Raw genomic sequence first — 53,924 nt, forward strand, 5'->3', positions numbered from 1 at the left:
CGAGCGGCGCGCGCGGGCCTGGGGGGCCTGCCTTGGGCTCCCGCGGGCCGCGGTGGGAGGCGGCGGCGATGCGGTCCAGCGGGGCGCGGACCAACAGCGGAGTGCCACGTGGCAGCGGGGAGGCGGACCGGACAATGTCCGTCGGTGGCAATATGTCCGGCGGGCGCGGTGAGGGTGGATCTAGGGTTTCGGGGAGGGGGGTCTGAGATTTTTGAGGAGGACCTATTTATAGGCATAGAGGGAGCTAGGAGAGTCCAAATGAGGTGCGGTTTTTGGCCACGCGATCGTGATCGAACACTCTAGATGGTGGAGCAGAGTTAGGTGGGTTTTGGGCCAAATTGGAGGGGTGTTGGGCTGCAACACACACGAGGCCTTTTCGGTCCCTCGGTTAACCGTTGGAGTATCAAACGAAGTCCAAATGATACGAAACTTGACAGGCGGTCTACCGGTAGTAAACCAAGGCCGCTTGGCAAGTCTCGGTCCAATCCGGAAATGTTTAATCCCCACACATGAAAGAAAGCTAGAAATGACCATCGGAGGAGAATGAAGCGCCGGAATGCAAAACGGACAACGGGGAAAATGCTCGAATGCATGAGATGAACACGTATGCAATGCACATGATGACATGATATGAGATGCATGACAACGACAACAACCCGAACCCGAGAAAATAAAATAACTTAACGCCGGAAACGGCAAGAGTTGGAGTACAAATTGGGAAAGTTACATCTGGGGTGTTACAACACTCCACCACTACGAAAGGATCTCGTCCCAAGATCTAGGACTGAAAGAACGCCGGGTACTCAGAACGGAGGTGATCCTCGCGTTCCCAGGTAGCTTCACGGTCGGAATGGTGTGACCACTTGACTTTGAGGAATTTGATTGACTTATTGCGAGTCTTGCGTTCAGTCTCTTCAAGAATAGCAACTGGGTGCTCACGATAAGAGAGATCTTCTTGGAGCTCAATGTCCTCGAAGTTGATGGTGCGGTCAAGAGTCTTGAAGCACTTTCGAAGCTGAGAGACATGGAACACGTCATGAACATTTACAAAGTTTGAAGGAAGCTCGAGTTGATAGGCGAGATCGCCTCTCTTGCTGACAATCTTGAAAGGTCCCACGTATCTGGGGGCAAGCTTCCCTTTGATACCGAAGCGACGAGTACCTTTCATACGAGAGACGCGGAGGTAAACATGATCTCCGATCTCGAAAGCCAAATCACAGTGCTTACTATCATAGTAGCTCTTCTGGCGGGATTGGGCTGCTTTGAGGTTATCACGAATGACTTTGCACATTTCTTCTGCCTCTGTGATTAAGTCATTACCCAAAAGCTGACGTTCACCGGTTTCAGACCAGTTGAGAGGTGTACGGCACTTCCTGCCATACAGAATTTCAAATGGGGCCTTGCCCGAACTTGCTTGAAAACTGTTGTTGTAGGAGAATTCAGCATAAGGAAGACAATCCTCCCACTTCATGCCGAATGAGATCACACAAGCCCTGAGCATATCTTCAAGAATCTGGTTGACACGCTCGACTTGACCGCTAGTTTGAGGATGGAAAGCTGTGCTGAAGCGGATGTTGGTGCCCATGGCCTTCTGAAAAGAATCCCAAAACTTGGAGGTAAAGATGCTGCCATGGTCTGAAGAGATCACCTGAGGAATACCGTGCAGAGAGACAATTCGAGAGGTATAGAGCTCCTCCAATTGAGCTGCAGTGATTGACTCTTTGATAGGTAGAAAGTGAACCACTTTGGTGAGTTTGTCGATGACAACGAATATAGCATCATTGCCACGCTTGGACTTTGGAAACCCAGTCACGAAGTCCATCTCAATGTGGTCAAACTTCCATTCTGGAATGGCAAGAGGTTGGAGGAGACCAGCTGGCCTTTGGTGTTCTGCCTTCACTCTTCTGCAGACATCACATTCATTCACGAATTGAGCAATCTCGCGCTTCATTCGAGTCCACCAATAAGCCTGCTTAAGGTCCTGATACATCTTCGTGCTCCCAGGGTGAATGGAGAGGAGAGAATTGTGAGCCTCGTTCATGATCACTTTACGAAGTTCACCTTTGGGCACAACAATACGATCCTCGAAGAAGAGAGTGTCCTTGTCATCAAGGCGGTAGCACTTGTACTTGGGTTGACTCTTGGCAATCCCAATCTTCACCTTTTTCACCATAGCATCAAGAAGCTGGGCTTGGCGAAACTGATCTTCCAAGGTAGGAGATACTTGAAGGTTGGCGAGGAAACCTTGAGGAACAACTTGCAGATTAAGTTTGCGGAAAGCTTCACAAAGCTCGGGTTGATAAGGCTTGAGAATCAGACTGTTACAATAAGCCTTTCTGCTCAATGCGTCAGCAATCACATTGGCCTTGCCTGGAGTATACTCGATACTCGGATTATACTCTTGAATCATTTCGACCCATCGAGTTTGCCTGAGGTTGAGATTAGGCTGAGTGAAGATGTACTTGAGACTCTTGTGATCAGTGAAAATGTCCACTTTTCTTCCCAATAGAAGATGTCTCCAAGTCAAAAGAGCATGCAAAACTGCCGCCAACTCGAGATCATGAGTGGGGTAGTTCTTCTCATTGGGCTTCAACTAGCGAGATGTATAAGCAACAACTTTCTTCTCTTGCATCAAAACTGCGCCAAGACCTTGGAGAGAGGCATCACAAAAGACCTCGTACGGTTTGGATTCATCAGGCGGAGTCAGAACTAGAGCAGTGATCAATTTCTCTTTCAAAGTGTTGAAAGCAATGTCACACTCCGGAGACCAAACGTACTTGACATGCTTCTGGAGAAGATTAGAGAGAGGCTTCGCGATCTTAGAAAAGTTTTCAATGAATCTTCGACAATAGCTTGCGAGACCGAGGAAGCTACGGGGTTGCTTCACGTTCTGAGGAGGTTCCCAATTCACAATTGCAGACACCTTCTCAGGATTCACGGCAATGCCCTTGGCAGAGATGATATGACCAAGATAAAGAACCTCATCTAGCCAAAATTCACACTTGGAGAACTTGGCATAGAACTGATGCTCTCTGAGCTTATCGAGCACCAAACGCAAGTGCTTGGCATGATCTTCCTTGTTCTTCGAGAAAACCAGAATGTCGTCGAGATAGACCAAAACGAAGTCATTGGTGTAGGCGTTGAAGATGAAGTTCATCATGCGAGAGAACGTCGGAGGAGCGTTGACGAGGCCAAAGGACATGATAGTGTACTCATATGAACCATAGCTTGTCCTGAAAGCCGTCTTGGGAATATCTTGCTCATGGATTCGAATCTGATGATAACCCATACGGAGATCAAGCTTGGAGAATACTTGGGGACCTTTGAGTTGTTCGAACAGCTCATTAATGTTGGGAAGTGGGTATTTGTTCTTGATGGTCTTCTTGTTCAATGGACGGTAATCAACACAAAGTCGGTCCATTCCATCCTTCTTCTTCACAAAAAGAACACCACAACCCCACGGAGAAGAACTAGGCCAGATGAGACCCATTTTCTCTTGAATATCGAGTTGCTTCTTCAGCTACTTCAACTCTTCAGGTCCGAGCTTGTAAGGACGCTTGCACACAGGTTCATACCGGGCTCAAGATCAATAACGAATTCAACTGGCCGGTGCGGAGGCATTCCTGGAAGCTCTTCTAGAAAGACGTCTTGATATTCACAAACGACTAGAATTTGCAAGATAGCATCCAGTTCACCCTTCTCATTGAGAGAAAACAGACGGATGGTATTATCCCGAGCGGCAAAGACAATTACATCCTCAGACGAATGAGTCAATTGAATCTGCCTGGCTGCACAATCAAGATGTGCCTTGTGCTTAGAAAGCCAATCCATTCCAAGAATAAGATCAATATCCGAGTTACCAAGAACCATTGGGGAAGAAAGGAACTTGTAGTCACCCAATGTGATAGTGACATGTGGCACCTCCAGACTTGCACTCAAACGTTTGCCAGGAGAAACGATATCCATTTGTTTACCCAAATGAGAAGAAACGAACTCATGCTTGGTAAAAAATGGCTTTGACATGAAACAATGTGATGCACCAGTGTCAAAAAGAACTTTTGCGGGAATATCGTTAACAGGAAGGTTACCCATGATGACATCTGACGAGTCCTCTGCCTGAGATGCATTCAGCAAGTTGACCTTGGCGTGCTTGGGGTTATGCTTGACCACAGCTGTACTTGCCGATCTGATAGGAGGAGGAGGAGGAAGACGCCTCTCGATGAAACACTTGTTGGCATAGTGACCCTTCTGTTGACACTTGTTGCACGTGACCTCTGAAAGCGGACGGTGGTATGGAGCACTCGATCTTGGAGCTTGAGACGAAGTCTTGTTCTGAAAGCCAGGGTTGGGTGGGTGGGAAGAACCACTGCCACCTTTGCCCTTCTGCTGATACGGCTGACGGAACGGAGGAGGAGGAAGCCAATACTTCTGCTGCTTGGCCACTTGAGTAGAGGAAGAAGGAGTAACATCTCTGACTCGCTTCTTGGAAGCATCACACCTCAACTGAGCGGCCTCTTGCTTCAGTGCCATGTTGTAGAACTCATCATACCTCAAGGGCTCAAAGAGAACAAGAGCTAGCTGGATTTCTTCTCTGAGACCACCCTTGAACTGGTATATCATGCTCTTCTCATCAGGGACGTCATGCTTGGCAAAGCGGGCGAGCTTCTGGAACAACTTGTTGTAGTCATAGACAGACAAAGAGCCTTGCTTCAGGTTGCGGAATTCCTCACGCTTACTTTCAACCACGCTCTAAGGGATATGGTGAGCTCGGAAATCTTGACGGAATTCATCCCAAGTGATAACACGTCCACCTCTGGAGTCCTTGTACTGCTAGAGCCATTCTGCAGCTTGATCTTTCAGTTGGAAGGAAGCGAACTTGACGAAATCTTCAGGCCTGACGTTACTGCACTCGAAATGCTTGCACAGATCCACGAGCCAATCGTCAACATCGGTTGCCTCAACACAATTGCTGAAAGTCTTTGGCCCATTAGCAAGGAACTGGTTGAGTATAGCAAAGTGATTCTGATTGTTACCTTGATTGCGCTCTTGGAGAATTTGCATGATCAACTGTGTGTTTGCATTGGTTGCGGCCATCACAGCTTGCCATGCCTCCGGAGGAGGTGGAGGTGGTGGCGGATCTTGATTCTGATTCTGACTGGTGCTCTTAGTGGGAGCCATCCTAAAGAGGTTGACCACCGTTAGCACATAGACAGATAAATGAAGCTGAATCCAACGGAATGAAAATTGCAACATATAGTCTTCACATCCGAACAAAATGAACGAATGCATTCCTCTTGAAATGGTCACATATCCATAAATTGAGAAGCCACGTAGAATTAAGGTAGAGAAATAAATCAACAAGGTACGGATCAAGAACGAATAATCGGTAAGAAATCCCAATCTCAAACCAATATCCGTGGAAGAAGTGTTGGAAATATGCCCTAGAGGCAATAATAAAAGTATTATTATATTTCATTGTTCATGATAATTGTCTTTTATTCATGCTATAACTGTATTATCCGGAAATCATAATACACGTGTGAATACTTAGACCACAATATGTCCCTGGTGAGCCTCTAGTTGACCAGATCGTTGTGATCAACAGATAGTCATGGTTTCCTGACTATGGACATTGGATGTCGTTGATAACGGGATCACATCATTAGGAGAATGATGTGATGGACAAGACCCAATCCTAAGCATAGCATAAAAGACCGTGTAGTTTGTTTTGCTAGAGCTTTGCCAATGTCAAGTATCTCTTCCTTAGACCATGAGATCGTGTAACTCCCGGATACCCTAGGAGTGCCTTGGGTGTATCAAACATCACAACGTAACTGGGTGACTATAAAGGTGCATTACAGGTATCTCCGAAAGTAGCTGTTGGGTTGACACGGATCGAGACTGGGATTTGTCACTCCGTATGACGGAGAGGTATCTCTGGGCCCACTCGGTAATGCATCATCATATTGAGCTCAACGTGACCAAGGTGTTGGACACGGGATCATGCATTACGGTACGAGTAAAGTGACTTGCCGGTAAGGAGACTGAACAAGGTATTGGGATACCGACGATCGAGTCTCGGGCAAGTAACGTACCGATTGACAAAGGGAATTGCATACAGGGTTTGATCGAATCCTTGACATCGTGGTTCATCCGATGACAACATCGAGGAGCATGTGGGAGCCATCATGGGTATCCAGATCCCGCTGATGGTTATTGACTAAGAGCGTCTCGGTCATGTCTGCATGTCTCCCGAACCCGTAGGGTCTACACACTTAAGGTTCGGTGACGCTAGGGTTATTAGGAAGACTAGTATGTGACTACCGAATGTTGTTCGGAGTCCCGGATGGGATCCTGGACGTCACGAGGTGATCCGGATGGGTCCGGAGGTAAAGATTCATATATGGGAAGATGTCAAACGGACACCGGGAAGTTTCGGGGTCATACCGGTATTGTACCGGGGCCACCGGAAGGGTTCCGGGGGTCCACCGGGAGGGGCCACCCCTCCCGGGGGGCCACATGGGCTGCGTGGGGCAGGGAGCCAGCCCCTGGTGGGCTGGCCGCACCCCCCTCCCTTGGGCCCATGCGCCTAGGGTTGAGGGGGAACCCTAGAGGGGGCGCCCCCCTTGGCTTGGGGGGCAAGCCACCCTCTCCCCTCTCCCCTAGGCCGCCGCACCCCCCCTAGATGGGTTCTAGGGGGCCGGCCCCCTTCTCCCTTCCCCCTATAAATAGAGTGGTGAGGGGAGGGCAGCCGCACCAACCTCCAAGGCGCAGCCCTCCCTTCCCCAACACCTCTCCTCCTCCGTTGTGTGCTTGGCGAAGCCCTGTCGGAGTACTGCGTCTCCACCATCACCACGCCGTCGTGCTGCCGGTGGAGCTGTCTTCCTCAACCTCTCCTCCCCCCTTGCTGGATCAAGAAGGAGGAGACGTCTCCCGTCCCGTACGTGTGTTGAACGCGGAGGTGCTGTCCGTTCAGCACTTGGTCATCGGTGATTCGAATCACGTCGAGTACGACTACATCATCACCTTGCAAGCTTCCGCACGCGATCTACAAGTGGTATGTAGATGCAAACTCTCTCCCTTGACTCGTTGCTTAGATGAACTCATAGATGGATCTTGGTTTTAATTTTCTGCAACGTTCCCCAATAGTGGCATCATGAGCTAGGTCTATGCGTAGTTCTCTTTGCACGAGTAGAACACAATTTTGTTGTGGGCGTGGATTTTGTCATCTTACTTGCCTCTACTAGTCTTTTCTTGCTCAACGGTATTGTGGGATGAAGCGGCCCGGACCAACCTTACACGTACGCTTACGTGAGACCGGTTCCACCGACTGACATGCACTAGTTGCATAAGGTGGCTGGCGGGTGTCTGTCTCTCCCACCTTAGTTGGAGCGGAATCGATGAACAGGGCCCTTATGAAGGGTAAATAGAAGTTGACAAAATCACGTTGTGGTGATTCGTAGGTAAGAAAACGTTCTTGCTAGAACCCAATTGCAGCCACGTAAAAGATGCAACAACAATTAGAGGACGTCTAACTTGTTTTTGCAGCGATTGATCATGTGATGTGATATGGCCAGAAGTTGTGATGAATGATGAACTGTGATGTATGAGATCATGTTCTTTGTAATAGGATTCACGACTTGCATGTCGATGAGTATGACAACCGGCAGGAGCCATAGGAGTTGTCTTTATTTTTTGTATGACCTGCGTGTCATTGAATAACGCCATGTAAACTACTTTACTTTATTGCTAAATGTTAGTCATAGAAGTAGAAGTAGTCGTTGGCGTGACAACTTCATGAAGACACGATGATGGAGATCATGGTGTCAAGCCGGTGACAAGATGATCATGGAGCCCCGAAGATGAAGATCAATGGAGCTATATGATATTGGCCATATCATGTCACAACTATATAATTGCATGTGATGTTTATTATGTATTATGCATCTTGTTTACTTAGGACGACGGTAGTAAATAAGATGATCCCTTATAAAATTTCAAGAAGTGTTCTCCCCTAACTGTGCACCGTTGCTACAGTTCGTCGCTTCTAAGCACCACGTGATGATCGGGTGTGATGGATTCTTACGTTCACATACAACGGGTGTAAGACAGTTTTACACAGCGAAAACACTTAGGGTTAACTTGACGAGCCTAGCATGTGCAGACATGGCCTCGGAACACGGAGACCGAAAGGTCGAACACGAATCGTATGGAAGATACGATCAACATGAGAATGTTCACCGACGATGACTAGTCCGTCTCACGTGATGAACGGACACGGGCTAGTCGACTCGGATCATGTAACACTTAGATGACTAGAGGGATGTCTAATCTAAGTGGGAGTTCATAATTTGATTAGAACTTTATTATCATGAACTTAGTCTAAAAACCTTTGCAAATATGTCTTGTAGATCAATGGCCAACGCTAATGTCAACATGAACTTCAACGCGTTCCTAGAGAAAACCAAGCTGAAAGATGATGGCAGCAACTATACGGACTGGGTCCGGAACCTGAGGATCATCCTCATAGCTGCCAGGAAACAATATGTCCTAGAAGGACCGCTAGGTGACACTCCCGTCCCAGAGAACCAAGACATTATGAATGCTTGGCAGTCTCGTGCTGATGATTACTCCCTCGTTCAGTGCGGCATGCTTTACAGCTTAGAACCGGGGCTCCAAAAGCGTTTTGAGCATCACGGAGCATATGAGATGTTCGAAGAGCTGAAACTAGTTTTCCAAGCTCATGCCCGGGTCGAGAGATATGATGTCTCCGACAAGTTCTACAGTTGTTAAGATGGAGGAAAATAGTTCTGTCAGTGAGCACATCCTGAAGATGTCTGGGTTGCACAACCGTATGACCCAGCTGAACATTAACCTCCCAGATGAGGCGGTCATTGACAGAATCCTCCAGTCGCTCCCACCAAGCTACAAGAGCTTTGTGATGAACTACAACATGCAGGGAATGGAAAAGATCATTCCTGAAGTGTTCTCGATGCTGAAGTCAGCAGAGGCTGAAATCAAGAAAGAACATCAAGTGTTGATGGTCAATAAGACCACTAAGTTCAAGAAGGGCAAGGGTAAGAAGAACTTCAAGAAGGACGGCAAAGATGTTGCCGCGCCTGGTAAGCCAGTCACCGGGAAGAAGTCAAAGAATGGACCCAAGCCTGAGACTGAGTGCTTTTATTGCAAGGGGAAGGGTCACTGGAAGCGGAACTACCCCAAATACTTAGCGGATAAGAAGGCCGGCAACACCAAAGGTATATTTGATATACATGTGATTGATGTGTACCTTACCAGTACTCGTAGTAACTCCTGGGTATTTGATACCGGTGCCGTTGCTCATATTTGTAACTCACAGCAGGAGCTGCGGAATAAACGGAGACTGGCAAAGGACGAGGTGACGATGCGCGTCGGGAATGGTTCCAGAGTCGATGTGATCGCCGTCGGCACGCTGCCTCTACATTTACCTACGGGATTAGTTTTGAACCTTAATAATTGTTATTTAGTGCCAAGTTTGAGCATGAACATTGTATCAGGATCTCGTTTAATACGAGATGGCTACTCATTTAAGTCTGAGAATAATGGTTGTTCGATTTATATGAGAGATATGTTTTATGGTCATGCTCCGGTGGTCAATGGTTTATTCTTAATGAATCTCGAGCATAATATTACACATGTTCATAGTGTAGATGCCAAAAGATTTAAAGTTGATAACGATAGTCCCACATACTTGTGGCACTGCCGCCTTGGTCACATTGGTGCCAAGCGCATGAAGAAGCTCCATGCCGATGGACTTTTAGAGTCTCTTGATTATGAATCGTTTGACACGTGCGAACCATGCCTTTTGGGCAAAATGACCAAGACTCCGTTCTCCGGAACAATGGAGCGAGCAACCAACTTGTTGGAAATCATACATACCGATGTGTGCGGTCCAATGAGCATTGAGGCTCGCGGAGGATATCGTTATGTTCTCACTCTCACAGATGACTTGAGTAGATATGGGTATGTCTACTTAATGAAACACAAGTCTGAGACCTTTGAAAAGTTCAAGGAATTTCAGAATGAGGTAGAGAATCAACGTGACCGAAAGATAAAATTCTTACGATCAGATCGTGGAGGAGAATACTTAAGTCACGAATTTGGTACACACTTAAGGAAATGTGGAATCGTTTCACAGCTCACGCTGCCTGGAACACCTCAGCGAAACGGTGTGTCCGAACGTCGTAATCGCACCCTATTGGATATGGTGCGGTCTATGATGTCTCTTACCGATTTACCGCTATCATTTTGGGGATACGCTCTAGAGACAGCTACATTCACTTTAAATAGGGCACCGTCTAAATCTGTTGAGACGACACCGTATGAATTATGGTTTGGAAAGAAACCTAAGCTGTCGTTTCTAAAAGTTTGGGGATGCGATGCTTATGTCAAGAAACTTCAACCTGAAAAGCTCGAACCCAAGTCGGAAAAATGCGTATTCATAGGATACCCTAAGGAAACTGTAGGGTATACCTTCTACTTAAGATCCGGAGGCAAGATCTTTGTTGCCAAGAACGGATGCTTTCTGGAAAAAGAGTTTCTCTCGAAAGAAGTAAGTGGGAGGAAAGTAGAACTCGATGAAGTACTACCTCTTGAGCGGGAAAGTGGCGCAGCGCAGGAAACCGTTCCTGTGATGCCCACACCAACTGAAGAGGAAAACAATGATAATGATCAAGGTACTTCGGATCAAGTTACTGCTGAACTTCATAGGTCCACAAGGACACGTTCCGCACCAGAGTGGTACGGCAACCCTGTCCTGGAAATCATGTTGTTAGACAACAATGAACCTTCGAACTATGAAGAAGCAATGGCGGGCCCGGATTCCAACAAATGGCTTGAAGCCATGAAATCCGCGATAGAATCCATGTATGAAAACAAAGTATGGACTTTGACAGACTTGCCCGATGATCGGCGAGCGATAGAAAACAAATGGATCTTTAAGAAGAAGACGGACGCGGATGGTAATATTACCATCTATAAAGCTCGACTTGTCGCTAAGGGTTATCGACAAGTTCAAGGGATTGACTACGACGAGACATTCTCTCCCGTAACGAAGCTAAAGTCCATTCGAATCATGTTAGCAATTGCCGCATACTATGATTATGAGATATGGCAGATGGACGTCAAAACAGCATTCCTTAACGGGCATCTTAAGGAAGAATTGTATATGATGCAGCCGGAAGGTTTTGTCGATCCTCGGAACGCTAACAAAGTATGCAAGCTCCAGCGATCCATTTATGGACTGGTGCAAGCATCTCGGAGTTGGAACATTCGCTTTGATGAGATGATCAAAGCGTTTGGGTTTATGCAGACTTATGGAGAAGCCTGCGTTTACAAGAAAGTGAGTGGGAGCTCTGTAGCATTTCTCATATTATATGTAGATGACATACTCTTGATGGGAAATAATATAGAATTTCTGGACAGCATTAAGGCCTACTTGAATAAGTGTTTTTCAATGAAGGACCTTGGAGAAGCTGCTTATATATTAGGCATCAAGATCTATAGAGATAGATCGAGACGCCTCATAGGTCTTTCACAAAGCACAAACCTTGATAAGATTTTGAAGAGATTCAGAATGGATCAGTCCAAGAAGGGGTTCTTGCCTATGTTACAAGGTGTGAGACTGAGCTCAGCTCAGTCACCGACCACGGCAAAAGATAAAGAAGAGATGAGTGTCATCCCCTATGCTTCAGCCATAGGATCTATTATGTATGCCATGCTGTGTACCAGACCCGATGTAAACCTTGCCGTAAGTTTGGTAGCAAGATACCAAAGTAATTCCGGCAAGGAACACTGGACAGCGGTCAAGAATATCCTGAAGTACCTGAAAAGGACGAAGGACATGTTTCTCGTTTATGAAGGAGACGAAGAGCTCGTCGTAAAGGGTTACGTCGACGCTAGCTTCGACTCAGATCTGGATGACTCTAAGTCACAAACCGGATACGTGTATATGTTGAATGGTGGAGCAGTAAGCTGGTGCAGCTGCAAGCAGAGCGTCGTGGCGGGATCTACGTGTGAAGCGGAGTACATGGCAGCCTCGGAGGCAGCGCATGAAGCGATTTGGGTGAAGGAGTTCATCACCGACCTAGGAGTCATACCCAATGCGTCGGGGCCGATCAAACTCTTCTGTGACAACACTGGAGCTATTGCCCTCGCCAAGGAGCCCAGGTTTCACAAGAAGACCAGGCACATCAAGCGTCGTTTCAACTCCATCCATGAAAATGTTCAAGATGGAGACATAGAGATTTGCAAAGTGCACACGGATCTGAATGTCACAGATCCGCTGACTAAACCTCTCTCGCGTGCAAAACATGATCAACACCAGAACTCTATGGGTGTTCGATTCATCACAATGTAACTAGATTGGTGACTCTAGTGCAAGTGGGAGACTGTTGGAAATATGCCCTAGAGGCAATAATAAAAGTATTATTATATTTCATTGTTCATGATAATTGTCTTTTATTCATGCTATAACTGTATTATCCGGAAATCATAATACACGTGTGAATACTTAGACCACAATATGTCCCTGGTGAGCCTCTAGTTGACCAGCTCGTTGTGATCAACAGATAGTCATGGTTTCCTGACTATGGACATTGGATGTCGTTGATAACGGGATCACATCATTAGGAGAATGATGTGATGGACAAGACCCAATCCTAAGCATAGCATAAAAGATCGTGTAGTTCGTTTTGCTAGAGCTTTGCCAATGTCAAGTATCTCTTCCTTAGACCATGAGATCGTGTAACTCCCGGATACCCTAGGAGTGCCTTGGGTGTATCAAACGTCACAACGTAACTGGGTGACTATAAAGGTGCATTACAGGTATCTCCGAAAGTAGCTGTTGGGTTGACACGGATCGAGACTGGGATTTGTCACTCCGTATGACGGAGAGGTATCTCTGGGCCCACTCGGTAATGCATCATCATATTGAGCTCAATGTGACCAAGGTGTTGGACACGGGATCATGCATTACGGTACGAGTGAAGTGACTTGCCGGTAACGAGACTGAACAAGGTATTGGGATACCGACGATCGAGTCTCGGGCAAGTAACGTACCGATTGACAAAGGGAATTGCATACAGGGTTTGATCGAATCCTCGACATCGTGGTTCATCCGATGACAACATCGAGGAGCATGTGGGAGCCATCATGGGTATCCAGATCCCGCTGATGGTTATTGACTAAGAGCGTCTCGGTCATGTCTGCATGTCTCCCGAACCCGTAGGGTCTACACACTTAAGGTTCGGTGACGCTAGGGTTATTAGGAAGACTAGTATGTGACTACCGAATGTTGTTCGGAGTCCCGGATGGGATCCTGGACGTCACGAGGTGATCCAGAAGGGTCCGGAGGTAAAGATTTATATATGGGAAGATGTCAAACGGACACCGGGAAGTTTCGGGGTCATACCGGTATTGTACCGGGGCCACCGGAAGGGTTCCGGGGGTCCACCGGGAGGGGCCACCCCTCCCGGGGGGCCACATGGGCTGCGTGGGGCAGGGAGCCAGCCCCTGGTGGGCTGGCCGCACCCCCCTCCCTTGGGCCCATGCGCCTAGGGTTGAGGGGGAACCCTAGAGGGGGCGCCCCCCTTGGCTTGGGGGGCAAGCCACCCTCTCCCCTCTCCCCTAGGCCGCCGCACCCCCCCCTAGATGGGTTCTAGGGGGCCGGCCCCCTTCTCCCTTCCCCCTATAAATAGAGGGGTGAGGGGAGGGCAGCCGCACCAACCTCCAAGGCGCAGCCCTCCCCTCCCCAACACCTCTCCTCCTCCGTTGTGTGCTTGGCGAAGCCCTGTCGGAGTACTGCCTCTCCACCATCACCACGCCGTCGTGCTGCCGGTGGAGCTGTCTTCCTCAACCTCTCCTCCCCCCTTGCTAGATCAAGAAGGAGGAGACGTCTCCCGTCCCGTACGTGTGTTGAACGCGGAGGTGCTATCCGTTCAGCACTTGGTCATCGGTGATTCGAATCACGTCGAGTACGACTACATCATCACCTTGCAAGCTTCCGCACGCGATCTACAAGTGGTATGTAGATGCAAACTCTCTCCCTTGACTCGTTGCTTAGATGAACTCATAGATGGATCTTGGTGAAACCGTAGGAAATTTTTTAATTTTCTGCAACGTTCCCCAACAAGAAGAACTAGAGCTACGAGAATTCCCACCTATGAAACTCCCGAACCTTTCCGGTTATGCAATCAGGTGTTGGGGATACAGGGGAAGCATAATATCTCACCCAAATCTAGCAAATCCTACATCCAGCTGTATCCATCCTTCAACACATAACCGAGAAAAACTTCGGAAACCATCTACCTCAACCTTCGAAAAGCATCTGTTATACAAGTTATGGCGATACTCCCGAACTCCCACCCCAGTACTGGGTGGCGTCGAGGTTATCTCACCAACGAACTGCATAAAAGAGATTTTCGATGTCGGCGTACTAAACTCAGGTATTCCAGAACTGCAACAATAAAATTATGATGACAACACCTCAGAGCTCAACTCCCCGGGACACTTCCACAAAACCCCTGACAGGAGGCACCAAGACAATGTTCTCATCATAAAACCATCGGAACAATTCCAAGATACCCGCGTGATCCTAAAAAAAATTAGTGAAATTTGAGAAGAGGAGAGTCAAAACTCTACGTCAGGATGCCTTACCAGAGCGATGAGGAGACTGGGAAGTAAAAAAGAATTCCTAAACTCTCCGATATATAATTCCTAGATGACTCAAAACATTTTTTTTCTAGACACAACTCGGCTGCTAAAAACGATCAAGCAATGGGGCTCCTAAGGTCGGGGAAGGCTCTGATTACCACCTTGTAACACCCTCGATTCGACTATAGCTCCCACGTGTCGAGGCACGACTTAGAGGCATAATCGCATTGAAGGCATATGTCGCAAATCAGGCAATCATCACAAACATCCCATGTAATATAGATAATGAAAAGGGATAACATAGTTGGCTTACACTCGCCATGTCAATCAAGTACATAAATAACATACATCGTCCAAACACTCATGGCCCAACTACGGCGCCAAAATAAAAGATAACCCAACATGCGACATGGTCCCGATCACCCCCAACAGGGCACCATTACTGATCATGAGGAAAAGAAACATAGTAATGTTGAGAGTCCTCATCGAACTCCCACTTGAGCTCGAGCGCGTCACCTGGAGCGGAATCATCTGGACCTACATCTGGTGTAATACTAATCTGTGAGCCACAAGGACTCAGCAATCTCGCGCCCTCGCGATCAAGACTATTTAAGCTTATAGGTAGGGTAAGGTAAATATATGTGGAGCTGCAGCAAGCGACTAGCATATATGGTGGCTAACTTATTCGCAAAAGAGAGCGAGAAGAGGAGGCGAAGCGCAAGCGAGAAACTAGAGAGCAACCTGCGCAAACATTACTCCAACACCGTGTCCACTTCCTGGACTCCGCCGAGAAGAGGCCATCACGGTAACACACTCGGTTGATTCATTTTAATTTAAGTTAAGGTTCAAGTTATCTACAACCGGACATTAACAAATTCCCATCTGCCCATAACCGCGGGCACGGCTTTCGAAAGTTCAAATCCCTGCAGGGGAGTCCCAACTTAGCCCATGAAAAGCTCTCACGGTCAACGAAGGAATAGACCTCCTCCCGAGACGTTCCGATCAGACTCGGTACCTCGGTTCTTCAAGACACTTCGACAGGTTAAAACAAGACCAGCAACACCGCCCGAATGTGCCGATAAATCCCGATAGGAGCTGCACATATCTCGTTCTCAGGGCACACTCAGATAGGTCAAGCTACGAGTAAAACCAACCCTCGAGTTTCCCCGAGGTGGCCCCGCAGGCTGCCTGGTTCGTACCAACACTCAGAGGAGCACTGGCCCGGGGAGGGGGGGGGTTTAAAACAAGATGACCCTCGGGCTCCGAAAACCCAAGGGAAAAAGAGGCTAGGTGGCAAATGGTAAAACCAAGGTTCAGCATTGCTGGAAAAGCTTTAATCAAGGCGAACTATCAAGGGGTTCCCATTATAACCCAACCGCGTAAGGAACGCAAAATCCGGGAACATAACACCGATATGACGGAAACTAGGGCGGCAAGAGTGGAACAAAACACTAGGCGAGAGGCCGAGCCTTCCACCCTTTACCAAGTATATATAGATGCATTAAGATAACATGGCAATATAATGATATCCCAACAAGTAAATAAATGTTCCAACAAGGAACGATCTCCAATCTTCACCTGCAACTAGCAACACTATAAGAGGGGCTGAGCAAAGTGGTAACATAGCCAATCAACGGTTTGCTAGAACATGGTGGGTTAGAGGTTTGACATGGCAATTTGGGAGGCTTTAAAGCAAATGGTAGGCATCGTAGCATTGGCATAGCAAAAGAGCGAGCAAGCTAGCATAGCAAAGATAGTAGTGATTTCGAGGGTATGATCATCTTGCCTGCAAAGTTGTCAGAGTTGACTGGATCCTCGAAAGCAAACTCAACGGGCTCCTCGTTAGCGAACTCGTCTCCCGGCTCTACCCAAACAAGACAAACAAGCAACAATGATACAATCAACCACGTGCAAGACTCAAACAATATGATGCAAAGATGATATGCTATGCGGGATGCGATGCGGGATGCATATGCAAGATGTGACAAGGAATGCATGAACCTGGCCTCAACTTGAGAATCCAAGTGTGCCACTGGAAAGATGAGATGAAATCGCTTGAAAACGATATAAAGATCACCGGAATCGGAGTTACGGTTTGGAAATGGCAAGCGAAACAAATATGACACCGGTCTGCGATTTACAGCAAGTAGCCATCTAAATGCAATGAGATGAACATGCTACAGCACTTAAACATGGCAACAAAATACATGGCAGGGATGCATTCAAGATGCTTAACAAAAGTCTAGCACTGAGCTACGGCCAATTCATCCATTAACAGGTTCAAACAAGCATGGCAAAAATGCATATGGTAAACATATCTCAGACTTAGTGAAATTAACACTTGTCTGGAATTTCAGATCAGGTAGCAATCTTCGGAGCAAGAAAACTACATACTACAGGACCTGAACATGACAAAGTAAAGCATGGCATGGAGCTACTCAAAGATCTTAACAAAAGTCCCTTAGTGACCTTGAGCCAAAAGGGATCAGAAAATATAATTGCAAGCATGTGAACATAGCAAATGCATAATCAGTTTTCAGACTTGGTGAAAACTAGAACATGCTGAAACATAACTCAAGTAGGCATATTTATGAGCTCGATGCACTCACTACGGTGCAAGTCATGACAAGATAAGCATACATCTATCAAGAACACACAAAATGAAAGCTAGACATGGCAAGAACAATAGCATAGCATGCACGGGTCAACTACAACATCATCGGCAAAATTGCAAACAAGTTGACAATCTGCCCAGATTCACAAAGTAGCAAAAGTAGAGCTCGATTGACTCAAGCTAGGGTGATCCATAATTGCAAACAAAGACATGGAAGGATAGAGCACTACAAGATTAACAAAACATCCATACTAATCATCCTCAAAAAAGGCACGGATCACTAGAAAACAACATGAACATATGGCATCATGAGATAAACAGATCAAGGACTTAGTGGAAATGCTAAGTACCTGAAAACAGAATTAGCAAGTGCACCACTTTGCAAGCTTGCACTAGGCACCACACACATCACAAAAATACATGGGTTACACCTCTGTATAGATGGCAAAACCCTTAACAAAACATATGTAGAGCATCAGGGCATATCATGCACACAATAATCATGGCAAAAATGACAAAAGCCTAAATGGAGCAGCAGATCTGACAATTAACTCAAGTAGCCCTCTTCTAACAGCATTTAGGGCATCAAGATGAACTCAAATGAAAATGATGCAATGGGATTAGATGATGTACTCTCTGAGGTGAACATTTTGATATGCTATATGCATGAATCGGAGCTACGGATGCAAAGTTACGAGACTACGAACAGGAGCACTTGGATCTGGAATTTTGGGACTTAGAAGAAAAACAACCTCTAGGGTTTACTGTTCACGGATCTGGATCTGCACGCAAAACGAGGTTGGCCAGCCGGAGTTTTGTCGGAGAAGGGCGCGGGGCTCGCCGGAGTTAGCAGAGGTGGCCGGACCAGGCGGGATCTGCCGGATCCGGACCCGGGCGACACGGCGGTGAGGTCTTGGGCTCCGGGCGCGACGGCGGAGCAGCGAATCGAGGCGGTGGCGACCTGAGCTTGGCGCAGCGTCCGGTGGTGGCGTGCGGCGGCACCGGCGAAGTCGGCGACGGCAGCGGAGGCGGTGCGATGGCGGCGACGCGGTGGATCGGGCGGCGGGGCACCCGGACGAGGCGGGCGGCGCGCGCGGGCCTGGGGGGCCTGCCCTGGGCTCCCGCGGGCCGCGGTGGGAGGCGGCGGCGATGCGGTCCCGCAGGGCGCGGACCGACGGCGGAGTGCCATATGGCAGCGGGGAGGCGGACCGGACAATGTCCGTCGGTGGCAATATGTCCGGCGGGCGCGGTGAGGGTGGATCTAGGGTTTCGGGGAGGGGGATCCGAGATTTTTGAGGAGGACCTATTTATAGGCATAGAGGGAGCTAGGAGAGTCCAAATGAGGTGCGGTTTTTAGCCACGCGATCGTGATCGAACGCTCTAGATGGTGGAGCAGAGTTAGGTGGGTTTTGGGCAAAATTGGAGGGGTGTTGGGCTGCAACACACACGAGGCCTTTTCGGTCCCTCTGTTAACCGTTGGAGTATCAAACAATGTCCAAATGATATGAAACTTGACAGGCGGTCTACCGGTAGTAAACCAAGGCCGCTTGACAAGTCTCGGTCCAATCCGGAAATGTTTAATCCCCACACACGAAAGAAAGCTAGAAATGACCACCGGAGGAGAACGAAGCGCCGGATGCAAAACGGACAACGGGGAAAATGCTCAAATGCATGAGATGAACACGTATGCAATGCACATGATTACATGATATGAGATGCATGACAACGATAACAACACACGGCGACAAAGACCCGAACCCGAGAAAATAAAATAACTTAACGCCGGAAACGACAAGAGTTGGAGTACAAATTGGGAAAGTTACATCCGGGGTGTTACACCTGAGACAACGCCGTATACCCGAAGAAGCTCACGGACCATGTCGAGGTCGTGCTCGTCCGGGTGGCAAAAGATGACGACATCGTCAGCATAAAGGGAGATGCTAGATGCCATGTGGCACGGGGTAAGGCGGCGGAGGACGCCATTGGCGACGGCCCGCTGGAGCAGCCGATCTAGGACATTGATGACCGGCACAAACAACATGGGGAAAACAGGGTCGCCCTGACGGAGCCCCTTGTGGTGCGCGATAGGGGGCCCGGCGCAGCCGTTGAGGAGGACCCGTGTGCTTGCCGTGCCGAGGAGGATGGATATCCACTCCCTCCAACGTGGGCCAAAACCCAGATGTCGCAGGATGTCGAGGAGGAAGGGCCAAGAGACTGAATCAAACGCGCGGGCAATGTCCAACTTGAGCATGACGCGGGACAGCTTGAGATTATGGAGGCGGCGCGCCGTTTGTTGCACGAGGAGGAAGTTATCATGGATGCATCTTCCAGAGATGAAGGCGCTCTGGTTCGTCGAGATCATCTCTCCGAGGCGCGGGGCGAGGCGTAGGAAGAGAACCTTGGCCACAAGCTTGGCGATGATGTGGATAAGGCTGATGTGGCGGTAGTCCGCAATACAAGCCGCATTCGGGCGCTTGGGGAGCAGCGTGACGAATACCTCGTTGAGTTTCTGGAAGCCCCGGCCATTGAGGGAGTAGAGCTTGGCGAACAGGGCACAAATGTCGGGCTTGATGATATCCCAGCAAGCGCAAAGAAACTCCGGAGAGAAGCCATCGGGACCGGGTGACTTGCCGGACGGCAGTGACTTGATCGTCGTCCAAATCTCGTCCTCCGAGAACGGGACATCCAGCCCAACCAGGTCGAAGGTGCGAGGATCCAATCCATCAAGGTCCAGGGTGAACGCGCGGGAGTCAGGAGTGCCCAGCGCAGCCGAGAAGTGGTCATAGATCGCCTCGGACATGCTTCCTTGTCCGAAATCTCCTGGCCGTTCACATGCAACGACAGAATCCTGGAGTGTTGCTTCCGATGCGCCGCTCGCACCCGGAGGAAGGCGATGTTGGTCTCGCTGGCCTGAAGCCAAGAGCAGCGGATGCGCTGACACGCAATGGACCGATCAAGGGACGCCAGCCCTAGGTAGGCCGACTTAAGACATCGCCGGAACCAGACCTCGGCGGGGAGCAGCGGCCGGATGTCCTGCGCCATGTCAAGCCGCGCAATGAGCTCGCGGGCCACAGACAGCTGAAGCGCCATGTGACCAATGTGGCGCGCACTCCAGCTTTGCAGTGCCTTGGCGGTGGACTTGAGACGGGCAAAAACGCGCCGGAAAGGGTCCTCGTCAGCCGGGCCAGACTCCCAAGGGCTGGCCACAATCTGGTGGAAGCCTTCCATCTTCGGCCAAAACCTCTCAAAGTGAAACCTGCGAGGCCCCGGGGCGCGCGGGGTGCAGTCAAGCAAAAGCGGCGCATGATCGGAAGTGGCGGAAGAAAGGCAGCGCAGGAAGCAGGAAGGGTGCTCCACAGCCCAGCCAGAGGTGCACATAACCCTGTCAATGCGCTCAAGGGTCGACGAGTCGCGCTCGCTCGACCAAGTGAACCGCCGTCCATGTAAGTAGATGTCCCGAAGCTCCTCGTCAGCAATAAAATGACGGAATCTATTAATGGCCCCACGGTGCAACCGGTCGTTGCTTTTGTCCGAAGACGTGGCAATGAGGTTGAAGTCGCCGCCAATGAGCTAAGGGCCAGTGCAATAAGGAAAATATCAACATTCACAATATCAAATCAATATCATTAGATTCATCATTGAATTTTTTTTTATATTGTATTTATTTGGTATTGTAGATGTAAATATTTTTAATGTAAATTTGATCAAAATTTATATTAAAGTGACTTAAGAAGAAACTAATATGCAAAGTAAAAGAAATGTACTGGGTATCATATTATGATATCATATCATAGCATGTCGAATGAGACAATCTAAGGAGAAATAGATCCTAGCCACAACTTTGTATTGGAGTTCTACAAACAAGTAAATAAAATGATGATATGATACTACTCTGTGATACTATGCATTAGAGAAGTAACTAGTAAGATGTCCGTGCTACGCCACGGAACCACAAAAATGATAATAAAAGTATGTAGGGGAAAGAGTCATAGCTGCAATTTTTAGCATTCCATATGCTCATCAATCAGCCAATTCATTTCCCTTGTACGAAATCCAAGACATTCAAGCACGAGTAGGTAATTACGAAGTTATTCATGCCCTTTAGCTAGCGATGGACAAAAGTAGTACTAAGACCAATGATCAAATAATTCACATCGATAGCATGTCAAAAGAAAATTGATGAATATTACATCTGAAAGTACAAAAGAAACCATCCTAGCTCATAGTAATTCAGATACATATTTACATAGGGTATCTCCCCTAATGTTGTAGTTCGCCTTATGCCGATCTAGCAATGCTTGCCTCTGCTCAGGTGGTCAACTCAGCCGCCACACTCTCCAGTGTGCGCTCTTCCCTTGCATTTCTTCAAGGGTTAAACTTGGCATGGGAATTCTTTAGTGATCCTTTATCTCTTCCGTAATTTGGGTGTTAAACTTTGCTATCATGTTCCATCACGGTCATGTCTGGCTTTCCTTTGCATCGCGAGCAGAATCATAGTGACATTTTTTTCCTACTCCAAGGGATAATAAATAATCCCTCGGTTCTCCAATAAATGGTATGCGTGCTTTTTGAGATTTAACTTTGACGGTCAATTACACAAAATAATATATAAGTCCTATGATTTGAAAATTATGTCATTCCAAATTCTTTCGAATATGTAATCAATGATATATTATTTGTTATGCATGGCCCATCTTTCATTGGTGAAATTCATGGTCAAACATAATCTCGAAAAGCATGCACACCTTAGGCTGGTCATAGTGGAGAGTAACTTAGACTAGTAACATACATATGTTACTAGTCTATTTTACTACCTTCATAGTGGGTAGTGTCATAGGTGTGGTAACATAGTTGCCTTCATTTATTACTTTATAGACTCATTATGCATTGAAAACCGCTATGTGATGGTAACATATTATGTTACTCTATTTGCCTCTCTCCTCATTAACTACTTGCCACATCATCATTTTTGCTTATGTGGCATCTATGTTACTACCTATGTTACTCCCACTATGACCAGCCTTATAGATTGGAACAGAGGGAGTAATATACAGACAAACTATTCAACAATTGTTCTAATTAAAAAACAACTCAAGATGGCGATATCAATCTCCCTCTTTCCTTCTCATGTGCTCCTGCCAAGCACTCGAGCATAGCAGACCATAGTAAAACGAATAAAAAATGCTTTCAACAATGAATATCTTCATGCATTATAACTGTGTAAAATCTAGTTTAGGGACGAATAAAAAATGGTTTTCAACAGCGAACATCTTCATGTATTCCTTTTCATGTGAGAAGGCAAGTTTTTGACCAGATTTCAGGAGACAACCCAAAATTATCACCAGCCTCTCAAGAGAAGCATCTGATGTGGCCACAAAATGGCCACAATGTAGCAGATTCCAAACAATACTTTGCCACACAGAGGGGCTAAGATGCAGTTCATGAAAAAAGAGCTCCACAAGGCATGTCTCATGTGTCAAAAGAAGAGGAAGAACTCAGATTTCCATGGCCCCACGGCAAAGAAATTGGGACATCCCATTCCAATCCCAGTTCTCTTTCCTAGCATAGGACTGTGCGCGCGCTTGATGATAATATCTTCTCCAACTATTGACAAAACTGACAGCATTTACTCAAACACTGCTGAAGGTACAACCTTTGATCACCAAGAGTATAAAAGAAGTGAGATAGCATCACACAAAACTTGAAGTAGATGTGCTTACTGGTGTTACCTTGTCCAATTGTTTTTGGATATAGAACATCTTCTGGCTTCCCATTGAACGGACAAAAAAGGAAAATTGTTAAGAATAAATACTTGCAATGATGCAGGTCAAATAAGAATCAAATAACTACAGGGGAACTACTAAGCAAAATTTGACAGAAGTGTTAAACTACAATATTTCATTTCGCAGGTGGCAACAAGGCAAAAGTACACGTATTCGTTAAACTAAGAGATAACTACTCACAACCATAATGCCCTAAACATTACTAAATTACAGAATTTGTTCTAACGGGTGTGCCTCGAAACAATGAAACAGTATTCAACATAAACACCATATATCATTTACTGAGGGGAAACTAAGACTGCCAAGAGACAATATAATGCACTAAAGTACGATTTGGCCACATCGTCTCCGGCTCCACTTCGACCGGTCGGTCTCATCTCTGACCATGTTGGGCCAGTGCACGACATGGTGTGTCCAGTCGACTATGAGTGTCATGTAGGATTTGCCTCGCCGCAAAACTAAACTAAGTAAGATAAAAATGAGATATAACTTGTTCAAAATATTTCCAGCAATTATGCAGGTTAGGTATATGAGTCTAAACTCATGCATATTGTCTTACAAGAGATTACACAGTTTCCCATGGGATTCTAATCATACAGACCTTACACAATATCAAAATTTACTTGCAGAGATTAAAAACTCGTATATGAACTCATAGGATTTTGGGGTAACACATAGTAATGAGATGGAAGGCGCATGTTGAAGTCATGAAAAACCTATCTACAAGGACCACTACACTCATTACTGGGCGTCTCCCTCGGAGTCTCGGACCACATATGAGAAGGATATTACTAATGCTGCATATCTTTTTTCAATTAGTATTTCCAAGCGACAGAAGACAATACTGCATGCCCTTCTTGCTCCATTGATCTCATAGAACTACAGAAGTGTATATATGCTTTTTTGTAAAATAGATAATTCAGGTTGCCAATACACAATAATTTAGAGTGAACTGGGAAGTTAAATTACTTGATACAACAAAGTGGAAAAGCTTATCTTCATTCCTTGATCTTAGGGATTGGGAACTTCTCCACTTAGGAAGGAATTTGGCAATGGTTGGTCATGCTGCTCTAATTACCTGGCACAAAATAATGCAAGTACAAAAATCTGACACGGATCAGAATGAAAATAAACAATCTAATAGAAAATTTGGTAACAACCTGGGGGATAGAGCTCAGTAATTTCAGCAAGGCTAAATCCACATCGGCAGTGGCACAGGCACGCCCAGGAACGAGTGGCTTGCCCAGAAATCCTCCACGCCTGTAATTCCCAGGCCTACCCATGGCGGTCCTGTCGCTAGTAGCCTCCATTTGCAGCACGGAAGAAAGAGACTCTCGTTGGAAGTTTAGGACCTGAGTCAGGCACAAACGGGAATCAACCCCAGCAGCGACAGAGGGAAAAAATGAAGGAACTTACTGTAGAAAACAAACTTGGCCATGGCAGCAATCCCTGCTATCGTCTCTCTGATGGCCTACACGCCAGATCTAGAGGGAGAAATACCCTATCCAAGGGGAGGCAAGAGGGATCCTCGCCAAAATCGACTTCAGTGGTCGCCGGGGAAAGATAGAGGAGAGAGGCTCACCGCAAGGAATTCGGGAGGGGATTCTCGAAGGCTCGTTATCTTCCCCGAGAGAAGGAGAATCTCCACGTGTTCTGTTTCAGGGACAATCGGGCACAATGAGTCATCTCAGCCTCACATTTCAGATCCGACGGTGTAGATGAGATGAAGGCAGGCACGCCATCACCACCAACTCGTTTTTTTATAGGAGTAGAGATATGATAGACTAGTATCATATGTATGGAACTATTTTATGATACTATCCATTGTGAGAGGTATAAGAGTATTCTCTAGTTCCACCTATGAAAAACAATAGCGTGACATTATGGGTATACCAACAATGAGAGACATTTTTTCACTTTTTCTAGAGACCCCAAAACCATCTTTCCTACTAGGCGTGGAGCATTCACAGTGACCTGGCTTTACACGCTCAATCGACTAATTAACTTCGGTCACATGTTTATAAACGATCTGCATCAGCTTTCAATACCTTGAAACTAGCACATACGAATTACAACTATGCGAGAAGTATCACGAGTACACATTCATGGCGGGTAGTTTCGTAATTTTCCAGGAAGTCCCTAGAACTATAGAACGTACAAATCGTGCACTGTATGCTTTGTCTTTTTCTCTTTACGGTACCATGCATCCGAGCTTTTTACCTTCCTTCCTTTCGAGACCCCTTCCTTTCCCTTCCTTCATCTTTTTATCGTTCACTTCTATCTACAAATGAAGACGCACATGGACAATATTATATATACCAGCCTGCCTTCTGTTCGGAGTGATCACATGTAGCTAGCTAGCTAGCTAGGTCACTCTGAAGGGAAAGAGAAAATGACTGGAGTGGGAAGAAATAGGCTGCTGTTGATCTGTTATCTCCTCCTCCTTGCTATGCTTATCACCGGTGCGTTCTACGTACTCTTAGCATGCATGCACACGTTCTACTGCTGCCTGCCTTCTCTTGTTAATTAACTCATTCAAAGGCTCGTAGTAGCTTACTGATTTGTATCTTGTTCTTCTATCATGTACTCTACATGGACGGAATGAAGGTGGTGGTGGTGTTCTAGCTGCTCGTCCGTTCTCGCCTTGGACTCTCGAGACAGAACATGAGGTAATGCATATGCATGGCCGGTGCATTTCGTGCATGCATGCCCACGTACACTCTTTGATTAAGTGATTATGTATTATCAAATCCAATGATGCCTAGCTCCATGCAAATCACACCCAGTACCACAGTATGCAAGCAAGTCAGCTGTTAGATCTATTTGTGCATATAGGATAGGAAATAGGAGTACACGTATATCTTCCTCTCATCCCGTCTCCGTGAGTATGTATAGTAGTACGACGAAATTAAGGATGCTCTGGGAAAGTTCAGACCAGCTATTAATTGATTTTCGACGCCATTCTTGTATGAACATATATATGATGCAGGGCTTAGCAAGACCAGAAGGAGGACCACCTGCCGCGGGGAGCTGGCCAACGGCGGTGATGGACCGGCGCGGGAGGAGGCGGCGGCTGGTGGGGTCGAGGGCTCCGACGTGCACCTACAACGAGTGCCGGGGTTGCCGGTACAGGTGCAGCGCTCGTGGAGTCCCCGTCGACGCCACCGATCCGATGAACAGCGCCTACCACTACAGATGTTTCTGCCATGTCTAGGTGACGGCTCGGCTATTGTGTTGTTTGCTCGTTTTGACGACGGAAATGGAGTGTTTCTGTGCTAGATTCGCATGGGTATATGGTTGTCTAGTTGTCTTTGTCGAATAAATTGGGCAGAAGACCGGCTGCTAGTGTTAATTGACCGAGATGAACTAGCTAGGCCATCTCCAGCTTATCGATCTGTGATGTCGCGGGTCTAAGTATTGATTCTGATCCCTTATTCTGTATAACGTTGCATGAAGAGTGGATTTATTTGTGTACCTTAATTGCAGCTATGTGTCTCTTACGTTATATATTTTTTTCAAAACATTTTTTAAAATAAAAATCCAACAATATACTTTTTGTATCACATAATTTATATTTTCTTAGTTTTACAATGGTCAAAGTATGACCCAAAATACGCAGGGTCCAATAACGGAGAGTACCTATTTACTACCTTCGTTTGGGTTTATTAGTCTTGTCCTATTTCAAAGCAAATTTTGACTATATATTTGACTGCAAAAAGGCTAATGCATGTCATAATTTGTTGCATCACATAGTGTTACCATTGTAGACGATATTTATAATTTTATTGTTTGCGTTATTGCTGCATCACGCACGGTGCCTACAACAAACTGTATGGCATAGACTATCCATCACACACAATTTTTATGTGAAATGTTTGTGCAAAGTGGCCTAATGTAAACATTTGTCCAGAGGAAGTTGTGTGTGATTGTTCATTGATCCAATACGTTTGCTTTATAGAAAACTGTTTGGGTTGTCTGATGTCATCGTCCACAATGTTGTCTCAATAACTGTCTGCAATAGAAAAACCTAATAAGCAGGCTAATTGGCCTATTATTTTTATTGCATTTAGTAATCAAATTGACATTTCATATCAAACACACATTATATTTCATTTTTGTATTACGGCAACCAGGATTTCATAATTGAAATACATCAGAATACAACATTATATAGCTTCAGCACTCAGTTACACCATATAGACATATAGCTAGACATCCCATTACACAACAACACCAAATTTCATATGCAACATCTAAAACATTTGTAAATTAGCATCATAGACAGTAGATAGATAGATGAATCTCATCTGAAAAACTGCTGAAGTAGAAGGCGAATGTTGAGTCTTCAATGATGTTAAAGATCTTTGCAACTTTAGGCCAGTACTTGTGGATGATTGATCGCCCATCCTTCGTCCTCTTGAGGAACACTTCAATATTGTGTCGTGTGTGTTGTATGAATATCTTTCTCGTCTCTTGACCATACATGTGGTTTGAGAGGTAATCATCGGTTAACTGCTTTAAAAAGACCTAAAAATAAATATATGCATAAATACCTGGTAGAGCATCTCAAACTACCCCATTCAAGGTACTTTGAGTCACCATGGCTTTGAAGGTACTTTAAGATCGGCCATTTTGGGTGTTGTCGTCCGGCAGCGTATTAAAAGACTCTTGGCAGTGCTAGGGTTAGCTACAGTCCGAGGCATGCCACTATCATAGTCGTAATCGTTCAAATACATATATGCGCGCTGCCACATGTAGTCGTGCAAACCTGCTTCTTCCCCATGTCCCAGAATCTAGATTAGCTCTACGACATGCCTGCACACACTCCATTCTGAGAAGCATGCATGCCCTTGTCTCCATCCTAGGAGCTACCTTAACACGAGCATCATGTCCTCGTCGTCGAAAAGCACCCTATTGTCATCGTCGCTGGGGCAACGGATAACCTCTCTCGGCGATTCTTAGACCGATGTTGGATTCCCCCCTTCCCTCCACACGGTCACGCTCGATAGCTTGTTTTGCTTGGCATGGATGTCGATGAAAGCACGCTAGTTCGACGACGACGAGCGGGGTACCGGTTGGCATTGAGAGGGTGGAGACGAGCAGAGCCATGTGGCATTGGATAGTCAAGAGAGCCAAGTGGCATTGGACAGTAAGAGAAGGGTACCGGGTAAGGTCGGGCAGACGATGGTGGCAAATGTCAAGTGCAGATTGACTACTGTTTTGGTTCTACGAGATGTCTGTCACGGACCTAGTGTGTCTAGCAGGCTCGGCATGGCGTGTTCACGAAGTCGGTTTATTTTTCGCGGCTTGTCCGTTAATCCATTTACGTGATTTAGACGGCGTGGGCGGAGCGGGCTCGCCCACATCCTGGTCAACCGGCATCTTGACATTGACAAGCTGCAGGACACAAACTCTAAAGACCATATTGTTGTGCTAAGATAATATCATATATTACCTTCGTTCCATCTCTTAGATTTTTTTAGATACGAGTGTATCTAACATTAAAACGTGTTTAGATACATCTTTATCTAGACAAATCTAAAATAAGCAATTCATGACCAAGGAGGGAGTAATTATCCGGCATTTGATGTGGCCCCTACGGTGACTAGCGTGGCTTATATATTTAAATCTATACCTATACTCATAAAGTCATTATTGCTTTTGCCTGTCTGTCGTGAAATTGTCCCTAAATTTGTTACTCCCTCCTTTCCGGTTTATAGGGCTTATCTTAAAATTTTAGTTTTTCCATTTTATAAGGCTCAATTTGGTTGTTTCCCATCACATGTTCAGACTTCAAGGTGCATTAAATCATTGCATGTAAGTATTAAAAAAACTGACCAATGCATGCACTTTATGCATGCATGCATTGCAATTAATGCATTCGTAAACATAATTTTTTAAGGAAAACAAAAGCATTAATTGGGTGCTTTTGCAAACTATAAAAAATATTTCACCACTTATCATCTACCTTGGTTGGTGAAATTTTTGAATTGAGCCTTATAAACCGGAAATGAGGGAGTATAAACTACATCTAATGCCACCGGTAAGTGAAAAAATGGTATGCATAAGTACATTTTTTTGCTTAAGTGATTGGCTGTCGCCTTAGATTCATATACAGCTATCACTCTTCCAATCACATGCACACGGGTGCACAATTGGCTATTGACTCATGATTCCAATTGGGGGCCTGAGTTTGAATCCTGCTTCTCCCTCTTTTCTGTCTTTTCTCTCTAAATTTTTTGTTGGCGTAGAATAGAGTTGCATCGCGCCCTTTTATCTAAAATTTTAGTTGGCGTACAATAGGTTGCACCGCCTGAGCGTCGCTAAGCAGATGGGCTGGACCATGTTGCAATTTTGGCCCAGCTATGGCCCCTTTTAACCTTTTTCGGAGATTTAAGTACTTCTTAAAATATTCATATCTTTCAAACCGTAACTTAAAATTAAACATGTTATATATGGAAATCGCACAGAAAAATATGTAAATGTCAAATATGCTATTATCATGCATGTTAGTTATCTCTAAATTTTTGATCGGATGTACACTTAGGGCATGTTTGGTTCGTGACTACGCATGCCACAGCTCCTTACGCCTAAACTTAGCCGTTGTTTGCTTTATGCCGGTGTTATGGCTTGCCGCACCGCTCATCACAGCTTGCTAGTTCATTTTTCACGCCACAACTCGCCAAAAGTGTGGCGCTCGTTCCGTTCGCCGCACCTATGGCGCGGCCGCATCTTCGGTGTGGCGTGTTCTGGTGATAAACCAAACACGCCCTTAATTAATACTTTTATTTAGATGATGTATTTTGAAAATGCTTATTATATATGTTCTCTGCCGATTTAAATTGGCCAGATAGGATAGTTTGATGCTCTCAAAAAGTCTATCATTGGCAGTTGGCACCATAGGGGATGTATATGCTAAAGGTTATACACATACATAATCATCCTCTCTATTTCGGCGAGCGCTCAATAACCAGCACATATAGATGATGTACACTAAACTATTCATATGAGCTTTATGTAAACCAATGGCTTAATGCAGATTTCCAAAAAGAATGGTGCCTATAAAGACTTCTTTAAGAATATCAATGTTGACATGCAACTCTAAACATTCGTTATGCATGTCCTTACGGATTAATTGTTTTTGATGGAGATGTCCAATATGTGCTATTATGCGCATCCTATAATTGAGTACCAAAATGTACTTTGCAACTTTTAGCCTAATGCACTATTTGTTGGGCACCGTTGAGGAGGAATACCAGCAAAGGCATGAATTGATACAAGAACCTAGGTAGATATTTTTGTTGTCTAATAAATTGGACGCACTTTTAGTACACTTAAAAATTGTCTCAACTTTATGTCTCTGCGTAACACCACATATCATGTTGTTTCTTGTATGACATCGTGAAATAATTTTAAGGAATTTGTTGATGGCGTCCAATGTGTATGACCGATGATTTTTTTACTCCCGTTGCAATGCACGGACCCCTTTGCTAGTCAATCATATCATTGGCCCATCGGCAAATATTAATAGCAAGGACCATAATAATTGGTTGTCGCTCCTCATAGGAGGAGGCATCAACGAACGATTGTTCCTTGGGGTTTCAATTGAGTGTACAACTTTTCCTTCGCCGAGAGAACCACCCAGGGCGAACTAGGCCCAGTCAACCCATTCAGTACTCTTCCTAGCCCGGTCATAATTTTACAAAAAAATCCAAAATTTTGCCATCTTATGAAAACAACAATTAAAAATGAATTATCACTAGATCAAGGTTTTTGGATGCATAAAAAAGTTGTCATGATTTTACTTGCCATGAACCATAAACTAAAATTGCCATGATACATGCACTTAAAATTGCCATGGTTCATATAAAAAAATCATGGTCAAAGTACTGGAATTGTCATGGTCAAAATACTAAAATTGCCATGATCCATAAACTAAAATTGCCACATGGCAACTTTAGTGTAAACACTATGGCAACTACAGTGTAAACATCATGACAACTTTTGGCCAAATTTTTTTTTCTTCAAAACATATCAACATAAGATCTAGTTTAAAGATCTCGTCGAGACAGATTTAATGGTGAAAACGGATTTTAATTGAACTTTTTAATTAGGAGATAAACCATTTTAAGCCAAAAACCAAAAAGATACCCGTTGATGTCAGATGTTCCGACGTGGCAAAATGAATGACAATGGAGACGTTTGGGCCATGTTGATTCGTGCCACACGTGTGGCCGTTATCATTTGGGAATTTAAAAGTTGGCTATCTTCCTAATAATAAAAATGCCATGTACAAAAACAAACTTGATTTTTGAACATTAGGAAATAAAACTGCCATCCTCTTAATAATAAAAATGGCATCTTCTTAATAATAAAAATGACATGTACAAAAACAAACTTGAGTTGTGAGCATTACAAAATATATATTTAAATTTGCCATGTGACAAAGGTAAAAAAAATTATAAAAACTACCATGTTATTTTCTTTCAGAAAAATTGTCATGTACTACCTAAGAAAAAAAACATCTTCTGCCATCCTAGTTAAAAAAAGGAGGAACGGGAATCAATCCTATGTCTCCTAGGTGTAGGTTGATGTCAGTAGCTACTGCAGTGCGCAGCTGTGTTTTGAAAAGAACAACACACGTTGGGTTTTGTATCACAGCGGACGAGTTTTAAATCTAACGTGTCTTCTATCCCTATGCCAAGATTCGTGCAACGAAACCGAAGGAAGAGGGCGTGTTCGCCGGATTGACCCCATGACGAACGTTTGCCCGTTAACATTTGTTAACATTTCCGTAATCGGAAGTCAAAAGAATCCTTGAGTTCCTTCGTAGTATATGGCACTTTCCCTTTCCGACGTGCATGACCAATCGTTGAATGGAATCGTGCACCTGAATTGCATCCCAAAAAACAAGAGTGGCATGGGACATGGTCCGCACCACACCACACCACACCACATACTGCTCCTGTTGCGATAGCTGCGGCTCGGAACCGGAGCAGCCTCCAAGCTGTCTCGCCCAGCGAACAACGGGGCGCCAACTCACGTCAGGCGTGCCCGCACCGCAGTCCGCACGACGCATCCACCCGTCCCACCGACAGCGTGGACCCGCCGCCAGCACTCCCGGGTCCACCGCCGAGGCCGCGCTAGCCGTGCCGTGCCGTGCCGGTGCGTGCGTCCCACTCGCCACCCACTCGTCTCGTAACTCTCGGCTACTCCTGGTTTCGGCGCTTCCCTCACCACCCCACCCCAGCAAAAAGCAAGGCAGCCACACCTCGGCCTCGGTGTGCGCGTTCGGTCAAAACCCACCGCGCCGCTGCCCGCCTCCCCCCAAAACGCCACTACAAATCTCGCGCATTCCCCCCAGCAGCCGCTCGCCAGAGCTCCCGAGCGTGCCGCGCCGACGAGACGACGGAAAGGCGGCGCCTCCGAGCTCGAGGGATCACGAGCGAAGGATGGGGGACGACTCGGACGGGGAGGCGGAGGAGTACCTGTTCAAGGTGGTGATCATCGGGGACAGCGCGGTGGGGAAGAGCAACCTGCTGTCCCGCTACGCGCGCAACGAGTTCAACCTCCACTCCAAGGCCACCATCGGGGTGGAGTTCCAGACGCAGAGCATGGACATCGACGGCAAGGAGGTCAAGGCCCAGATCTGGGACACCGCCGGCCAGGAGCGCTTCCGCGCCGTCACCTCCGCCTACTACCGCGGGGCCTTCGGCGCGCTCCTCGTCTACGACATCTCCCGCCGGGGCACCTTCGACAACGTCGGACGATGGCTCCAGGAGCTCAACAGTACGCACCCTCTCCGCCCGCCCGCGTGCTTCCTTCCTTCTTTCCTTGCTTAATTAATTAGCTCCCATGCTTGCTTACGGCTTGTACTGTCCGTGCGCTTGGATCAATTGATTCCTTATTTAAACTCCCATAAAAAAAGTAGATTCGGTAAGATCGTGTAGATCTAAGTTGGTCCTGGTCGGCGTCCAAAGGGACACCAGTGCTCGCGCCTAGCTTGTAGACGCCTAGATGGTGATTGATTGGGTTGAGTGTTCTCCGATACATAGCTGTAGAATTGTCCCACCAGATGGGTTGGGCGACCTGTCCTGAATCTGGATCTGAGTCCTCATGTAAAGGCTTGTTGCGGAATGTTTGAGGAGTGGATGCAAGGACCACGTCGGGTGACTGTAATTGCTGTGCTAGTTGCTTGTTTTGGATTCGGCATTTGTGGGAACAAGTATAGAAGTTATCCTCCGACATTTTTTTTTTTTGATAAGTCAGGACTCAGGACTGCTAATTTGTGGTGAACTATTTGCAGTTTCAAATTTCTGACATCGGAGGCTGCTTAGCTTGAGTTCTTCAGTGTTAAAGATGTTCCTAGACATAGTTACCGTTGTCACGCTTTAAGTTTGTTATTAATGTTTGAGGACAAACCTTTTTTATGGATGCCGGCCACCATTTATTCTCCATTTCCCTTCTTAGGCAATTTTTTCACTTGTTGCTGTTGGAAACAGTCAACCATCATAGAAAGATGCATTGTCTTGGTTCATTCCTTTTTTATGTACATGGCGACTTTATCTAGGATGTGTCACTACCAGAAGGCAAAGCTTGGTGTAAGAGAAAGCTATGCTCATAACACAATTGTGTTAGGCTGAACAAATGTATCCTTGACTCTAGTTGCAATTTGTGTTTTACTGTCAATTGGCATGCCATGAAACTTAGGAGAAAGGACAATGCATCCGAATAATCCTAGCTACCTAGTACGGAGTATATTGTCATTTGGCATACAAAGTTTTGAAACGCACTAAACAAGCACCACGGTGTTATTGGAACTTGGAAGATACTAACATAACACGATGGTCGACAATTTTACATTTTGTCACTTGCACTGTTTGTGTTGTGCCATATTTTTGTTTTTGTTTTGTAGCAGTTTCTCAGAATGCTTTTACTGCATGTCTCAGCATACATTTTATAGACTGAATTGAAAATGATATGGGCTTTGCTTATGCTTGATCCCCAGAAGTGTGTAATGCTTTTGTGGCTTTTGGATGGTGAAAATAGTTAGATTGCATAGGTGTGGATATATCGGAAGGTACCCCTATATGATAGGCATTGTTGAATCGATAACATTGTGCTTATGATGGTTGGTAACACTATTGTTATGATTTTCTTGGTGCTAGTTTCTTGCACCATCCAACTACTAGTGATATACTTGATCATTTGGTTTCATTTTGCCACCTTAAAAGCAATAAATCGTATCCCTTGGGAATGATCTGTCATGTGTTACCTTTGGGTTTTGTCCCCTGGACGCATTTTCTACTTTCCATGGTTCTGTTTTCTTGCTTGATGGCTATCACTGCTTGAGCTGATACATGTCCCTTGTGCAGTCATGACAAGTCATTCCTTGCACTTCTGGTTCTTTACATCTGCGTTTTCCTTGATATTAGCTATTAGAACAATTCTCCTTTTCACATATCGCATGCATTTCCTCTGAAGTAACCCAAACGTATCCTCAAATCTAATGCAGCACATTCTGACACCACGGTGGCCAAGATGTTGGTAGGCAACAAATGCGATCTGGAAAACATCCGTGAAGTGCCAGTGGAGGAAGGCAAAGCACTTGCCGAATCCGAGGGACTCTTCTTCATGGAGACCTCGGCTCTGGACTCGACGAACGTCAACACGGCATTCGAGCTCGTCATCAAGGAGATCTACAGCAGCGTGAGCAGGAAGATCCTGAACTCCGACTCATACAAGGCCGAGCTATCCCTCAACAGGGTGAGCATCGACGACGGTGACTCGAAAGACGGCCAGAAGCAAACTAGCCGGTTTGGGTGCTGCTAGCCAATCTTGGTACATTGTCGACTATTGGGTATTACTGGGATGTGATGATTTTTTTTCTGGTCATCGGTATTGTTTGTAAACATGTAACCCAAAATTGGATTCTAGTTCTGTTACACATCTGAGTTACAGAGGAGGATAGTTGTGTTAATGCAAGAGTGGAGACGAACTGTTTGTCGCTGTTAACCGAAAAGCCATGCGGTTCAGAGTTGTCACATTTTGTCAAATTTTATGGGAGGTCAGGGCAACTCCAATCCGGTGCGCCAAATGGCTGCCTCTCTTTGGCCATCCAACCCAACGCGCCACTGAATGATTGCCCCTGTTTTTTCCCCTATACCTGCGGTGGCGGAGCTAGAAAATATGTATTAGGGAGGACAAGTGTTGCTAAAACAGGTTAGGGAGGGGCAAACTATTGAAAATTTGATTTTTAGCAGCAAATTATTAGTAATTATGGCACTCTTCATAGCAAATCAACACTAAATTCCTTATGTCTCTCTTCATAGCAAATCAACACTAAATTCCTTATGTCTCCGCCACTGTATACCCGGAGCACTCTAAATATGTAAAGATAAATATCACCATTCTTTCATAATCATGTTGTACAAATATCTCAATGCAATAATAATTGAAATATAAATATTACAATCCAAACATGAAGTTTTGCAATAAAATAGTTTAAACTTGAATTTAGCTTAACCGGACACATTTTTTAGTCTTCCATTGAAGGGTGCACAAATGTTCATCTAAAGCTACTCATGAGTTTCTTGATGGCGAATCTGTTTATGTATTTGGATAAAATCCTCAAATGTCGTTGGATTCTGCTATGAAAGTTTGCCATGATCATTCATCTCCTCAAACTCTCGGCCATGGCGAACTCGGTCACCCTCATCCTACACAATCACGTTCATGATGTTGTCATCACGTCCCACAATGTCTCTGCATCCCATAGTCCTCAAACAACCGCAAAACGGAATTGGAGCACTACCATTGCTCTCTCGACATTCTTTCTAGCTCCTTCTTGTGTTTTGGCAAAGTAAGATCTTTTCTTACCCCTAAGCTCAGAGATGATCTTGTCGAAGGTCGCCCACGGAGGATAGATACCTAAGATAATAACCCATTTTGTTGTCATGACCATTGATGGTATAGTTGCATGGAGGAGCTTCTCCCACACACAATCTTCAAACAATGGAGACAGCTACAGCACGTTGATGTCATTGTGAGACCCGGGCATCCCAAAGAAAGAATGTCAAATCTAGAGATCTTGTGATGCAATTACTTTAGGAATGATGGTGGGCTTCTTACAATGGCCTTATGTTGGCCTTGTTGAGCATATCGGCAATTCTTCCATTTCCAATGCAATCCATGAATTCGAGCATACCTGGTCAGCCTCTTGCTTCTGATAGCATCATGAGCCTTGCGGTGTCTTCGACAGTTGGTTCTCTTAAGTACTCCGGTCCAAACACCTTCACTACAACAGTGGAAAATCTAAACATGGCTTCGAGACATGTGCTTTCAGACATTCGAAGATACTTGTCCGCACGGATTTGTGTTCATGCCATAAGTAAGCATCCTGAGTGCAATCGTGCACTTTTGGTAACCAGTAATCTAGTGGTTCCAAGGACATCATTCAACAAGATGAAGTAGTCATTATAGGCTCGGATACCATTGTAGAGGCGGTCAAACACAATTGTTGCATCCGGAATTGACGGCGGAAATATGACTCGAATAGTGCATCCGGGACACAGTAGTCATCCATCAACATCATATGCTCCCGTCTCTATCGATTCACCAATCAGTGTCCCTTGATTGATCCCTTGATTTCCTATTTGGTGCTTGAAGGAAATATGCCCTAGAGGCAATAATAAAGTTATTATTTATTTCCTTATATCATGATAAATGTTTATTATTCATGCTAGAATTGTATTAACCGGAAACATAATACATGTGTGAATACATAGACAAACAGAGTGTCACTAGTATGCCTCTACTTGACTAGCTCGTTAATCGAATATGGTTATGTTTCCTAGCCATAGACATGAGTTGTCATTTGATTAACGGGATCACATCATTAGGAGAATGATGTGATTGACTTGACCCATTCCATTAGCTTAGCACTTGATCGTTTAGTTTGTTGCTATTGCTTTCTTCATAACTTATACATGTTCCTATGACTATGAGATTATGCAACTCCCGTTTACCGGAGGAACACTTTGTGTGCTACCAAACGTCACAACGTAACTGGGTGATTATAAAGGTGCTCTACAGGTGTCTCCGAAGGTACTTGTTGGGTTGGCGTATTTCGAGATTAGGATTTGTCACTCCGATTGTCGGAGAGGTATCTCTGGGCCCTCTCGGTAATGTACATCACTTAAGCCTTGCAAGCATTGCAACTAATAAGTTAGTTGCGGGATGATGTATTGCGGAACGAGTAAAGAGACTTGCCGGTAACGAGATTGAACTAGGTATTGAGATACCGACGATCGAATCTCGAGCAAGTAACATACCGATGACAAAGGGAACAACGTATTTTGTTATGCGGTCTGACCGATAAAGATCTTCGTAGAATATGTGGGAGCCAATATGAGCATGCAGGTTCCGCTATTGGTTATTGACTGGAGACATGTCTCGGTCATGTCTACATAGTTCTCGAACCCGTAGGGTCCCCACGCTTAAAGTTTCGGTGACGATTGTATTATGAGTTTATGTGATTTGATGTACCGAAGGTAGTTCAGAGTCCCTGATGAGATCAAGGACATGACAAGGAGTCTCGAAATGGTCGATACGTAAAGATCGATATATTGGACGACTATATTCGGACATAGGAAAGGTTCCGAGTGATTCGGGTATTTTCAGGGGTACCGGGGAGTTACGGGAATACGAGAAAGAAGTAATGGGCCTCATGGGCCAAGTGGTGGAAGAGAGGAGGCAGGGCGCGCGGCCCCCTATCCCAAACTGAATTGGACTAGGGGGCCGGCCCCCCTTTCCTCCTTCTCCTCCTTCTCCTTCCTTCTCCTTCTCCTCCTTTCTTTCCTCCTCCAAGTAGGAGTAGGAAAGGGGAGTCCTACTCCTACTAGGAGGAGGACTCCTCCTCCTGGCGCGCCCATAGAGGGCCGGCCGGCCTCCCCCTTGCTCCTTTATATACAGGGGCAGGGGGCACCTCTAGACACACAAGTTGATCAGCTAATCTCTCCCAGCCGTGTGCGGTACCCCCCTCCACCATATTCCACCTCGGTTATATCGTAGCGGTACTTAGGTGAAGCCCTGCGTCGGTAGCAACATCATCACCGTCACCACGCCATCGTGCTGACGTAACTCTCCCGTGAAGCTCTGCTGGATCAGAGTTTGCGGGACGTCATCGAGCTGAACATGTGCTGAACTCGGAGGTGCCGTGCATTCGGTACTTGGATCGGTCGGATCGTGAAGACGTACGACTACATCAACCGCGTTGTGCTAACGCTTCTGCTTTCGGTCTACGAGGGTACGTGGACTACACTCTCCCCTCTCGTTGCTATGCATCACCATGATCTTGCATGTGCGTAGGAAAATTTTGAAATTACTACGTTCCCCAACAGTGGCATCCGAGCCAGGTTTTATGCGTTGATGTTATATGCACGAGTAGAACACAAGTGAGTTGTGGGCGATATAAGTCATACTGCTTACCAGCATGCCATACTTTGGTTCGGCGGTATTGTTGGATGAAGCGGCCCGGACTGACATTACGCGTACGCTTACGCAAGACTGGTTCTACCGACGTGCTTTGCACACAGGTGGCTGGCGGGTGTCAGTTTCTCCAACTTTAGTTGAACCGAGTGTGGCTACGCCCGGTCCTTGCGAAGGTTAAAACAGCACCAACTTGACAAACTATCGTTGTGGTTTTGATGCGTAGGTAAGAACGGTTCTTACTAAAGCCCGTAGCAGCCACGTAAAACTTGCAACAATAAAGTAGAGGACGTCTAACTTGTTTTTGCAGGGCATGTTGTGATGTGATATGGTCAAGACATGATGCTAAATTTTATTGTATGAGATGATCATGTTTTGTAATCGAGTTATTGGCAACTGGCAGGAGCCATATGGTTGTCGCTTTATTGTATGCAATGCAATTGCGCTGTAATGCTTTACTTTATCACTAAGCGGTAGCGATAGTCGTGGAAGCATAAGATTGGTGAGACGACAACGATGCTACGATGGTGATCAAGGTGTCGCACTGGTGACGATGGTGATCATGAAGGTGCTTCGGAGATGGAGATCGCAAGCACAAGATGATGATGGCCATATTATATCACTTATATTGATTGCATGTGATGTTTATCTTTTATGCATCTTATCTTGCTTTGATTGACGATAGCATTATAAGATGATATCTCACTAAATTTCAAGATAAAAAGTGTTCTCCCTGAGTATGCACCATTGCCAAAGTTCGTCGTGCCCAGACACCACGTGATGATCGGGTGTGATAAGCTCTACGTCCATCTACAACGGGTGCAAGCCAGTTTTGCACACGCAGAATACTCAGGTTAAACTTGACGAGCCTAGCATATGCAGATATGGCCTCGGAACACTGAGACCGAAAGGTCAAGCGTGAATCATATAGTAGATACGATCAACATATTGATGTTCACCATTGAAAGCTACTCCATTTCACGTGATGATCGGTTATGGTTTAGTTGATTTGGATCACCTGATCACTTAGAAGATTAGAGGGATGTCTTTCTAAGTGGGAGTTCTTAAGTAATATGATTAATTGAACTTAAATTTATCATGAACTTAGTACCTGATAGTATCTTGCTTGTCTATGTTTGATTGTAGATAGATGACCCGTGCTGTTGTTCCGTTGAATTTTAATGCGTCCCTTGAGAAAAAAGCAAAGTTGAAAGATGATGGTGGCAATTACACGAACTGGGTCCGTAACTTGAGGATTATCCTCATTGCTGCACAGAAGAATTACGTCCTGAAAGCACCGCTAGGTGCCAGGCCTGCTGCTGGAGCAACACCAGATGTTATGAACGTCTGGCAGAGCAAAGCTGATGACTACTCGATAGTTCAGTGTGCCATGCTTTATGGCTTAGAATCGGGACTTCAACGACGTTTTGAATGTCATGGAGCATATGAGATGTTCCAGGAGTTGAAGTTAATATTTCAAGCAAATGCCCGAGTTGAGAGATATGAAGTCTCCAATAAATTCTATAGCTGCAAGATGGAGGAGAATAGTTCTGTCAGTGAACATATACTCAAAATGTCTGGGTATCATAATCACTTGACTCAACTGGGAGTTAATCTTCCTGTTGATAGTGTCATTGACAAAGTTCTTCAATCACTGCCACCAAGCTACAAGAGCTTCGTGATGAACTATAACATGCAAGGGATGGATAAGACAATTTCCGAGCTCTTCGCAATGCTAAAGGCTGCGGAGGTAGAAATCAAGAAGGAGCATCAAGTGTTGATGGTCAACAAGACCGCCAGTTTCAAGAAAAAGGGCAAAGGAAAGAAGAAGGGGAACTTCAAGAAGAACAATAAGCAAGTTACTGCTTAGGAGAAGAAACCCAAATCTAGACCTAAGCCTGAAACTGAGTGCTTCTACTGCAAGCAGACTGGACACTGGAAGCGGAACTGCGCCAAGTATTTGGCGGATAAGAAGGATGTCAAGGTGAACAAAGGTATATGTGATATACATGTCATTGATGTGTACCTTACTAGAGCTCGCAGTAGCACCTGGGTATTTGATACTGGTTCTGTTGCTAACATTTGCAACTTGAAACAGGGACTACGGATTAAGCGAACACTGGCAAAGGACGAGGTGACGATGCGCGTGGGAAATGGTTCCAAAGTCGATGTGATCGCGGTCGGCACGCTACCTCTACATCTACCTTCAGGATTAGTTTTAGACCTAAATAATTGTTATTTGGTGCCAGCGTTGAGCATGAACATTATATCTGGATCTTATTTGATGCGAGACAGTTATTTATTTAAATCAGAGAATAATGGTTGTTCTATTTATATGAGTAATATCTTTTATGGTCATGCACCCTTGAAGAGTGGTCTATTTTTGATGAATCTCGATAGTAGTGATACATATATTCATAATGTTGAAACCAAAAGATGCAGAGTTGATAATGATAGTGCAACTTATTTGTGGCACTGCCGTTTAGGTCATATCGGTATAAAGCGCATGAAGAAACTCCATACTGATGGATTTTTGAATCACTTGATTATGAATCACTTGGTACTTGTGAACCGTGCCTCATGGGCAAGATGGCCAAAACGCCGTTCTCCGGTACTATGGAGAGAGCAACGGATTTGTTGGAAATCATACATACAGATGTATGTGATCCGATGAATATTAAGGCTCGTGGCGGATATCGTTATTTTCTCACTTTCACAGATGATTTAAGCAGATATGGGTATATCTACTTAATGAAACATAAGTCTGAAACATTTGAAAAGTTCAAAGAATTTCAGATTGAAGTTGAAAATCATCGTAACAAGAAAATAAAGTTTCTACGATCTGATCATGGAGGAGAATATTTGAGTTACGAGTTTGGTCTACATTTGAAACAATGCGGAATAGTTTCGCAACTCACGCCACCCGGAACACCACAGCGTAATGGTGTGTCCGAACGTTGTAATCGTACTTTACTAGATATGGTGCGATCTATGATGTCTCTTACAGATTTACCGCTATCGTTTTGGGGTTATGCTTTAGAGACGGCTGCATTCACGTTAAATAGGGCACCATCGAAATCCGTTGAGACGATGCCTTATGAACTGTGGTTTGGCAAGAAACCAAAGTTGTCGTTTCTGAAAGTTTGGGGCTGTGATGCTTATGTTAAAAAGTTTCAACCTGATAAGTTCGAACCCAAATCGAAGAAATGTGTCTTCATAGGATACCCAAAGGAAATTGTTGGGTACACCTTCTATCACAGATCCGAAGGCAAGATTTTCGTTGCTAAGAATGGATCCTTTCTAGAGAAAGAGTTTCTCTCGAAAGAAGTGAGTGGGAGGAAAGTAGAACTTGATGAGGTAACTATACCTGCTCCCTTATTGGAAAGTAGTACATCACAGAAACCGGTTTCTGTGACACCTACACCAATTAGTGAGGAAGCTAATGACAGTGATCATGAAACTTCAGATGAAGTTACTACCGAACCTCGTAGATCAACCAGAATAAGATCCGCACCAGAATGGTACAGTAATCCTGTTCTGGAAGTCATGCTACTAGATCATGATGAATCTACGAACTATGAAGAAGCGATGGTGAGCCCAGATTCTGCAAAATGGCTAGAAGCCATGAAATCTGAGATGGGATCCATGTATGAGAACAAAGTGTGGACTTTGGTTGACTTGCCCGTTGATCGGCAAGCAATTGAGAATAAATGGATCTTCAAGAAGAAGACTGACGCTGACGGTAATGTTACTGTCTACAAAGCTCGACTTGTTGCAAAAGGTTTTCAACAAGTTCAAGGGATTGACTACGATGAGACCTTCTCACCCGTAGCAATGCTTAAGTCTGTCTGAATCATGTTAGCAATTGCCGCATTTTATGATTATGAAATTTGGTAAATGGATGTTAAAACTGCATTCCTGAATGGATTTCTGGAAGAAGAGTTGTATATGATGCAGCCAGAAGGTTTTCTCGATCCAAAGGGAGCTAACAAAGTGTGCAAGCTCCAGCGATCCATTTATGGACTGGCGCAAGCCTCTCGGAGTTGGAATAAACGCTTTGATAGTGTGATCAAAGCATTTGGTTTTGTATAGACTTTTGGAGAAGCCTGTATTTACAAGAAAGTGAGTGGGAGCTCTGTAGCATTTCTGATATTATATGTGGATGACATATTATTGATTGAAAATGATATAGAATTTATGGATAGCATAAAGGGATATTTGAATAAGAGTTTTTCAATGAAAGACCTCGGTGAAGCTGCTTATATATTAGGCATTTAGATCTATAGAGATAGATCAAGACGCTTAATTGGACTTTCACAAAGCACATACCTTGACAAAGTTTTGAAGAAGTTCAAAATGGATCAGGCAAAGAAAGGGTTCTTGCCTGTGTTACAAGGTGTGAAGTTGAGTAAGACTCAATGTCCGACCACCGCAGAAGATAGAGAGAAAATGAAAGATGTTCCCTATGCTTCAGCCATAGGCTTTATCATGTATGCAATGCTGTGTACCAGACCTGATGTGTGCCTTGTTATAAGTCTAGCAGGGAGGTACCAAAGTAATCCTGGAGTGGATCACTGGACAGCGGTCAAGAACATCCTGAAGTACCTGAAAAGGACTAAGGATATGTTTCTCGTATATGGAGGTGACAAAGAGCTCATCGTAAATGGTTACTTTGATGCAAGCTTTGACACTGATCCGAACGATTCTAAATCGCAAACCGGATACGTGTTTATATTGAACGGTGGAGCTGTTAGTTGGTGCAGTTCTAAACAAAGCGTCGTGGCGGGATCTACATGTGAAGCGGAGTACATAGCTGCTTCGAAAGCAGCAAATGAAGCAGTCTGGATGAAGGAGTTCATATCCGATCTAGGTGTCATACCTAATGCATCGGGTCCAATGAAAATCTTTTGTGACAATACTGGTGCAATTGCCTTGGCGAAGGAATCCAGATTTCACAAGAGAACCAAGAACATCAAGAGACGCTTCAATTCCATTCGGGATTTAGTCCAAGTAGGAGACATAGAAATTTGCAAGATACATACGGATCTGAATGTTGTAGACCCGCTGACAAAGCCTCTTCCACGAGCAAAATATGATCAGCACCAAGGCTCCATGAGTGTTAGAATCATTACTGACTCTAGTGCAAGTGGGAGACTGAAGCAAATATGCCCTAGAGGCAATAATAAAGTTATTATTTATTTCCTTATATCATGATAAATGTTTATTATTCATGCTAGAATTGTATTAACCGGAAACATAATACATGTGTGAATACATAGACAAACAGAGTGTCACTAGTATGCCTCTACTTGACTAGCTCGTTAATCGAAGATGGTTATGTTTCCTAGCCATAGACATGAGTTGTCATTTGATTAACGGGATCACATCATTAGGAGAATGATGTGATTGACTTGACCCATTTCATTAGCTTAGCACTTGATCGTTTAGTTTGTTGCTATTGCTTTCTTCATAACTTATACATGTTCCTATGACTATGAGATTATGCAACTCCCGTTTACCGGAGGAACACTTTGTGTGCTACCAAACGTCACAACGTAACTAGGTGATTATAAAGGTGTTCTACAGGTGTCTTCGAAGGTACTTGTTGGGTTGGCGTATTTCGAGATTAGAATTTTTCACTCCGATTGTCGGAGAGGTATCTCCGGGCCCTCTCGGTAATGCACATCACTTAAGCCTTGCAAGCATTGCAACTAATAAGTTAGTTGCGGGATGATGTATTACGGAACGAGTAAAGAGACTTGCCGGTAACGAGATTGAACTAGGTATTGAGATACCGACGATCGAATCTCGGGCAAGTAACATACCGATGACAAAGGGAACAACATATGTTGTTATGCGGTCTGACCGATAAAGATCTTCGTAGAATATATGGGAGCCAATATGAGCATCCAGGTTCCGCTATTGGTTATTGACCGGAGACATGTCTCGGTCATGTCTACATACTTCTCGAACCCGTAGGGTTCGCACGCTTAAAGTTTCGGTAACAATTGTATTATGAGTTTATGTGATTTGATGTACCGAAGGTAGTTCGGAGTCCCGGATGAGATCGGGGACATGACAAGGAGTCTCGAAATGGTCGAGACGTAAAGATTGATATATTGCACGACTATATTTGGACATCGGAAAGGTTCCGAGTGATTCGGGTATTTTCGAGGGTACCGGGGAGTTACGGGAATACCAGGAAGAAGTAATGGACCTCATGGGCCAAGTGGTGGAAGAGAGGAGGCAGGGCGCGCGGCCCCCTAGCCCAAACCAAATTGGATTAGGGGGCCGGCCCCCCTTTCCTCCTTCTCCTTCCTTCTCCTTCTCCTCCTTCCTTTCCTCCTCCTAGTAGGAGTAGGAAAGGGGAGTCCTACTCCTACTAGGAGGAGAACTCCTCCTCCTGGCGCGCCCATAGAGGGCCAGCAGCCGGCCTCCCCCTTGCTTCTTTATATACAGGGGCAGGGGGGCACCTCTAGACACATAAGTTGATCAGTTGATCTCTCCCAGTCGTGTGCGGTGCTCCCGTCCACCATATTCCACCTTGGTCATATCGTAGTGGTGCTTAGGCGAAGCCCTGTGTCGATAGCAACATCATCACCGTCATCATGCCGTCGTGCTGACGGAACTCTCCCGTGAAGCTCTGCTGGATCGGAGTTCGCAGGACGTCATCGAGCTGAACGTGTGCTGAACTCGGAGGTGCCGTGCATTCGGTACTTGGATCGGTCGGATCGTGAAGTCGTACGACTACATCAACCACGTTGTGCTAACGCTTCCGCTTTCGGCCTACGAGGGTACGTGGACTACACTCTCCCCTCTCGTTGCTATGCATCACCATGATCTTGCGTGTGCGTAGAATTTTTTTAAAATTACTACGTTCCCCAACAGTGCTCGTTATCGGTATTAGTAAAGCACACACGGTAAGTGGGCCAACTTTCTTTCACTAGTTTTGGGAAGGTTTTCTGGAGAGTCTCATTTGCTTTTTCGGATGGTTTTTCCTTTTTTTATTTCCGCTTTTTAACACGGTACAGATGCATATACATCCATCCCTATAAACATCACACACACATTCTACCTCTATAAGCATCTCCAAGAGACTGATGCGGCACATCATTCTGAGATTGATGAAGGTGCCACTGATGCTTTCATAGTCGACGACAACATCTTCTCCCACTGAACGCACAACGCTAGAAGGTCTGAAATAAATCCAGAAAAATACTAGCACCAATGTCAAGTCTAAGACTTGAACTCTGGTAGGCTGGGATACTACTGCCCTCCTAACCATCCAAACACAGGTTGGTTCGTATTTTTTTCGCTGGTTTCATCACTCGCTTTTTATTTGCCTTTTTTGTTTACTTGATTTTGTTCTTTTCCATAAAATTATGTGAAGTTTTTTTTAAAATTCTCTAGATATTATAAACCGGAGAACATTTTTCAAAATCATGATTTGTTTCCAGACTTTTTTAATTCATGATATTTTTAAAATTGTGATTTTAAAAAAATCATGAACATTTTTAAACATGTTTTTTAAATCATGCTTATTGATATTTACAAACTTTATACAAAAGTAAGGATATGATTTTTTTTTAAATCTATAAATAAGGGATTTGGTTTTTCCCCAAAGCCATTTTTATTCAGAACTGTTTCGAGCCCGCAATTGCTAGTGAGGCAACCGAAAGTTAACGGGCCACGTCTTGTTTGCACGCCTATGAGCGCCAAAGCACCATCTTACGTGCAAATGTGGTTCCGTGGAGGTGCCAGAGGGAAGATCACGTTTCTTCTCCCTTCGTCTCTCCTCCAAGGAAAGGCGACTAGGGTTTCTGCTTTTCGTTGGAGGCGCCACCGGTCTATCACGTCTCCTGTGGCTTTAGGATGATGGTTGCGCGGTGGATCTTGGCCCTTGCCGGCGGAAGGGCTTCATTTTTTGATGCGTTTTTAAGTTTTGATAGGGTCTGTGTCCTGCTCAGAAAGATGAAACAACGGCGATTTCTTGAAGATGGAATAAGCTTCTTTCCGCCCAGGCCCCGTCCCGGTGGTGCGTCTTGCATCGTCGGTAGGCGTGTGGAGGTGTGTCTCCGGCAGATCTCGCGGGTTTCGTTCGGTGGTTGTCTTTGGTGGATCTGCTCGGATCCTGTCTTTGTTCGTCTTTGTTCATGTGCCTTCAGGTTGAATCCTTCCGATCTAAGCTTCTCTTCATCGGCGACGGTCGCTGTACTGGTGTTGGTTCTATGGGATCTTAGCACGACGACTTTCCCACTGTCTACTACAATAAGTTGTGCCGGACTCCGGCGAGGGAGGAGCGATGACGGCGGTGCGCCTTCGGCTCGCTTCAGTGCTTGCAATCGTCGCTAGGTAGTCTACGAATCTGGATGTAACTTTTATATTTTCTGGTGTTTGTTGTATTGCCATGATTGAAGATGAATAGATTGAAAATTTCTCGTAAAAAGAAGAGGTGCGAGAGGGAACTCCTATTCGTTGCCTTAAGCGCCCGAACACCTTCCTAGCGCTCATGTGATGCACGTTTGGGCCTGGGCCAACAAGGGCAGATGGCCCCGCACGTCGCTCGGGTCACTATTTCTTTGATCCCTCGGCTCGATGGTTGACCGGCTAGCTATTGACCAAAATCAACCGTTTTGACTTTTTTTAAATATATATAGTTTTTTTAAAAGATGAAAAGAACTGGGATTAAAAACACCGTGAGTATGATTTTTTTAATATTTTGAAATTCCATAGAATTTGAAAAAAGTTCTTTGATTTTGGAAAAAAGTTCATCAAAATTGAGAAAAAGTTCATGAATTTGGAAAAAAGTTCATCAATTTTGATGAAAATTTCATTGATATTTGGAGAAGTCCAGAAATTTAAAAAATTCATCAATTTTGAAAAAGTAAATCATCAAAATTTGGGAAAAGTTCAAGAATTTTAAAAGAAGTTCATCAATTTTTTCTTAAAAATTCGTCAATTTTGGGAAAAATAAAGAATTTGAAAAAACTTCACGGACTTGAAAAAAGTTCATCAATTTTGAAAAAAAATGGTCATCGGTTTGAAAAAAACTCATGAATTGAAGGAAAAGTTCAGGAATTTGAAACAAAGGAAAATAAAAATGAATATTAAAACAAAAAACAAAAAACCGAGAGTAAAAAAGGAAAATCAAACAAGAAACTACTGCATTTTTCTAACGTTGCATTTCAAGAAAAGAAAAGGCAATCTAGGCATAAGAGGTTGGGTGTCCCACTTGGTTATGCGTTTGCTAAAAAAAAACATGGAGGTACGCAGTTCGAATCACATCGAGGGCTTTCTTTGGAGTTTAAAACATAAATAAAGAGGTGAATGGCCCTTCATGCACTGGATATGGTAGCCAAAGCGCGCGGGTGATGTAAGGTGGCGGTTATTCATATCAGATCTGAAGGATAAGAGCAATTCCAATGGAGCGACCCATTTCATCTGTGGCCGTCCGTTTAGATCGGCGCGGACAAGAAAGCCGGTTGGCACGGACACAAAATGGACGCGCGTGCGCTCGCCCTCTTTTCTCACTGGACCCGCTGGTCGGTGGCGCATTGGATTCACATCCTCGCCTACCTGCTACGTCGTCGATGCCACCGGCCATTTTTTCAGATAAAAATGGATACATAGATAATTCTAACGTACACAGATAAAAAGAAAAGACCACTACTTGTCGATTTCTGACTCCGACTCGATAATGCCCTCCTCCAATGTCTAAATGTATATTTATGCCAAATGTTGTGGTCCATGAACAAGACTCTTTTTACTCGTAGTAATATAAACACTTGCAGGGGAGGGGTTCCGACGTAAGCCCAAACAAATTAGAGCTTACTACCTATGCCGGGGAGGAAGAATAATCGAAGCCACAGGAGGGGTAGGGCAGAAGTCATCAGGAGAGGCCACCTTGGTAGCATCCGATCCTCACCAGATCGGAGCAGCTTTTCCTTTCACCAGATGGTAGCAAAGGGCACATAGCCTGCGCTGTTGCTACAAGAAAAAGCATCATGTAATCAGGGAATGCAATGAGTAGTTAAGGTACTAGACTTCGGCGTCAGCATACGCCTCGTCATCAAAGTCCCAATCCATCATTTCTCGTAGCTTCAGTTTCAATTGAGCTGTCTGCTTCCGCGAACGCCTGTCTTCCCGATAGGCGGCTCGCTCTCTCATCCTCGCGTCCCTTTCCGATCTCAATTGCTTGTAGAACTGGCGCTCGTCGATGATGTCTTGCGGGAAGCCTCCGCTCCACACCACCAAGGCTTCCACGTCCTTCTCTACGATGGCGAGGCGACGCTGCCGTCTCCGGTGGACACGACGATCCTCGTCGGTGAAAAGCCGCGGGAGAGGCGCCAGATCCTGCGCCCGCTGGCTCAACACGTTGGGAAAATTCATATCCTGACGAGGCCCCGGGAGGCGCCACGCCGCCGCGTCGTGCGCCGGGCCGCCTCCTCTGCGGTGTCGAAGGTGCCGAGGACGAGAGGTTTCTCGCGAAACCAGATCTCGGCGGAGAAGGCGCTAGAGCGGCGCTCGCGGACTCCGCGAAAATCCAAAGCGCCCAGGCGGCGGATCGACATGGTGGCGCAGAGGCGGCGAGAGTGAGCGGACGACAGAGTGTAGAGAGAGCGTCTTCTTTATAGCGAGCACCGGTCGCGGCGCGTGCGCGAACCTTTCCCGCGCCCTGGAGTGCCAAAGCCAGCGCGCGCTAGGCCGCTTTCCCCGCGCGCCCGAACCTTTCCCGCGCGCTGGAGCGCCAAAACCAGGGCGACGACATAATGTTAAACGCGCGCGGTCATGAAATGGGTCGGCCCGTTGGGCGCACTGCCGATCCAAAACTAAAAGAGGGCGGACGGCTGGCTGGCGGTCGACCCAAACGAACAAAAAGCAGACAAAAACGCTGTCCATTTGGGTTGGCCCGTTGGAGTTGCTCTAACTGGCTACTAATTGATTGGTTAACAAGTTGTCTTCCTGTGTCATATGAAGTTGTTAATATTTGGCAAGTCTTAGTAGTACCATCATTTACCAATGAGTTAAATATATTATAGGAGCCCTAACTTGTCCGATGCGGTTAGTTTGGTATCTAAATTTAAAAAATATACAAAAATGATGCCGTAACTTGTCTAGGCGTTCAAATATGACGTTTATGAGCGTATGCCGTTGTATAAGTGCCCGGGTGGCATATACAATGTTTTTCTTACGGGACGCGCCTGTATTTTAGTTAATTCTCATAAAAATATAAACACAAGTTAGCATGAAGGGAATTCGAACCACAGACCTGCTGGTTGCCTATCAAACAGGCGCACCAAGAGGCCACACTTTGGTTTATGTTTAAATGTTAGCTAGCAACTTATATGCACGATTCCACGTATCGCTTTGCCCATGTTTTCTACAGTTTTTTTGAAGTACTGTTTCGGGTTTTTTTGAGCAAAGTTTCTGTTAATTTTCATGATACATAAATTTTCCCATATGAAAAAATAAAATAATTATCAATATGCAATTATTGTTTATTTTACATATTTATTCTATTTTCATTATTGTGTACCTTGATGAGATAAACATGATTTTTTTCTAAAATTAATGTGGACAAAAAAGAACGTATGTTAAAAGATATTGTGTAAATTTATGCATCCTCATGAGGACCATAAGCACGAACAATTATTGTGTATCTTCATTCTATTTTTTAAATAAACAATTATTTAAAATTGACAATATTGTAATTTAAAAACTGTTCAACATGTATTAAATATTATTGTGTGACAATAATAATTTCTAGAACTGTACTAACATGTTAAGCGGGTTTGTAGAAATTTAAGAATAATATTACACAATATTATTTTAATATGCACATTTTTATCTCTTCAAAGTACACAGTGATGGAAATAGAATAGAGATATAAAATAAACAAAATTTCATATTAATAATTGTTTTATTTTTTTCATATGGAAAAATTTATGTATCATGAAAACTAAACTTAAACTTCACTCGAAGAAAAATAAGATAGTAACTTGGAAATAAATAGAAATAAAATTACTCCAGTAAAAGCATGTGCAGAGCGATACATGCAATCATCTATATAAACTGTTGGCTACTAATTAAGAGTAAACCAGGCCGTGGCCGCCTGGTCCCCTCGATTGTCAGGCGACGAGGATGTCGCATGTTCGAATTCCCTGCACGCTCACTTTCTGATATTTTTTGTGAGTATTAATTAAAATCAAGGGGTATTTTTTGCGAGAATTAATTAAAATTTGGGGGCATTCGCGTAAAAAACAGCACGCGCCGCGCCTGCAACCACTGACATGTGGCCCGGCAACACGCTGGCATGCCACGCGGTCACTCGATACGACGGCATACGTCCAGAGGCACCGTATTTGAACGCCCAGACAAGTTACGACACCATTTTTTATGTATTTTTTAAATTTAAGCACCAAACTGACCGAGCCGGACAAGTTAGGGCACCTATAGTGTATTTAACTCTTTACCAGTGCGAAATATTGGCTGCAAACCAAACATGCTTCTGACACGGGGTCTTGGGTGTTGGCCTGATCTTGTGGGGAGGTCGTGATAGGCACGACCCTCCTCTCCTGCACCCAACTGGCATTTTCATGGCCATTTGGTGGCGATGGCTGCTAGGTGTGGTCATGACGCGTACGGTAGCACGGCAATGATCAGAAGCGATGTGATGATATCACCCCTCCCGGTGTCTTCTCATTACTTTTTTGTGGCATCTTATCATTTGCCTGGCTAGATTTGTGTGAACTGATCAATAGAAGGTTGATTTTTTTTTGAGGTTTAATAGAGGATGATGGCTTTGTGGATGTACTCTCTCCGGATGAAAACCCATGATCTAGCCTGGTGTGCAATCCCGTTCGGCTGGCTATGGCCCAGATCTCACTCAATTCTGCTGAACATTGCAGGCCTTTTTTTTTGTGAAAACCAAACCAGGCTAGCGAATGACGGACGTACGCCAACTGCCAAACAAGCCCGAACTGAACTCAAGTGGAAATCCAAGACAAATCTTATGCACAGCCTGTTCACAAGAAGGCATTACCTGTTGCCAGAACACACTATGAGTACATTATGTAACCCAATGTAGTGCCAAGCACGTACGAACTGCAATTAGTTGACTTTGTGTTGTGCCACACACCCATAGTTGCTCGTCCTCATTCCCATACGTGCCAGAGCCAAAGCTAGACCACCGTCGGCAAAGACGCTCCCCGCGTTGTTTCCAGAGACGAAAAACCAAATGCAGGGGTCCGTTCTGAGGATGGGGCCATGCGGCGGCGGCGGCGGCCACGACAGGGACATGGACATGCGCGGCGTCAACCGTGTGGTCAAGCTGGTCATCCGCCACGGCGACACCGTCGACGCCATCTCCGTCCTGTACGAGCGGAACGGCCGGGAGGAGTGGACCGACCTGTGGGGAGGACAAGGGGGAACGCTCTCTGAGGTACACACACATGCATTGCTTCCTGATGAAGACGACTCCGTTTTTCATATCGATCATCGGTGATGCAGCTCCTTACTCCATTTCGTTGTGGATGGCTCAGATCTGCCTGCGGCCAGACGAGCACTTCACCGGCGTCGTGGGCCACTACGGCGAGTTCGACGGCAGCTTCGTCGTGAGGTCGCTCACTTTCGTCAGCAACGCCCGCAGCTTCGGGCCGTACGGGCAGGAGGACGGCGTGCCGTTCGCGCTTCCCGCGGCCGGCGGCAAGATCCTCGGCTTCCACGCGCGCTCCGGCCGCCGCCTGGACGCGCTCGGCACCTACGTCAAGATGGCAGATCAGTCGCGAAAGACCCCACGGAACTGATCATCACCTTGCACATAGAAGTTCAAGTTCCTTATTGTACGTGCGTAGTGCATCTTATCTCAATAGTTACGGCTACTCCATGAGTGCGGCGAATCTGCACCCGGGCTCAGCTGCACCCGCGCTCACGGAAAAAATCAAAAAAATACTAGAAAAATTCAAAAAAATTCAAAAAAAAATTGTGTGGTAGATAATTTGATGCATGAGGTTCGCTCCAAATTTCAACTCATTTGAACATTTGAGTAGCTTTGGGCAAAAAAGACAAAATCGAGGTCTGTAAAACAGTTTAATGTTCAGGAACTGTTTTGACTCGATTTGTCTTTTTTGCCCAGAATTGCTCAAATGTCCAAATGAGATGAGATTTGGAGCGGACCTCATGCATCAAATGATCTACCACATAATTTTTTTTGGATTTTTTTGAATTTTTCTAGTTTTTTTTTTTGAATTTTTTTCTGAGCGGGTGCAGCTGAGCCCGTGCTCAGATGCAGATTTTCGCTACTCCATGAGATTTATTATTTCAAAATAATAAGTACTCCCTCCGTTTCTAAATATAAGTCTTTGTAGAGATTTCATTATGAAGCACATACGAATGTATGCTGATCCATTTTAAAATGCAGATTCATTCATTTTGCTCTGTACGTACTCCGCAGTGGAATCTCTACAAAAACTTATATTTAAAAACGGAGGAAGTACTTGTTTGTGTTCTTCTCACTATCCTAGAATTTTCTTGCTGTACGTGCCTAGTACGTCTTTTACGGAAAAAGGGTTTCCACCGCTTTATATATAAGCACCAACACTTAGATCCAAGTAACCGATACAAAGGCACATCACACAACCCAAGGCAAGATACAAGAATGCCAGACACCAACACACAACCTCAACAACTACCAAGTATCAAGAAATTGAGCAAAAAAACCGCTTGTATCCGACGAAGACCACCATCAAGATGAGAGATCGTCCGGGAAAAAGTGCAACGGACAACGCCGGACCGAGGGCTCCAAGATGATGCCTCCAAGAAGGGCACGACCACGGACCATCGCCATCGTCCGATCCAAAGATCAGGTTTTCACCCGGAACAAGACGAGAGGAGTAAGAGCACCACAACGGAGCCTGCAAGGAGGAACATGACGTCCGCGGACATCGCCACCGTCGACCCGTGTACGGACAGGTAAGTGATGAACCCCGGTGCTCCACCCTTCCGCTGCATCCCCGCTCCGCCAACCACCTGCAACCATGCCACCCAAGCGGCCATGGTTGCTCGCCCGCATCCGAGTCGCGCAATCCGGCTACGACCAACGCGACTCCCACCGCCAGGGCCGCCGCCTCGCCGCCGGACCACCCCGGAAGCCCCAAAGGTCACGTCTTGGATAAGATCCATGAGCCCAACCACCTCAGAACCGCCAGCGACCACTGCCTCAAGAGGAACCATGCCCAGTCGGCCGAGGGAAGGGGGAGGAGGAGGAACGGCCTATGGCCACGACTGGCACCTCTGCGCCGGCGATGGGGTACACAACGGCGCACCCGTCCCCCTACCAGCTCCCCCCC

At 45.4% G+C, this 53,924-nt stretch overlaps 2 protein-coding genes and 1 long non-coding RNA gene across 4 annotated transcripts; 2 read left to right on the forward strand and 1 right to left on the reverse strand.

The window, feature by feature from the left end:
- Positions 1-22,471: 22,471 nt before the first annotated feature.
- LOC119329425 lies at positions 22,472-24,702 on the reverse strand. Of its 2 annotated transcripts, none has more exons than XR_005159496.1 (4): positions 24,519-24,702; positions 24,249-24,440; positions 23,035-24,166; positions 22,472-22,958 (listed from the first exon to the last, which is right to left on the reverse strand). It is a non-coding gene; the product is annotated as an uncharacterized LOC119329425 (long non-coding RNA). The 2 variants fall into 2 exon arrangements; XR_005159495.1 differs by having other exon boundaries at positions 24,505-24,702.
- A 7,612-nt stretch (positions 24,703-32,314) lies between these two features.
- Positions 32,315-35,132, forward strand: LOC119329628 (ras-related protein RABA5c-like). Its single transcript, XM_037602689.1, has 2 exons — positions 32,315-32,877; positions 34,604-35,132. The coding sequence occupies exons 1-2, from the start codon at positions 32,541-32,543 to the stop codon at positions 34,918-34,920; spliced, it is 654 nt and encodes a 217-aa protein (XP_037458586.1). The 5' UTR covers positions 32,315-32,540; the 3' UTR covers positions 34,921-35,132.
- A 16,656-nt stretch (positions 35,133-51,788) lies between these two features.
- LOC119334607 (jacalin-related lectin 19-like) lies at positions 51,789-52,624 on the forward strand. The gene is made up of 2 exons (XM_037607141.1): positions 51,789-52,018; positions 52,119-52,624. The coding sequence occupies exons 1-2, from the start codon at positions 51,815-51,817 to the stop codon at positions 52,380-52,382; spliced, it is 468 nt and encodes a 155-aa protein (XP_037463038.1). The 5' UTR covers positions 51,789-51,814; the 3' UTR covers positions 52,383-52,624.
- Positions 52,625-53,924: the final 1,300 nt, after the last annotated feature.

The sequence above is a fragment of the Triticum dicoccoides genome, chromosome 7A (genome assembly GCF_002162155.2).
Source record: "Triticum dicoccoides isolate Atlit2015 ecotype Zavitan chromosome 7A, WEW_v2.0, whole genome shotgun sequence".
In the NCBI taxonomy this organism is placed as follows: domain Eukaryota; kingdom Viridiplantae; phylum Streptophyta; class Magnoliopsida; order Poales; family Poaceae; genus Triticum; species Triticum dicoccoides.

Coding starts and splice junctions, on each gene's coding strand:
- LOC119334607 (XM_037607141.1), top strand. CDS start 51,815: ATGCAGGGGTCCGTTCTGAGGATGGGGCCATGCGGCGGCGGCGGCGGC. Junction 52,019..52,118: donor AAGGGGGAACGCTCTCTGAG/GTACACACACAT, acceptor TGGATGGCTCAG/ATCTGCCTGCGGCCAGACGA.
- LOC119329628 (XM_037602689.1), top strand. CDS start 32,541: ATGGGGGACGACTCGGACGGGGAGGCGGAGGAGTACCTGTTCAAGGTG. Junction 32,878..34,603: donor ATGGCTCCAGGAGCTCAACA/GTACGCACCCTC, acceptor AATCTAATGCAG/CACATTCTGACACCACGGTG.